The sequence below is a fragment of the Dioscorea cayenensis genome, chromosome 16, assembly GCF_009730915.1.
Source record: "Dioscorea cayenensis subsp. rotundata cultivar TDr96_F1 chromosome 16, TDr96_F1_v2_PseudoChromosome.rev07_lg8_w22 25.fasta, whole genome shotgun sequence".
In the NCBI taxonomy this organism is placed as follows: Eukaryota; Viridiplantae; Streptophyta; class Magnoliopsida; order Dioscoreales; family Dioscoreaceae; genus Dioscorea; species Dioscorea cayenensis.
In genome coordinates this window covers 4,071,765-4,143,531 of record NC_052486.1, presented here as the reverse complement: position 1 = coordinate 4,143,531, position 71,767 = coordinate 4,071,765, and the positions used below count along the sequence as shown (strand labels likewise).

Sequence of the window (71,767 nt, the reverse complement as noted above, 5' to 3'; positions counted from 1 at the left end):
GGCATGGATGCTCTACAAGTGCACGGGTTTGTCGAGTAATAATCCCGGGTGAGCGGGTAAATCTAATCCACAGTGGAGTAGGGAATAAAAATACTTAATTCGATTCTTAGCTATGTAAAAGATCAATGATAATGAGTGTGACAATGATTCAATTCTCAACAGTAAAAGCAACAAGTAAGAGAGCAAAAGTAAAGAAGGGGGTAAGACAATCGATAAAGATGGGGTACCCGGATAATGCTCCACCTAGGATAATTATTTCAAGTGCAAGAACCCTCTATTATGCTTCCTAATCAATTCAATGGTGAGTCATGGAAATCCTTAATTACATAGTCCCAAATCTAAGGTCAACTATGCCTAACTCTATACATGTCCCGGAGGAGAAATCGAACAATCTCAACACCTCGCACTTGCATAGAGTTGCAATGAGCTCTAGGGATTCCAAGTGATAAATCTCTTCCCTAATTATAGACCCTAACCCTTTGGTCCAGTGGAAGGTCCCTAACCACAATTGAGCCCCTAGATACTAAGATCACCCTCAACACTTCACTCCATCTGCACGCGAACTAAGCCCCCAGCTGAAGCTCATCCCTTAGACCATTCACTCTATTATGGCCGCGAAAGAACTCGAGGAACGGAGGTAGAATCTATCACCGGAGGGGAAAGGGGACGCCTCCTGCACCTCCCGACTCACCCCTCTCAACCCTCTCCAACCTAGTTTTGTCTAACGCTCGTGGTGGTCACTCACTCACAAGGTTACCAACAAGAACTCTCGACCCTAGTGTCACTCTAGGGGAAATGTTCATACAATCAAGCATTCAAGGTTGGAACTCACAATAACATTAATTTATTGAAAGCACAATAAAGAGGTTCAAAGAAACAAATACATCCTAGGGTTCACTAATACCCGAGTACTCCACTAGGGGTTTAGCTCTCCATGGAGCTAAGTACAATCAAAGAAATAGAATGTAAAAGCAATGAATCCATAAAGAAAACCCCCTCGATGTTCGTGTCGATGGTCTTGTGGAAAGTCCTCTACTGTCAGTCTCAAGGATTCCCTCGTCCCAGTATAGGATACACCTCGACTGAAGCTCCCCTACCAACCTTCTTCCTAAGGAATGACGATGCTCGGAGTCAGAGAACCTCTCCAAAACCTTGGCCAATACCCTCGAAACCCCAGCCAAGCCCTCTCCAAGTTGGGGAAAAAGATGGAGAAAAAGAATACCAAAAATCGGGGCTGAATCGGCTTTTAAATAGGGTCGAATCGAGCGACTACACGGGCGTGATGCTCCACGCACCGCGCGGAATTTCCACATGGGCATGGATAATTTCCATACGCTGTGGATAATTTCCCACACGCCTGCGTGGATTCTCTCGCTCTCTAGTTTCTGGCACGGTCGGAATAGCTCTGCTACAATATATGCTACAAGACTCGCTACAAAGATTCGACCGAATAGCTTCCCAATTCCATACTTTCATCGGGTAACGCAAACGGGCACACGTTCACGTCGTGGATCACTTGCTTCTTTAATGGTGTACACGCTGGTGGAGCTCTTGTTCTATGTGCATAAGTCGGAATGCTCAAGTGTGACCGCCTTTTGTGCCCCTCCAAATGGATGTGCCCACTGAACACGAGGAGGTTGGCACACACTCTAGCATCTCACACCGACCCTATGTCTTCGCTTGAACCTTAGCAAGATTTCCTCCAAAAATTGGTGCATTATAATCCACATTAGCATATTTCCTTCATACTCGGCCTCACAACCCTACCCGCATAAAAAGTAACATAAAAAAACACATATTAGTGTAAAAACCCGAGAAAAGTAATGCTCAACATAAGGAAAGAATGCTTCGCATTCATATCACACAAGCACTTATCAGATGCTAAGTTTAATGAGCAGCTAAAGCAGTTGAAAAGTCTTTTGAATGTATTAATATTTTAATACATAATCTCTAGGTTTCAGTGTTGGGTCAATGCTGAAGCAGGTCAAGATTGTTTTGTGACTAATGGGCAAGCTGCTGTAACTTCGCCCAATGGTTTTTATGTTATCTGTCTCCCTATCTGTAGTATTATATATATATATATATATATATCAATGCTAGTGGACGAGTGTGATTGGCTGACTACATTCTTTGTCTCCCCACTTCTCTTTTGACTTGTTGACTGTATGCTCTTGTAGAACGAACAGGATCCTCAGGCATTTCCTCAAATACCCTTGCTCCTCTCCCTCAATCAACATCCAAACCTCAACAAAGTGGTATCAGAGCCCCGGTGATGGAAACCAGCAGATCTTCGGCGTCGGCTAGGACTCCGGTATGTCTCTCTCAGCCATCAATCCCGGTGTTCACTGGCCAGGAGTATGGGCGGTGGAACTTGCAGATGAAGACCGTTTTCAGGTCCCAGGAGCTGTGAGACTTGGTGAAGAACGGCATGACGGAGTCGAAGGACGACGCAGTGGAGAGGGACAATCGGAAGCGAGATGCGAAGGCGTTATGCCTAATCCAGCAGGCTGTGGACTGGCCGAACCTCGACTGGATCGCTGAAGCCAAATCGGCGCACGAAGCTTAGGAGATACTGAGAAAGCATTGCCTGGGAACGTCCAAGGTGCTGTCCGTGAGGATCCAACCTCTCCGACAAGACTTTGAGACGCTCCAAATGGGTGACGACAAGGGAGTTCAGGCGTACATCTCAAGTGTTATCACAATCACCAACCAGATCAAGGCTCTTGGGCACAAACTCAAGGAACCTGAAGTCGTGTCCAAGGTGCTTCGGAGTCTAGTGCCGAAGTTCGACTGGGTTGCTGTCACAATTGAGGAGTTGAAGGAGATCGCAAAGCTCACGTTGGACGACCTTTATGGTACACTGCAAGCTCACTAGGTGAGAGTGTCGTGCGGTAGGGAAGGCAGTTGAGAAAGCTCTCCATGTCAAGAGTGAGCACCCTATCACAAACCACAGCAAAGGTGGAGCTGTTATGAGCTTGTGGGGAGATGGTAGAGGCCGTGGGAGGTCGTTTGCTCATGGGAGAAGTAGAGCTCGAGATGGTCGTGGAAGGGGCTTGGAAAACAAAAGCCACATTCAATGTTTTCACTGTAAGAGATTCGGCCACATGAAAGCTGAATGCAGAGCCCGTGAGAAGTAACCAGAGAAGGAAGCTGGTCTCGTTGCAGAAGAAGAAAACACTGAGAACCTCTTCATGGCTAGTTGCTCCACAGGTGATCAACCCAGCACAGTATGGTTGATAGACTCGGGGTGCTCCAATCACATGACGGGGGATAAATCATTGTTTAGTAGCCTCGATGAGTTAATGAACATCACTGTGAGACTGGGAAATGATAAGGAAATGAAGGTGTGCGGCGAGCGGACAGTCATTGTAAATACAAGCACGGAAACTCAGAAGAGACTTCAAGGAGTTTAGTAAGTACCGGGATTGGCACATAACCTCTTGAGTGTGGGACAATTACTCACCAAAGGGTATTCCATGGTGTTTGAGAAGAACCAGTGTATTATCTCTAATAATCAGGAGAAGAGTCAAGTGATATCTTTACGAGATCAAGTAAAAAATGTTCCCAGTGGATATTGCAAAGGTTGGAAGCTTAGTGATGAATGCAAGGAGTCAACACTAGAGGAATTGTGGCATCTAAGGCTCGAACATTTGAATTATAATAGTCTGAAGGCCATGGCTCGCAAGAAGCTGGTGACTGGGATGCCTGAACTAAAGCAAGGATCTCAGTGTGAGGGATGTGCATTAACGAAGCAATCAAGGAATTCTTTTCCCAGTGGAGTGGCACGAAGAGCTAGTACATGTCTTCAGTTGGTTCATATGGACCTCTATGGTCCTATGAGTGAAGATTCGCTGGGAGGAAACATGTATTTTTATCTGATTGTTGATGATTTTAGCAGGTGGTGTACGGTGTTCTTCATAAAGAACAAGTCCTAGGCTTTTACAAAATTTCAAATCTTTCATGCATCAGTGGAGAGGTAGACAGGCATGAAACCTAAGGGAGTAAGGAGTGATCGTGGGAGGGAGTTCTCATCTAAAGAATTCGAGGACTACTGCAACAAGTTTCGCATTCGAAGGGAGTTCACAGCCCCTACACACCCTAGCAAAACAGCATCGTTGAGCGCAAGAACTGGACTGTTGTTGAAATGGCTAGAGGCCTGCTCAAGAGTGGAGGTTTGCCCGTGAAATTCTGGGGAGAGGGAGTGTCCACTGCTGTGCATCTCATCAACCTATCACCGACCCAAGCATTGCACAATAAGACCCCCTATGAAGCTTGGCATGGAGACAAACCATCTGTAAGTTATCTACGAGTGTTTGGTTGTATTGCTTTTACCTTAATTCCATCTCAGAAGCTGTAGAAACTCAATGAAAAGTCTGAAAAATGTGTATTTGTTGGGTATTGCCTTGAATCTAAGGCATATAAATTGTTTAATCCCATTAATTGTAAAGTCATTGTAAGCAGGGATGTAGTGTTTCATGAGGAATCTCGGTGGAGTTGGGATGCTAGTGCTCATGAAGGACCTAAGATTGCAATTAAGGATGCAACTGGAATCACAGGCGATGCAGTAACTGAAACTTAAAAGGATGGAGACTTGCCTACTGGAAGACAAAGCAATCTAGGGGCACAAACTGAAGAAACACCGCCAAGAAAGACACGCTCACTGGAAGACATCTACAGCACGTGCACATTTGCTTTGTGTGCTGGTGCTGCAGCTAATTTTAAAGAAGCTGTAAAGTATAAGGGCTGGCAGGAGGCTATGGATGCTGAGATAGCATCAATTGAAAAGAATAGCACCTGGGAATTGTGTGAATTGCCTTCGGGCAAGCATGCAGTGGGTTTGAAGTGGATATGCAAGCCCAAAATGAATGCACAAGGAGAGGTTGTTAAGCTGAAGGCTAGATTGGTCGCCAAGGGGTATTCACAGCAGCATGGAGTGGATTATGAAGAGGTGTTCTCTCCTGTTGCCAGTTAGAGACAGTAAGACTCATGCTAGCATTGGCAGTTCATGCAGGTTGGCCTGTCTATCATTTCGATGTGAAATCAGCATTCTTGAATGGAGACATTCAAGAGGAGGTGTATGTGATGCAACCAGAGGGTTATGAAGTCAGGGGGAGTGAAAAACAAGTTTATAGATTGAAGAAAGCACTGTATGGCCTGAAACAAGCCCCCCGTGCATGGTATGGCAAAATTGATCAACATTTTTGTGATCATGGGTTCATATGAAGTGAGTTTGAGCATACATTGTATCGAAAGGTACTGGAGAATGGAGATAGTTTACTACTGAGTCTCTATGTGGATGATATCATCTATACAAGTTCGTCAAATGTTCTTGTGAAACAGTTCAAGACTGACATGATGAAGACCTTTGATATGTCTGATTTGGGTGAGTTAAGCTTCTTCCTCGGGCTTGAAATTAAACAAGAATCAAGTGGGATCTTTATTAGGCAAAAGAGTTACATTGAGGTGATTTTACAACAGCTTAATGTGGTAAATTGCAAACCAGTGATGACACCCATGGGAGTTAATGAGAAAACATTCAGAAGCACAGATGCTGAGCTCACTAATCCAATGATGTATAGAAGCCTCATTGGCAGGCTTCTGTATCTTACTCATTCACGGCCAGACATCTGCTTTGGTTCTCGCTGGTATCAAGGATTTCGGCCTATGGTTCTCTCCAGATTTATGAATTCTCCTTGCAATACTCATTTCACTGCAACAAAACGAGTGGTGAGGTATCTCGCTGGTATCAAGGATTTCGGCCTATGGTTCTCTCAGGATGATGGTGGTGTGCTTGAGGCCTTCTCAGATAGCGACTAGGGGGATCCTTGCCTGATCGGAAGAGCATAACTGGGATGCTTGTCCGACTGGGATTGAGTGCCATATCCTGGAGTTCAAGGAAGAAAGATGTTGTAGCACTGTCGACCACGGAGGCAGAGTATATCGCCACGACCACTGCTGCCTGTCAAATTGTTTGGTTCAGGAGGTTGCTGGAGGAACGCAGGAGTACTTTCAGTAGCTCAACGTGTCTCTGGTGTGACAACCAATCAACAATTGCTGTGGCCAAGAATCCTGCACACCATGGAAGGCCCAAGCACATCGACGTACGCTATCACTTACTTCATCAGGGGCTTGGTCAGTGGCGGGGTGATTTCCTCCAACATTGCTCAACTAATGATCAACTTGCGGATCTGTTCACTAAACCTCTTCCACCGGAAAAGCATACTATGATGAGAAGCTTGATTGGAGGGTGATTGAAGACAGTGTCCAGACTATTGGCATGGCGAGCAAGCATGAAGTATGGCAGTGAAAGGGATCGTGCGGTGGTGAAGTGAAGATGGGATCAAGTATGGCACTGTACCACTGGAGGATGGTGAACCATTTTGGTTGAAGAAGCAGGGCATGGATGCTAAGTTTAAGGAGTAGCTAAAGCAGTTGAAAAGTCTTTTGAATGTATTAATATTTAATACATAATCTCTGAGTTTCAGTGTTGGGCCAATGCTGAAGCAGGTCAAGATTGTTTTGTAACCAATGGGCAAGTTGCTGTAACTTTGCCCAATGGTTTTTATGTTATCTGTCTCCCTGTCTATAGTATTATATATATATATATATATATCAATGCTAGTGGACGAGTGTGATTGGCTGATTACACTCTTTGTCTCCCCACTTCTCTTTTGACTTATTGACTGTATGCTCTGGTAGAACAAACAGGATCCTCAGGCATTTCGTCAAACACCCTTGCTCCTCTTCCTCAATCGACATCCAAACCTCAACACTTCTAACTTTGACTCCTCCACATGTCCAATAGGTAGAGACTTTCCATGGATGTGAGCAATAACCACCATTGATACAAATACGTGGCTATCATCAGTTAATCACTCACCTTGCATGAGCTCTCAATATGAAGGAAAGTTTCCCACATGTTCCTCCATAATTAGTTTGTCCAAGCCTTCTGCTGTTTGGCTTTCTTTCCTTGCATACGTTGGTCCACTTGTCTCATAAATAGCACAACCTCCATGCCTTGTTTCATTCCTTTCTTTTTGCATGTATTTAGAGGCCTTTATATGGGGGACATTTTTCAAAGGTGTGTCTACAAATAATTGTGTTGTTTTATTGCAGTAAATTATTATAGAGTTGTACAAGGGCATTCAGGCAATTAAGTCATTTTTTAAAAAAAAAAAATTTTCAAGGTATTTCCTTCCTCAGTGTGTACTCTTTTTGAAGATTTCTTATGGACAAATACAAAGAATGGTCACATAAATAATAGATTTTTTTCTTAAAAAAAGAAACCATGTTGCACATAATTCATTAACGTTAATTTTTTAATAATTTGAAAATCTAAAGGAGAAAAAATATATATATAGTTAGGGGTGGAGCTTGAAATTGTAGGGTAGGGGGTGAAATGCATTAATTAATAAAATTTTTATAATTTTTTTAAAAAAATTTATATATATGTTAATTTATAGTTTAGTTTATAAAAAAATCAAGAGTTGAATAATGAAATTTAACAAAAACTTTGTTAAAAATATAATTTTATGTATTATATAAACTAATTTGTAAAAAAACTAAAAATTAAAGCATAAATGTTTGACAAAATATATATATATATATATATATACTACACAAAGTTTATAAAATATCAATAGATTAAATAATAAAATTTTTGAAATAATTTTTAAAAAATTATTATGGGTTAGTTTATAGGTATTAATTTGTAAAAAATTTGATATTTTTAAAAAAATAAAAATAAAAAACTCTAAAGAAAGAGAGAGATATTTTTAAACAAATAAAAACAAAACTCTAAAACAAGATAGAAGTAAAAGGGAGAGGAAGCCCACAAGTATAATATAAGAGTGTAAAAGGGGCAAGGGTTTGAATCTTTCCTTGATAATATTATTTATGCACTGTATATTTAGGTCCAATACTGTTCTTGTACTATTTACAGGCTTGGGATATGGATCTCTTGTGGGAAAAATAGTAGTTCACCCCTTTAGAGTTGCAGGACAGGCAACTGTAAGTCACTGTAATTGGTGCACCTCTATAACTGTCCTTTTGACAATCCCTTCAATGGGAGGGCTTGTCGCCTAGTAGTTAAAAAAAAAATAATTTTTTGCAAGAGATTAGTGTTTCAGGAAATTGATATTATATATTCAAGGGGGAATTATTTAAAATAAATTACAAACGTATTACATTTATATTGCTTGCATACGCCTAGAGTTTATGCATGAAATTAATTTATATCCTTTTTTTAATATTAAATCAAATTTAAAGAGCTAATTATTATACCCCATCTATCAATGTTTAAAAAAAAATCTAAAGGTTTTATTTGCTAATTGCCCCCACCTTGGAAAAAGCAAAATCAATGGTTAAAATAAATAAGCTTTAAAATAATAAATCGTGTCTTTTAATACAAATAAAATGATATATAATTAATTTTACTAGAAAAAGTTTTATTAAAAATAAAAAGAACTTATCATATTTTATATATAAGATCTAATAATAATATGAATTAAAAAAGTATTTTATGCCAACGGCCTTTGGGTCAATTGGCATCGGGTCCCTTGCGTAAGGTGTTCATTTTGTAGAGGACCTAGGATTGAACCTCATAGCCTACGCAAGGTGAGGACACGTGGGTCGGTGTTGAACTTTGCTCCCCACATATACATGTCACTAGGTTCTGGTGCTTGTCGTCTCTCTCAAAAAAAAAAAAAAAAAAAAAAAAAAAAATTTATATAAATGAAAGGCAAAAGAATGGTAATTTATATTATCAAAGATAGCGAAAAACATAAAACAATAATAATAAATAGTTTTCTATAAAATATAAAAAAAAATTCTAAAATTTTCTCTACCTCCTAATGCTTTATTTTTCATCAAAATTATTAGGTCATTTCACAGTTTTTTTTTTAATAAATTTTTATTATTTCTGATCATTGTGTGATTTGAATAGGGCTATGTATGCCAAAATAATAATAATAATAATAATAATAATAATAATAAAGGGTGTGAATGCAAATTCAATTTTACCAAGAACAGGTACGCCTTTGTAAATAAAGGGTTTTGAGGGGCCTTTATACAAAAAATGAGTATTCAAAACCCTAAAAGGTCATTCTTTGTCTCAAGACTCACAGAAGCCTCCGGCGAAGGGCGCAATTTCTTTCCGACCTCCGCCTCCGGCCTTGCCTTTTTCTGGTGATTCCTTGACCTCTTTCCCCTTTGTTTTGCTTTGTTTGAGTTCTCGTTTCAGTGCTTATCAAGGATTTTGTTTTATGTGTTCTTTGATTACCGATTCTTTTGATTTGTTTCGGTTTGGAATCTAAGATTTTTTATGTAAATAGTTGTTTTAAATTGTTAATTTTGATTGGATTTTGAATTATAGTGGGATGGTTCAATTTTTGATTGGATTGTATGAAATTTCTTGAATTGAAGTTTTGAACTTGTAATTGGGCGAAAGATTTGATAGCTTAATCCTTGATTAAATTTTTGGTCACTTTCATTGGGCCTGGGAGTTGCTTTGGTCCAAGATTTTGATGAGAGAATTAATTTGATTTAAATTGCAATGCATTCATAATAGATGGCCTTGGTGATGCTATATTCAGTTAAATTTTGATTGGATTGTATGAAATATCTTGATTTGAAGTTGCGCACTTGTAAGTGATCCAAATTTTGATCTTTTTCTTAGCTAAATTCTTGATTGAATTTTGGTCACCTTCAAAGTTAGTGGTCAGCTGCCTCATCCATGATTTTATGAGAGGCTGAGTTTGATTTATAGTGGGAAGTATTGGAATTAGTAGACTACAGTCGGTTCAATTTTGATTGGGTTGTATTAAAATTCGTGATTTGAAGTTTTGAACTTGTAAGCGCTCAAGGATTTGAATTTTTTCCCCCTAGCTGAATTCCTGATTAAATTTTGCCTGCCATCATTGTATCTGGAAATTGCATTGTTCCTTGTTGTTGATTGGTTCGACAGTTTAAACATGGATGCTGTTAGGGTTAATGTTGATGCAGAGCAATCCTATGTAATGATCTCTGAAATATGTCATTACTGGGAGAAAGTGAGTTTTTTCATTGTTATGACTTGGGCAGTGGGTTTGCAAGTTGGTTTACATTGCCAAACATGGTGCTGCTCCTGTTTGTGCTTCTAGAGAAAAAGGGATTACTGGACACCAATGGTAATTGAGGGTCGAAGTGAATATTTAGAATTACTTGTCGAATTGTGAATCTCTAGACTCTAGTATGTTGATTCTGTTGGTTCTGATTTTTTAAGTTTGATTCTACGCTGTTAAAGGGGAACATATGCTACGTTGGTAGCAAGCATTAGGTAACTAAGGTTCTGTCATCCTAGCATTTTTTGGAAATAGAATGCATTAAAAAATTGTTCTTCTTGTCATATGAAATCACATTTAATGTTAACACTTTTAATGTTTGTTTTGCACCAACTTAGGTCAGTTTTGATTTTTATTTTAAAAAAGGAAAGAAAGTAAGTCCGCTTTTGATAATTTATGAATTATCTACAAGACATGAGCATTGATGATGTAACCTTTTTAAAGAGCATCTAAATGGTCTTGGATAAAAACATATCACTCTTCTTACACTTTGACTTGACTGTGGAATTAGAAATTTTGTGTATTTAATAATTTACATAACAACTAAACCATGATGGATAGTCTGCCAATAAGAGTATACATGAGAAATGATTTGGTTGGGATGCTTACTGCATGCATGTTTTTTTTGGATCCATCTCTTATCAGATTTATAGCACAAAAAATGCGGTTACTTTAAGAATGAAGAAAATTGCAATCGGATGAAGAATTTTGTTGAGCAATTCAGATAATATTTATTTTTGTCAATGTTAGCACGTCCTTTGAAAATATCGATCATGAAGTTTCTTTGCTGTATAGTTTCTCTCATCTTCTGTTGAATTTATGGCACAATAAAGCTACTGCAGTGGAAAGGAAGGAAATTACATTAGATGAAAAATCTTGTTAAACAATTTAGTATCACATGTAATTTTTTTGTCAATGATTTCATGCCATTTAAAAATATGGATTATGGACTTCCCTTGATGCATATTTCTCTTTCATATTATTTGTGACATTGTCCCATTTTATCATTCTTGTGGTTTATACTAAACATTACTGTATTTATCTATTTCTACACAGCTTTTGATTCATGGACTTCCCTTTACAGCTTATTTTTCTTTTTCACATGATTTGTGACAATTGTCCTGTTTTATCATTATTGTAATTTGTACAGAATATTTCTGTATTTATCTCTACACAGCCTCTGCTCAAATGGAAATGAAGGGAATCGGGTTGGACGCAAACTCATGTTTGCATGCATCACTGGCGGTAAGACAAGACTCGGCCGCAACTGAGACAACCCAATCAAAGCCAAAAAAGAAAATCTGTTGTGCATGCCCTGATACCAAAAGACTGAGAGATGAATGTGTTGTGACACATGGTGAAGCTGCCTGTACGAAATGGATTGAAGCCCACAAGAGATGTCTTCGTGCCGAGGGCTTCAATGTCTGATTATTATTAGAAGAAATACAGCAATTAAGTTACTCTCAGCTGCTATGAGCCTACAAGACAAGATTTAGGTTCTGTTTATGAGAAGAAAAAAAAATTTGTGAATAAATACATCAAATTGACTCTCACTTGATGAATGTTCACAGGAGTTTTCTGTGATTTTGATAGACAATTTCTGTTAACATTACAGTGCTAAATAAATATTTAAAACTACACTGATTTTTCTTTTGAATGATGTTTTCATCCAGTAGTTGATGCTTTTGTGTTGATTGGAGGCTTTTCCTTGTACCATTGTTAGTCTGTCTGGGCATTTATTTATCTGCAGAAAACTTCTGGATTTATGGAAATATAAAGCTTGGGAAAACTATGATTGACATGATTGTGATGAAATATCTTCCTATAGTGGGTTTATTTGTAAGTATTAATTTAGGGCTATTTCTCTACTTCGACCCTTTTTTTTCTTTTTAATTGTCAAAATAGTTCTATGGTCATCATATCATTACTTAATCTGGGATTGATTAGGTTATTTGCTAGATAATTTAAAAAAATAACGTTTTGACCCTTCGTTTTTATAGTTAATAAAGTGGCATATTTTCTGGTTTTTTAAGCTATTTTTTTTAAATTGTTATTGGTTTTTAAAAATTTATTTAAATTTTCAAAACCGATTTATTTTTAAAAATATATTATTACTAAAAATAAAATAGCACGCATTATTGAAATTATTTTAAATTATTAAAGTGTGACTTATTGCAAATTATTATTATTGTTATTTTAGATTGGGAATTATGAAAGGGGGAATTATTTCAAATTATTATTATTATTATTATTAAAGTGGAATTATTAAAAAAAAAGAAAAAAGAAATGACACGAAAAAGAGATTACAGACTTTTGACTAAAAAAAATCTCTTCCCATCATTGTTCTTTATGGAGAATTTAAACTCAATGTTGTCACCGTTATTTTTAGGTATTATTGTGCCTTCGTTGTATCTTCACTGACTGCTGCAATCAATGAAGCTCCTGACTTCATTGTTACGGATGGAACACCTCTAAAGATTGTTGATGAAATTGTTAGAAGAAAGACTATATGATATAAATGTGGTCCGGCACACAAAAAAAGTCTCAAGACAAATGTTATGAATGAGGAATCATAAAATAAACGGGGAAGTACCAGAAAAACCCTCTAAACTTTCAATTTTTCCTTTTAATCCCCCTAACGTTTGTGTTTCCACAGGGGTCCCTCCTTTTTGTTTAAATTATTTTTCAGCCCAAAAGCAGATAACGGGCTTGACGGAGGCGTGAAGTGGGCTGTGAAAAGACGCTGCTGCCCCTGAGAGAGTTGAGTGCTGTGAAATTTATTGAACCGGTGTGAGAAGACGGTTTACCCCCGTTTTTTCGATGGGAACCGCTCGCGATGTTTGGTGATTGGACGACGAAACCTCGAGAGTCGGGAACGAAACCCTCCTTCAGCCAAAGGTCGCATCCTCTCGCTTTCTTCTTATATCGATGAACGCCGCCGAAGTCCTTTTTTCCGTTCATCTTCTTTCTTGCGAAACCTCATCTTTGAGATCTCCAGCGACTTTCATCCCCGGTTTCCACTTATTGACGAATTTCTTTGGCAAAGATCTTCAGCGAGTTTGTGTGAAAGATTGGCGAGTCACCTCCATGGAAAAAAGCAGCACGAAGGTGAGAAGACATATCTAATTGCCCTAGAAGGAGGGTTATCTGAGTGGGTTTCCCTATTTTCTAGTGTAATGTTGTGCGATTCATTTGATAATATCGACATTGTTGTGTAAAGTTTCTCGCTTTTCCTGTGTAAACTGTCTGGTTTGTTGTGTAAAAATGATACTTATCTGTTAGTGATTGAGTTTGTGTTTGTATTTTTTATATAGATCAGAAGATGGCAAAAATACTTGTTAATGCTTGGTGTTATCTGGGCCCAGTTGTTGAAACCATTGAAGAGTTGAAAAAACTAATAAACAGGCGTCATTGGGAGATACTCCATGATACGCCGTTTGCCCATTTTATGGGCATCGCTCCCGTGTTGCAAGAGAGAGGGGTTCTCGATGCGGTACTGCAGTTGTACAACGAGAACCGCCTAATGTTTAAGATAGGACAAAGCATGCTTCCGTTCAGATAAGAAGACGTCGCTCTCATCCTAGGCCTCAGTTGCCATGGAGATGCTATCTCTTTCAAGCACGTGAGAGTCCAGTCAGATTTTAAGAAGAACTTTCTTTATAAAATGCACAATCGTCACCGAGATGCAATCAAAAATAGTCTACTGAGAATTGTGCGCAGCAAACACGGCGATGAGGATGCCTTCGTGAAGCTACTTGTGGTGTACTTCATGACGACGATTCTGTTCGCCAACACTTGTCTAAACGCTCCACCATTCGTGGCAAGGTACGCCAACGATTTGGGGTCACTAGGCCGTTACGCATGGGCGCACGCTACTCACAAGTGGATGATGGAAGACATCCCTGCGACAGCCGCCCGTGTCAAACTTCGTTGTAAAGGAAACTGCCCTAGTGCAGGGTATTTGAGAGGTTGTTCCATTGTTCTCATTATTTGGTTTTATGAGGTGATGGGTAGTGTCAAGAAACAAAGAATAGGCAAGACACCCTGTATCATGTGCTATGGGGATTCCAGTTTCATCAAGTCGGCGTCTATCGAGCCACTACTGAACTCAATCAAAAGGAGAAAAGTAAGGAAATCCTATTATTGTCTAAAATTATTGGTGATTTTATGAATGTGTTATTTCTAGTGTTTGCAATGTTGTACATGTGTATAAAATTGTGTTCCTGTGTATAGTATCGTTTTCATGTGTATGATATACTTTTCCTGTGTATATTTTTTGTTTTCTGTGTATATTATATAATTATTGTGTATAACTTTTACCAATGTTCTAGCGTTACGATGCCTTGTATTTACTTGCCAGTTCTCCGAACTTCTGCCAGCTAACGACGAGGAGAATATGTTAGTTGGTATTGTTAAGCGTCATCAGGAGCAAACCCCTGTTAGAGCATTGGAATTGGGCTACGATACAAGGCAGTCCCGTCGACAAACAAGGCCCCCGGCCGCTGGGAAAAAGTCAAGCCCTGAGCCAACAAAGAAGTGACGCCGGAACCAATCCCCACTAACCACCCCTCAAGAAATTGGTCGTCGACAGTCACTGGCAGAAAGGCATGGGGAGGTTCCGCAAAGTGATGATAAAATGCGGCAATTATTAAATCAAGTCTTATCAGAGTTCCGTGACCTGCGAGCTCGTATAGACGAGCGTGAACGTGAAGATGCAAAGCGGAAAAGGTCTGACTCATCGTCAGTGCCTCAGGATTTAGTCCCCCCTATGAAGATAACAGAGATCAGGCGGCCCCCTTCGTCAAGACCGTCCCGTAGTCCTAGCGTTAGGTTCAAAAGGGTTGCATGGCTTCGAAAAAGCAATTCTACGCAATACAATATGAAGTATACGAGCAATGCGGACATCCCTGCACCGCATGATGGAGCCGATGCGGAGGATGTTCAAGTCCCACTAGTAACTACTCAGGAAGAAGAGCCACAAGCTACATCACAGGTCCCCGCTTCTGATCGCTCTGTCGGTAGTGACGAAATTCCCGTTCCTAAAGCCGGAATAGAAGAGGTAGAAGCTGCATCACAAGCCATAGATGAAACTCCGCAAGATGTCCCTCCTCCTGAAGCCGCAGCAGCCACCAAGATCACAGTCGAGGCCGAAGATGGTCCCCAAAAATGTGTTATACGACGCATGGTTGCGCAAGACAAACATCAAAGCAGTCCATCTCCGTAAAAAGTTCCACCAAAACGAGCCCCAGCGAAGAAGACACCGCCTAAACGGGTTCCACCAAAGAGACCCCCACCGAGAAAGGCTCAACCAAGGAGAGCTACAAGGAGTAAGGGCCCAGCACAGAAGAACAAACCTGCTGAAAAGGTTTCCATCTCGAGTAACTACTCCGGAAATGATGAGGCAGCATTACGCGCTGTAGACGCGCTGCTTCAATCCCTGAACTCTTTGAGAAAGGAAAAACCTACAGAAGCTCCGCTCGCGATGGTCACATAACAGCCTCAACAAGAAGGGCAGCCGTACTTCGAGGAGCAAAAGGCGGCTGACACTGTCTTCCTACCACAGAAGAAATCCTACCTGGGTTGGGGAAGGCTCAAACAATTTGAAAAGGAAGCACTCACCATCTTCCTCAACACACGTGTCGACATGTACTATTTCGTGTGTATATTATATTTTTAATTGTGTATATTTACAATTTAATGTGTATAAATTTTGTGTCATGTGTGTGTATTTAAGTTACTGTATATATATTTAGTTTACTGTGTTAATATTTACTTTTGTGTGTGTATATATTTGATTTCGTGTGTATAAATATTGCTACCTGTGCGTATGCGTATTTATGTTCGGTTGTGTGTTTCTTCTGTGCAGCTCTGTCATCTGGAGGGATGATACCGACCACGGGTATACCACCCGTGCCCATGTGTTCATCCTCCTTGATGGGAAGGAAAATGTCCACGATGATGTATTGGATGCCCTCGTACTCATGCTCCGTGCTGAATTGCTAACAAATCCTTTGGCATTCAAGAGACGTGGCGTTGTCACATGACCCTTGGCTCTTGCTATGCAGAAATTGTAATTCGCTGTGGAACAGGCATTGTACATGATGGAAGATGTCATATACGGGCACCAAACAGCTGACATTATACTTATGCCAATCCTACTTCATGGTCATTACCATCTGCTCATTTCGGACAATGAGAAGCAGAAGTACATGCACTACTCCTCGGTTATCTCCGACATTTATGATTCTGACGCCGTGGACATGGTCAGTGCCGACAATATCTTATAGGAATATGATATGCTTTCATATGGCTTCTATTTAGTGACTAGCAGGGTTTATTAAACTGTTCAGCGGGATCTTTTCGAACTATGCCTAAAGGTCAACACTAAAAGTAATCCATTTCGAGACCTCCCACTTAAGCATGTACGGGATTGCCCCCAACAGGCACCCGGCACCGTTGATTGCCCGGTCTATTGCATGCGGTACATGAAGTAGCTTCTTAATAGGGAAGAATTGTCCATATCCCAATCGGACGTCTAAATCCTTCGGCTCCGATATGTAGCCCGTAAACTTCTCGACGCGATGAAGAGGAAAATTATACCAAGCACTAGTGTGAAGAATGACACCACCGATGGTGAGAAGAATGCGGCCAGGGAGAAGGATAGCCAAGCTTCCCAGGAAATAGAAGGTGAGAAGCCCGCCGGAGAGAAGGACAAGGACAATAAGGGTATGGAGGCCGCCGGGGAGAAAAAGACCACCGGAGAGACGGGCAGCCAAGGTAACAAGGACATAGAAGGTGTGATGGACACCGCCACTGACAACAAAAGTGACGGTCAGAAGGATATAGAAGGTGGGAATGACGTTGCCAAGGACAAGAATGCCGAGGACGCTTCTGTCGGAGAGAAGAACAACAAAGGTGACAAAGACGCGCGACGACGTGAAGGACACCGAGATTGCGAAGAAGGTCGCCACGGAGGAGAACGTTGCAGGTTAGAAGGACACCGTCAATGACGCGGACGACGGCAATGAAGAGAAGAACACCGTTGCGTCCACTACTGAAGATGCTACCCTTGATGAAGTGAGGGACGACGAAAACGTGTAAAGTACTGGGAAAAAAACACATGAACAGTTACACAATTCCATATGAGATCCTGCATTTGTAATGTCTAACTTTGTTTGTATTTGAAAGTTAGTACATATACCACCTACAGGAAACCATAGATTACAGATTTAATACACAACAAATTATATAATATACACAGTAACGCACAAAATATACACATGAAATTGTATTCTACACACAACAAAAAGAACATATACATAGGAAATAAGGTTTTACACACACAAACTGGAGAATAACAAAGCTAAATAAAAATATCATAAAAGTCGTACTTCCGAACATGTGAAAGCAAAATCAAACTTCATACGCTAGCGTGAGGTTTACAATGGTCAGTCCGCTATAACTGCATTGCATGATTGCCGGTTATGGCCAGCCTCGTGGCACCGGCTACAATGTAATTCATAGACATCAAAGGCTTGTGACTCGATCAGCTTCCTTCTAGGATGTCCTGGCCATTTCTTTGATATTGGTGGCCGAAGTCGTAGTGGACGGTTGTCATCAGATGGCTTGTCACTGCCGGGAACAGGGGATATTGGATTTACATACGTCCGACGATACCATTCCATTGTGAAGTAATCAGCAACATAAAAATGGATATTCGTGTCTGTTTGCATAATCGCTACACATGCATGCTTACACGGTAGGCCATGTACTTCCCACCTTCTACATGAACAGCTACGAGACTGGAGGCTGACCGCGTTGTTGTTATTGTCAATGACTTCGTATGTTTCATCAGTAGAAAGACCAACTCTAAGGAAACGACTTTCATCAACGATTTGCTCAACCTTTTTTCGTATTTCGGGACAAAGGTGTGTACCCCAGTTGTTGCATTGTTCACGTCTTTCGGCTAACATATTCATAAGTTTAAACCTATAAAATGATAGTTGCAGAGGAAATTTATTATATACACAGAAATATTTATTAGATACACATAAATAATAATTATATACACACGAAACATAATATATACACATGAATTATGGATTTATACACATTAATAATAATAGTTTACACACGAAACAAAATATGTACACATGATACCTGTATAATACACATAAATGCTAATATAGTTCACAGAAACACATGACAATATCCGGTAGGTGACTGGTGACTAACCTGATAGAGTCAACCATGATTTTTACTGGTAGATGTTGTGCCTCTTTAATCCAGGCGTTGAAGGACTCTACCACGTTCGAATATATCTCGCACCATCGCATTCCTTTAAATAAATAGTTTGACCAATGATCAACGTCGGACTTATTCATCAACCAACCGTGTACATCGGCTGATAGACATACAAGTTCATGAACTGCATCATCAAACTCTTTGGAAGTGTATGCGTACGCAATTTTGACAATTACTACCTAGCATTGCATTCTCAAAGCTTTACTGAGGCTAGAGTTGGTCTTCATGAAGTTTGCCTCCAAATGTCGTAGGCAATAACCATGTGGTGATGAGGGGAAGACTCACGCAACGGTATTGACCAAGCCCTTAGATCGATCTGATATGAATGTTATAATTTTATCATAGGTATCTTTACCATATAAGGCGTCCCCAAGAGTAGCAAGAAACCAAGTGCAGTTCTCATCAGTTTCATTGTCGATGATAGCAAATGCTACATGAAATAAGCCTTCATTGCCATCTTTAGCTGTAGCCCCTAGCAGAATCCCGCCATACTTGGCTAGCAAAAGGGTTCCATCAATAAAAAGTAATGGCCTGCACCGTGCTTGAACCCTAATAAACAAGGCCCGATTGAAAAAGCACGCTTAAATCGCTCGCCGTCATTTTCAATGGTTACAACGCTACCGGGATTTGTCGTGGATACTTTATCTACGTACCATAGAAACAAATCATAGCTACTAACCTAGCTACCGTAGATCGCTGACCTCGCAACCTCCTTCCCCATCCAAGCGCGCTTGTATGGAAGACAAACACCGTGGTCACGTAATATGTCTTTCTGTATGTCAACAACTTTGTATAATGGTATTTCTTTTAATTTTTGCATGACACGTTCGGAAACCCACTTTTTACTTGCTTTTGGATGGGCTGTCACACCAATTCCTCCACCACAAATGTGAGTTGCTTGCATTGTCTTCAGACGAAACGCGCCATGAATTCCCTCTTTAGAAGCATGCACTCGCCATTGGCATTCCTGAGTAGCGCACCTTACAGTCACCCGAAGTTTGTCATTTTTTATAAATGTAAAGTCAAAATTTTTCCTTATAGCTATGCTTCACAGGCAATCTTTAAAGTGATCTGCATTCTGAAACCATTGGCCTACTTGTATAGTGAAACCATCATGGGAATCGGTAGATCCGGCAATACTGCACGCCCCAGAAGAATTATGTTGGGAGAGAAAACTATCGCCATTGGGTTGACGTTGTCTGACAATGACTCTCTGCGGTAAAAAAATACACACAATCAAAAGTATACATAGTAAACATATAGTATACACAGGAAACAAAAAGTATACATAGGAATATATATTATACACGGGAAATTAAAATAAGATACAGGAATCTTGTATTATACACAGAAAACATTTTTAATACAGTAAAATATACTAATACACATGATATATTAACAAAGGAACACATAAATGATAAGTAACCAACAAAATCAGTGATTGTAGTATTACAATGGGATCAAAGAGGCCGAGTTTCCATCTACAGAGACACTGACATCCTAGATGATGATGTCCCACGACAAATTTATTGAAACTATGGTATATATGACACATATGTTGAAAATCACCGTCAGACTCAATTGGACAAAGCGTTTTGTATGCGTCAGGCGTTACGAACTTCACTTTCACTTCAGAAACATCTACAGTCTAGCGAGCACATATCTCACCCATAACTGACTCCCACGAACTTAAAACGGTGAATTGAAGCACACGTCCTTCACCATTGTATCGCACCACCGCGAAAAATGTTTCCATTATTACTGACGCCTGCATGGAATTCCAAAAATGACAAAAATGATCAAGCTTCGTATATTACAGATGTAAAAGCGTGCTTAATTGGACTTAACAATAAGAAGAAGAAGAAGAAGAAGAAGAAGAAGATGAAGATGACGAGAAGATGACGAAGACGAAGGTTAACAAGATGAAGTTGATGAAGAGTAGATGAAGAAAATGATGTAAAAGAATGAGAACAACATGAACAAGACGAAGAAGAAGAACAACAAGAAGAGGAAGAAGAAGATGCCGAAGATGAAGAAGAAGAAGAAGAAGAAGAAGAAGAAGAAGAAGAAGAAGAAAAAAACAACAACAAAAGCAACAACATCTTACGTATAAATATCTTCACTCCAGCCGGCTAACTAAACAAGGTGAGAGACGAAGTTGAAGCTTTGACAACCATACCAAGATGAAGAAGCACAACTTCAAGAACAATGGCAACGTTGAGAAGAAGGAGTGAAGTATCACCTTTTCTCTGACAAGGAAGCTACATTATATTGCTTGGCCACACTTTGCATTAAATCTGATGTGACTTGGAGGGAAATTTTTTGTTTTTTTTCATCTAACATGGTTACATGGGCATTTGAGTCATTTTACCTCCACTTAACTGACGGAACTAACAGCAAGGGCTAAAACGAACATGTCTTAAAAAAGGAAGGATCTAATGGGAAACGAAATTGTCAGAGGGACTGCAGTGGAAGTTTCAAATAGTACAGAGACTTTTAGGTAATTTCCCCTAAAATAAAACACATAAACTTTTTATTAAATAACAATTTCAGGAGTTTATGAATTATGCACAATTTATGTAGTGGTTTGGACTATGGGTAATCCTCTTTCCTCAAGTATAATATTGAGGTATGCAACTTCAATATTAATGATGTTTTTCTATTGCTATCAATCTTTGTTATGATACTTGTATGACTATTTACGGGCTATCTGCATTTGATGTTTATGTAGTCATCACCTAAGTTGAAATTAATATTAGGCTCAGTCATTTTTTACAACTTATTCAATGTGTTGTTGGTGTAAACCTCAATTACTATTTTTATGGCCCTTGAATATATATATATATATATGGAGGTCTTCATTGGTTTTTTTTTAATTATAAATTTCCACCCCAAGAAACAATCAACACTACCTCATCTCACCGGGGGGGAAGACCGTTGGGGATGCCTTTCAACTTACTTGGGGTTCATCCGAAGCTCTAAGGCGCTAAGTGAAGTACAGGTTATGAGGTCGGAAGCTTTGCAGAGTAGAGAGAGAGAGAGAGAGAGAGAGAGAGATGTTGGAGAGAACAAGGGAAAGAGTTATTCACAAAGAAAGGGACTTCTTTATTTCATATGCTTGGGGGAGATAGGGATGCCCTCTCCTTACAAGCTAAGGGGCCTTATATAGGCTCCAAAGACTTAACCTGTAAGTAACTTAACCCATGGTTAGTTAACTTAACCATGGTTAGACATTATTTACAACAGTGACTGACACTTTACAAAACCACTCACAAAACCATGGGCAAGCCCAAGGTTTTACAATAGTAAAAGTACTATCTACAGTATTACTACAGTCACAAACCTATTTTACACACTAAAAAAAACAAACTTCGACTCCTTTACATACTAAAAAAAACAAATACTGCTTCAGTCCACGAAGAGTAAATGTTGAAATTTGGAAATGTTAGGATCTTCTTAGCCTTCCATCATATTGGCTAGATTCTATTCAAAAATGTCATCTTAGCCTTCTAAAGATCCTTGTGGACTTGGTAGCATTAAGATAACACCGGGTATGCTTAATCTGGAATAATCACATGCATAGATCTTCTTCATGTAGAGTTCGATAGCTGACATTTGTGAAATAAGATTTGGGAATGGGCAGTACATGGGGAACATGTACTGGTCAACATATACCTTTAGGACTTTTGTTTCCAACACCATTTGGCATCTCTGGTTATCAACAATAGTGGGGCAAGTTTTTTTCTAGTCAGTGGAGATTGCACATGCTCACCATAACTTCATTTGTTTCTTGATATCTCCTGGAATGATCATATCTTCTAGTCGATATGAGTTATCCTGATATGAGTTATCCTCTCTTGTTCAGGCTTATGATAGCCGAGAAGAGTTATCTTGATATGATGCCTTGCTTCATTGGGATAGCCTTCACCATAAGAAGGAGGGATAGAATTTAATTCTAAATTTATGTACTAATCTATATGTGGTCCAAGAGCTTTGAAGAACTTGTGTAGTAGATGAATCAGTTGTCAGTAATCGTTCAAGAAATTTGTCTGCTCCGAACTTGTCAGCATAATTCGGGATAGGTATCCATGTTTGAAAAGATTGATGGTTTTTATCTGGACGCCGTTGATTTCTTGATCTATCCATTGGGACATGTCTAAAGAACATTTTACTGCAGTGAATCCTTCTTCACACTGGCATCCTGCATCTTTGTGTGCTAATTCTCTGAACACATTTTCCATTATTGCAAATCATACAACAAAGATTTCTTCATTTGCTAATTGTCTTAACACTTCTTGTTCAGAGATGAACTAATCATATTGAGTTGCCATCACTTTCTTGAAGATAATCTGTTTTACTTCTTCAATTGGTTTAGAAAATAATTCAAATTTCTCCATTCTTTGCTTTCTTTCTTGTATCATGATTTTCTTCATGTCATATGATTATCTTGTGATTTCTTGGAGTTGGATTTGAATCTTCATTATTTCTTCATTCTTTTGGACTAGTTCTGTTTCTAATGTCTTGATTTTCGTTTTTTGCTCAACCATGTAATCTAGTGTCTGGGGTTTCAAAGAATTTGACACTGGGTTTTTCTAGTAATGGTAGATGTGGCGGATTTTGGGTCTTTTCATTTGTTTGGTGGAAGAATTTTGCAAGGGAGTGAAATAGCGAGATGAGATTTTTTGGGTCAATTCTGTTAGCCCAAAGATTATCAAGAATGACATGTTGTGACAGGTTTTAAATTTGCTTGTGTTTTGAATCTTATAGTTGAGGTTGAAGGAAATATTAGAAGGTTTAGTTGGGGTTCATGAGAAGATTGTTGGTTATAAAAGCTTTTACCTGCCATTTCTGCAAAAATAAACTTGTTAGTTTTTAATAAATATACTTGCATATATTGGAATTTTTTGAAGATAGTCAGGTTTTCACCATAACAAGAGACGCATATATACCTACTGATTTTGTAGCCATAGTTCTTATTATTCAAATGAACAAACTTTTGTATGCTATTTTTCTACAAGGGACTTGGTTATATATATAGTTCCCACAATTAAAGAAAACACAAATGAACCTACTGGCTTTTGCAGTCACAATTTTCTCTAATGCGAATGGACGAAACTATGGGGTAAGGCTCAAATTACATGTTTCCCAAAGAGATAAGAATACTGTGGATTTTGTTGGTTGTGAAGTTTCAATTTCTAAATTTAAAGAGGGAGATGAACAAAAATTGAGCTCTTGTTATAGGGATGGGTTGGTTATTGATTCTTATTGCCTTAAATAGTTGTGGATTTCTAATTGGTTTAAGATATCTTGAATTCTTTTTATTTCTTTTTCCATTTTTGTAATTTTTTGTAACATTGTTAATTTTTTCTCTTTAATTTCATTAATCTCTCCATTAAGTCTTATTTTTCTTTTTGTAATGAGATCTATGGTGTTTTGTAAAGAATTTACGATTTTGCTTCTAGAATGAGTTATTGGATACTTTAGTATTATTTTGTCTTTAAACTCTTTTAATTGCTTTAATTATAGTTTCTAATTCAATAGGATTTTCTTTATTTGGTTTTCTAATTATTTTTTTAGCCATTAATTTTTAGTCTTCTTGGAATGATGATTTAGAGAAATTTTCTTCTTCTTGTATTATTACATTTTTTGTTTATCTTTTTGATAGGTAGTTATTATTAAGTTGATTTAGAGAAATTTTCTTCTTCTTGTATTATTACATTTTTTTTGTTTATCTTTTTGATAGGTAGTTATTATTAAGTTAATATTATCATTTTGTTCTTGAATTATTAGGCTTCTTCTTTTATCTTTTGTTTCTTTTTCATTTTTTTAATTCTTCGTGTAAATTATTAACTTCTTCTTCTAGGGTTTTTATCCTTTTTAATAATTGTTCTATTATTTCTTTATCTTGATTTAATTTATTGTTTGATTTTTCTATTTTTTGTTCTTCAAAAGTAAAATTATAAAGATCTAATACACATTTTCTACATAAGGATAATTCACATTTTTGACAAGTTACCCTATGTTTTGTCATATGGAATTTATAACATTTATCACATTTTGATTTAAAATTTATTTTATATGGTTCAAATTTATGTGTGCATTTTTCAAAATTTTCTATTTGATTATATTGTTCTAATAAATATTTTGGATTTATATCTAGATTGTATGTTTGTTTATTCAATATGTTAAAGTTTTATTAAGTCTTTTCTTTTAATCATAACAAATTTCTATTGAATCATATTTATTTCTTAGTCTTGACCTATAATTCCATAGTCTATTTTGATCTCTAAGATACTCATCTTGATGAAAGGCTTTATATTTTATCTGTGTTGATTTCCAAATAGATTTACCATGTTCACCTTTTTCTTTTGATTTAGTTCTTATTTCTATTAATGATTCTGCTTGATGATAAATTTGATCTCTTAAAGTTATATACCTTTTAACTCCTCTTAACTAAAGACATTGTCTAGCTTTTATTTTTCTTTTAAATTTTTATTTTTTCTTAATGTATATTTTATTAAGTAATTTATTAAATCGTCTATTAAGGTTATGTCTGTTGAGTCTATAAAGTTTTACATGTATAACAAATTTCAATAGATTTATATTGTTCTTCTAATGATTGTTTCCATTTATTTAATCTAATCATTCTTTGTTGATGTTCTAATAGATGTAATTCTTTTCTTGGTATAAATTTTGATATCCATATCCAATTTTCTTGATTATCATATTTTATTGTTTTAACCTCTATTAATGTTTTTGAACTTTGCTAATAAGTTTTTTTTTATTACTACATAATCTCTAACACATATTTACCAAATTGCTCTTCTATGTTTTACTTGATCTGTTATATTTGTATTTATGTTGCTTAAATATTTTCTTAATGGTTTTAGTTGTATTCCAATTAATTATGGATTTGTTGTGTTTATTAAGTCCATTTATTCTTGAAGTTCTTCTATCATTATTCCTTTGTTTTTGTAGTCTATCATTCTTACACTAGTAGTTCCATCAGTGTTTTCATAAAATTCTGTATTGTTGGGTCTACTTCTTGTTGGAATTCTATAGGTTAGATGTTCCATTCACTTTCTTCTAATACTTCTGATGAATAATATTTTCCATCTATTCCTTTTAATCCTTGATTTTCTAAAAATGATTTTATCTTCTTGGGTGTTAAGATGTATTTAATTCTACTATTGTTTGTTAATTGTCCTGTAAATGTTTTTGTTATTAAAAGGTTTGATGCATTTGGGATCATGCTGTATCCTTTGAAATTTACTACCAGATTTATGTATTTATAGAATGTTTCTAATGGGATTAAGAAGTTTGGGGTCATGTAGATTATTTTTGGATGGTTCCAATTCATATCTACTTCGATGGATTTTATTGTTGTTTTAGTCATGTTTTTGATTTGTCTTATATCTACTAAACTTACTAAAACTTTTGTTCCTAGTCCTCTTTTATGTAAACCTATTACTCCTAGCATTATTAAGCCTAAATGGATTAATGTATACCCTGATGATATTATTTTATTATATAATTCTTCTGTTATTAAGTCTAATATGATTTGTTTGTCATCACTTGTGCAACATATTTCTATTTCATTATAATGTTCATATATTTTTGTTTTTAATTCAGATATTCCAAATTTATGTAATTCTTCTCCAGGGATTAATTCAATATTCATATTTCTTGTTTTATCTTATTGTTCTTCAATTATATGAGTTACTTCCTTTCTTTTATGATGTTTATTGATTTGATTAATATATCTTAGATGATTTATATTTTTTACTATAGTTTTATGTTCTGAATTTTCTTTAGACGTAATTTGTTTCTTATTTATCAAATTTTTGTGATAATTTTAGTTTCCAATTTTCTAATATTTTTTTCTTCTTCTAATCCATTTTTTCTGATTCTTAATTTTTTTGTTAAATATTCTTCTACTTCATTAAGCCATTGATATTTTTGATATGTTATTTTATTTTCAAGTCATATTTATTTGATTTTTCTTCTAGAGGGTAATATCTTATTCTTATTAATTCAATTTTATAATATTCTGTTGTCTCAAATAAGTGTTTCATTTTTTGGAAATTTTAATCTATATTCTAGTGGTTTTAATAATTCTTCTTTACTCCAAATTTTAAAAGGTGTTATTGGTTTTCTAATTTTTTGATTTGTTCTTAGTTGGATATTTTGTATTTAATTGCATAATTTATCTATTTCATTTTTATGATTTTCTTTTTCTTTTATACTGTTTTTTACATAGTCTAGGTTGGATAAGATAGTTTCTAATTTTAATAATTGTGTTTCTAAATTATTTATTTTCTTAATTATTAATTTCATTTTTGCATCCATAATTGTTTCTTACTTTAGTATTATTTTTAGAATTATTGATTTTAGTAAGATTATTCTCTTTTTTTTTGTTTCTTAATGTTCATTTTAAAATTATACTAATATTTCCTAAGATTATTAGATTGTTTATCAGGATAGCTATAATTATTATGATGATTATTATTTGTAATACGATTATTATTTCTATTATTTTATTAATAATTGGATACATTAATTGGTTTGTTTGATTGATTGGTTTGAATATTTTTATTTATTAATTATTGCTTGTTTGTTTAAATTGATTATATACTTTTTGATTGCTTATTACTTGATTATTAATTATTGCTCTTTTGTTTTTATTTCTTTAATTATTACTTGTTAATGATTGATTTTTACTATTTGTTTTAATTATTTTGCTTACTTTATAATATTTAATTATTATTTTCTTGATTTTGTTGATTTAATATTGTAATTCTTTTGTTTTCTTTGTTTTTTATATTTTTTGCAGTTGAAATAAAATTTACTGAAATAAAATTTGCAGAATTAAAATTTGTAGAAAATAAAATTTAGTTGCTACTTCTATTTTACAAAATTAAATTTAATTATTACTTTTGCAAGAAATAAAATTTCAACAAATAAAAGTAAGAAAAAGTTCTTATGATCAAACAAGATCCACAACATGTAATATGATAGAAGTTTAACTCAGTTAAATAACTTTAATTGATCCATGTTGATTGAAAGTAAAATTGTTTGATTTTTTTTTTTAATTCTTAGGTTTCACTTATCTTGATATAGGAACAGTCAAGTTGTCTTAGTAACCAAGCATCATGAGTATCTCTTAATATGTTTTAGAGTAAATCATTCCAACTTTCAGAGTTAAGACTTATCTCCACACTCTTTTTCCCCTTAATGGACCTACTGTCCTTTGGCGGGTACTGTTTGGTGCTCTCTAGTTCATCTTAACCTCCTTATACTAGTTAGATTCACTCTTATACATATTTTAAGATCATGTTTAAGCTCCAATTTTTCAAATTTTTTCTTTGCTTTTAGTTTTAAGGTTTATGGATCAATTAAGTCATAAAACCAAGATAAAACTTACTATCTACATGTTAGGGACCTTGTTTAAAACAAAGGAATAATGATAGAAGAACTTCAAGAATAAATGGACTTAATAAACACAACAAATACAAAATTAATTGAAATACAACTAAAACCATTAAGAAAATATTTAAGCAACATAAATACAAATATAACAGATCAAATTAAACATAGAAGAGCAATTTGGTTAATATGTGTTAGAGATTATGTAGTAATGAAAAAAGCTTATCAACAAAGTTCAAAAACATTAATAGAGGTTAAAACAATAAAATATGATAATCAAAAAAATTGGATATGGATATCAAAATTTATACCAAGAAAAGATAGGGATGGCCTCTCCTTACAAACTAAGGGGCTTTATATAGGCTCCAAAGACTTAACCTCTAAGTAACTTAACTCATGGTTAGCTAACTTAACCACAGTTAGACACTATTTACAACAGTGATTGACACTTTACAAAACCACTCATAAAACCATTGGCAAACCCAAGGTTTTACAATAGTAAAAGTACTATCGATAGTACTGCTACAGCCACAAACCTATAAAATAAAAGGTTATGAGGTTGGAAGCTTTGCAGAGTAGAGAGAGAGATGTATGAGAGAACAAGGGGAGAGTTATTCACAAAGAAAGGGACCTATTTTACACACTAAAAAACAAACTTTGACTCCTAACTTATACCTTCTTGTTGTTGAGGAAAGAAACTGTGGCTCTGATTTCATAATTGTAGCATTACTGTAGATAATAATTTTACTGTTGTAAAACCTTGGGCTTGCCCATGGTACTAAAGTATCCAATAACTCATTCTAGAAGCAAAATTGTACATTCTTTACAAAACACCATAGATCTCATTACAAAAAGAAAAATAAGACTTAATGGAGAGATTAATGAAATTAAAGAGAATAAATTAACAATGTTACAAAAAATTACAAAAATGGAAAAAGAAATAAAAGGAATTCAAGATATCTTAAACCAATTAGGGATCAACAACTATTTAAGGAAACAAGAATCAATAACCTTCCCATCCCTATAACAAGAGCTCAATTTTTGTTCATCTCCCTCTTCAAATTTAGGAATTGAAACTTCACAACCAACAGAATCCCCAGTGTTCTTATCTCTTTGGGAAACATGTAATTTGAGCCTTACCCTATAGTTCCTTAAAACAAAAATGATATGGATTGGCGAAAAACTAAATTAAAAGATAATAAGATAATTATTTGAAATTATGTATGATATGTATCTCTACCAAATATTTATTAAATTTTTTGAATACCAAGTTTACCTTAAACTTGTGGAGAATTGGAATATTGATGGTCGTTAAAAGAGAGTATAAATCTGATGACTAATGGAAGATATTTATAGCTAGGTAGTCAAAACTAGGTTGAACCGAACCCGGGAACTAGACCAGTCAGGTTCAGTATACAAAACCGGTTGAACAAGAAAACCGGCCGAATGATCCTGGCTAGTTCACACGGTTCAACAATTCAACAATCGGTAAAAAAAAAAACCTAATCAATTATCAAAGCTCAAAGCCAAGGGCTTCTTCTCCACCCTTGACCCAACACCGTGCATCACCGCCGATCATCTCTCTCCTGTCAAATGCCAGTACCGGCGCAATGCCCATCCCTCAAAGTAAGGGCTTCTTCTTCGCCACTTCCTTTTGCGGCACCGGCACACCGCCCATCCTCTCCCTCCTGTCAAGCATCTCTCCGACCCTTCCCATCAAACCCTAACCCTTCCAGATCCCTTCTTTACTTCTCTCTCGTTCTGAATCCCTGATCTCTTCTCCATTTTGCTAGTTATTGACACGTATCCTTCTATTTTTAGGGTTTCTTGATTGGATTTCATCACTTTTTGCATTGTGCTTGAGACACAAACAAGATAGAAAATTACTAGGCTATGCTTGATTTTTCATCAAGATTGAATTAAGATTTGTTTTGTTTGATAAATTGTGTATTTGATTTAAAAATTAATATAATATTTAATATATTTTATTTTATATTTTTATTTTAAATTTGGTTGGATCACGTTTTGACCTTTGAACCTTGGCCTTCTTGGTTCAAAGATCTGGTTTGATTAACAAGATTTATAGTTGGAGTTTTACTTTCTTTCCATACATGTCATTTTAATTTTTGAAATAATTTCTTAGCAATAATAATTCTAACCTTAATAATTTATAATTCGCAATTCAATAATACTTTCAAATAATTAAAAATTTAATAATTTAAAATAATTTTAGATAATACATGCTATTTTAATAATAATATATTCTTTAGAAATTAAACGAATTTTTAGGGAAAAATTATATTTAAGTCCCTGGAATTTTTTAAACTTCCTGCTAGGTCTTTTTGACAAAATAATAACCTGTTCAATCCTTCCTTTATATTTTTAGTACCAGGTAATCCCTTCTGTCACCCCAAGCCATGATTATCTTGTTTAATCCCGAAACTACCCTTGAACAAGTTTGGAGGGAATAATGGCGCCAAGTCACATCATGGTATGGGCATTGTACTACAAACTTGCTTTGGAAGTTTCATTCTTCTTCTACTTGTGTCTTGGTGGAGAAGCTAGTGTTTTTTTCATATTGTTTCAATTCTTGATCCTCTTTGCCATAGTATGTGAAGAACCATTTCTCTCTTCGTTCCTCATCTCCGTATCCCCCGTCCAGAAAAGCTCTCTAGTGCAACTTTACACCAGCTGCAAGGATCTCATCTTGAGCAAACCGTACCTCAACGATATTGTCTAGAGATTTTGTTCATATTATCTTATTTTTATCAATCACTATGTTCACAAGCTGTCCATTTATGGCTGAAGAATTTTTTTGTTGTTGTAGGGCCCCAATGAACATGTTTTACACTATTGTGAAATATAAGGGAGAGGGTTGTGTGTTAGATTTAACTACCTTGACTGGCTAGGAATCATTATTGGAAGAAATATGTACGTATTAGCACCTTGAAGCTTCTTCGGTCAGAGTTAAGTATACAATTCCAGATGAGCAGAAGACAATGGCTTCCATTAGTTCCGAAGATGACTTCCAAATAATGTGCAACATTCACCGCTTGTTCAAAATAAACGTGGTTGATATGTTGTTAGAGATTGTGAATAGTAACATAGAAGACAACTCTGGGTCATCAAGACCATCGTAAATATCATATATCTTTTATTCTTTAATAATTTTTTTTATATCTTTGCTTACGCAATAGCTGTTGTCCTTCTATTCGATGTTAATGGTGTACACATGTGATACGGTGATTGTTATGCTGGTTTTTTGCTCATTAAAACGTTTTCGTATTTATTCACGTTAGATTGTAGTTAGTTTTCAGTTTTGCAAATTAGATTTCTGCTTTTTGTTAAGATTTTGGTAGAAAGTATTCAATTTTAAGGCATTTTTGTTTATTTTTTGAACTAACAGTTTACTTTTTTCATCATACCAGGGAAACATTGTCAATGCTACCACCATTGTTACATGGAGGGCCTTTAACAATACTAATCCATCAAGAGATTTAGAAACTGAGTTTACTGTGATTAGTCATCGTTTTGAAAATGTGAAAGACTTTAAGGATGCATTGTGTGACTTAGTCGTCAAACGCAATTTCAATTTTCAATTTATAAAAAAGGATAAAGATAGAGCGACTGTGACATGTGCTGCTGAAGATTGTCAATGGCATGTTCATGCCTCAAGAGACGGAAACCTTCCTACATTTAGAATCAAAATAGCACAATATGAACACACATGAGGTGGGGGCATCAACACACCATTTTACCCAAGAGCATCAAAGAAATGGGTCAGTAGGAAGGTAATAATGAAATTACGGGATCGGCCTCTATACCGAGTAATGGATATACAACGAGATATATTACGTGACCACGTTGTTCATCTGCCATACAAACAAGCCTAGATGGGTAAAGAGTTGGCAAGGGGAATTCTTCATGGCAGTGATATAGCAAGCTATGATATGTTGATATGGTATGCAACCAAAGTTTTTGAAACTAACCCAGGTAGCATCATTATTATCGACACTGATGATCTGCTGATCTGTTGGAGAATGATTTAAGTGTGATTTTTTTTTTTTTCTGTTTTCGTGCTTCTCTTGATGGTTTCAAGTAGGGTTGTAGGCCTATGCTTTTTTCTAGATGGAACTCACTTGTTGGGCAAATATGGCGGTATCCTTTTGGGTGCAACAGCCAAAGATGACAATGAAGGATTTTTTTCATTTAGCATTTGCTATCGTCGATAATGAAACCGACGACAATTGGACTTGGTTTACATCAACTTGGGGTGATGCAATATATGGTGATGACGACTACACCAACATCATCACATTCATCTCCGATCGGTTGAAAGGACTTGAGAATATACTATTGCGAAGGTTTTTCCTTCCGCCCCTCGTGCTTATTGCTTGCAACATCTACATACAAATTTTCTTAAATCAAATAGCCAGATAGGAAAGTCATTAAAGGATGAGTGTTGAAGTTTGATTATGAAGATAGTATATGCCTGTACGTCTTTCGAATATAATGAAGTTGTATGCTCCCTATTGGCCACACCAGGACAAGCATACCATTAGATGTTCCAGAAATCAGACATGTCACATTGGTACAATTACTTGTTTAGAGGCCAGCGGTGGGGTGAAATGTACTCCAACATCGCAAAATTTTTAATTCATGGATAAGAGAAACACGACACCTTCTTGTGTGTAAGATGGTAGATGCAATAAGGTGGTACCCATATTCAACCTCTTAATTTATTTCAGACGTCTTCAAAGAGAATGCAAACTTGTTACATGCTTTCTCGTATTCATATTTCTTTTCAACCATTTGTATTTAATATTGTTCTTTCCTGTTCTGATATCGCTTAATCTATTTAGTATTATATGTTTGTGATTTGTATTTTATATTTCCCTTTCGTTTATCATGTTCCTATTTAGTATTGGTACTTGGTGTTTAGAAATTAGGTAATATGTTCTACAGTTTGCACTTGCACTATTACCTCTAAATCATGTTATATTTTATATTTTACCAACGTAATGCTATGCTCCACGTGCAATTGAGACAACCTCACTTCAGGATTGTAGGTTCAAGATGATAAACATGATGAACAACAGAAGTAAGTATTGCTTGAAATGAGAATCTCATCTTTGCCCTGTTATACTGACAAATGCCCTATTGTGTATGTACCGCAAGTGCACGAGTTTGTCGAAGTAATAATACCCCAGTGAGTAAGTAGTCAAATCCATAGGGAATAGTGATTAGAAACACAAAGATTGCTATTTAACTAGAATGAAGATGAATCAATAATGATGTGAATAAGAATCAATGCAAATAGAAATAAGAAAAGAAGAATGAGGCGAAAATAAAAGATAGGAGAGGCAATCGACGATAAATGGGGCACCCGGACATTGTTCACCCTAGAACTATTATTCCAAGTGTAAGACCAATCATTATGTTCCCTAACTAATGCTTAATGAGTCGTGGAGATCCTTAAACACACAGTCCCAAAACTTAAGGTCAACCGTGACTAACCCTACACTATGCCCTGGTAAAGAAATCTCTCAATCTCGACACCTCACACTGTGCTAGGTTGCTTTAGGCTCTAGGGATTCCAAGTGATAAACCCTATTCCGTAAAATAGATCTAACCCTTTGGTCCAGGCGAAAGACCTATAGTCATAACTAAGCCCCAAATACTAAGGATTACTTCAACGCTTCAGTCTGTTGCTTGCGCAACTAAGCCCCAACGGAATTCGTCTCTTAGCACTTCACTCTATTGTAACTGCAAAGAACTCTTGGAACGTGGAGGTAGGATAAATCACGCGGGAGGGGAAAGAGGATGCTGCGCTACCTCTCGACTCACCCTCTCAACTCTCTCCAATCTAGTATTGTCTAACCCTTATGGTGTGTCACTCATCCACAAGGATTACCAAAATGGATTCTCAACCCTAGTGTCATTCTAAGGGAAAATCAACTAAACAAACATTCAAAATTGGAACTCAATTAAAACATTAATTAAAAGAAGTATAATAAAAGGTCAAAGAAACAATATCATCCTAGGGTTTACAAGTCCAAGTACCCACTAGGGGTTTAGCTCTCCATGGAGCAAAATACAATCAATAATGAAATCGAAAGTAAAAATATGCAATCCATGAATAAAACCCCTTGGTGTTCGTGTCGATGGTCTTATGAAGTAGACGTGTCTTCTCCAAAGGTCCCCTCGTCAAGCCTAGGGCACACCTCGCCGGATCGGTGCCAACGAAAGCTCCCCCAATAACTCTCTTCCAAAGGAAACACGATGTCGAAGGCCGTAAGCCCTTCCAAAACCTAACCAAAGCCTCTCCAAAACCCTAGTCGCGGGCGCCTCCAAAGGTGGAGAAAAGATAGCCAAAAGATGGAAAAGAGGATTCTAAAATCGGGCTGAAATCGTGACTAAAATAGGGCTGGAATCGGGTATCCACATGGGCGTGTGGAATTTCCACACGCCCGTGTGAATCTCCAGGAAATCGATTTTCTGCGGCCTGTGAACAGTAACTGCTACAATAAATTGTTATAGTGATTTGCTACAGTACTTTACTACAATGCTCTGCCAAAATACTCCCGAATCCACACTCTTCATCGAGGCAACATAACGGGCACACGTCTACGCTGTGAATTGCATTGCATCTTCAAATACAAGCACATTTGACGATAATCTTGCTAGCTTTGCACAAGTCGAAACACATGAGTGTGACTGTCTTTGTGCCCCACCAATTTGCACATTTCCTTGAACACCACTGAGGTTGGCACACACTCACATATCTTTTAGCACAACTTGTGTCTTCACATTTGTTCACTCCAAGATTTCATCAATTAGGTGCACTCGCAATCTACTTTGGCTTCTTTCTTCTATATTTGTTTTTACAACCCTACATGCACAAAAGAACACAAATACACATGCATTAGCGATAAAATCTGAGAAAAGTAATGCTCATCGTAAGAAAACAATACTTCGTATTACTAATACACAAGCACTTATCATATATACAAGAAGATTGAAGTGATAGTCGAAGAAAGTAGGTGCTTAATGATAAGTTATTCAAATGGAAAACAATTAGAGGTTGTTGATCACCAGAGTAATTCTATTAATTTGCATGATCGAACATGCTCTTGTTGCCATTGGCAGGTGTACGGAATACCATGTAAGCATGCTTGTACGATGATTCTGCAAACTAATACAAATGTCCATCGCTTCATTGAGCCATACTACACTATCGAATCCTACAAGTTGACATATAAAGAATCAATATTCCTTGTACCAGATCATGACAAACCGTTGGATGACTCTCACCAGCTCCGTATTCAACCGCCTATCTCAAAGAAAAGACCTGGTTGTCCGAGGCGCAAGCGGATTGAGTCACAAGCATGGTATGTGCGTGAAATACATTATAGTCATTGCCACTTAATCGGACATAACAGGGCAACATGTAGTGAAATAATCGCAGACTGAGCACTTGGTGGAGTTCATGTTTTTGTTGTACAATGAACTAGGATAACATGTTTTGAAAATTGCGCATGATTGTGTAATCATAAACAACAAACCATATATGTAAATAGTAATACTGGCTATGAATGGCGAATCTTGAAGTGTAAATAGCTTTATTGGTCAGCAGATAATAAAAATGAACTTATATGTGTGGAAGTAAACAACAAACCACACATGAAAATAGAACCATACAATAACGGGCGGCATATTCAATTTATACACAATAAACACAGTAACTGGATAGGAATAAGCTTTATTGGTCATCAAGAAATGAAAGTGAGGATGAGGCGATTAAGTAGAGATAATATGGTATATATGAATAGTACTAGACAATAACGACTATTACCATTAAGTTGTAAAGCATAAGTAAGTAAGACAGTACAGTAATGATCATTCTTAGTGAAGTTAATATTCAAATTGAGGGCATTCAGTTCATGTTAGTAATTTGACGATTTGGTAGAGTCACCGTTCGGCTGTGCCTCCTCATTACTTTCTGGGATGGGTGGCGCGGTCTTTGGTTGATAATCAGTTTCTGGGTGGCTTTGTAGTGGTTCATCATCTATTTTTTCCCAGCGTCTATAGTTGCCTCTGACGCTTTTGTAGGCAATGCTAACTAGGGTGTGTTTTGTGTGATGCCATCTAACAAGATGCGTACAGCGTACTCCAATCGTAGATGGGAAACATCTGAGTTCCTCGCCATGCAGAAGCTGTTCCATGAAGCGCATTAGGTATACTAGACAATCGACATTGTCCTCCCTCTGTTGTAGACATTCACGAACATGACTAAGTGTATATGATGCCGTCTCGCTGATATTGAATTTTTTTCATAAACGATCTTCAAACAAGGAACGCTATAAAACATGAAAACAAAGTTACAAAAAATTAGCACAAACTCGAAATGGGAATCATTATATGCATCAATGTTACCATAGCATTTGTTGCTTGATCATAAACTAGACTACGGACATATGAATAATGAAAATATTCCTTCTTGTCTTTATCGAGGATAATAAGATGGTAATGTTTGTTCAAAGCAATCGGCATGAGAACAAGTTTCACTCTCACATAATCTTCTAAAGCTGGGGGGCATCATTTTATCAAATCCGTCAATTGAATGCTCCTATTGTGACAAAGCAAGCGCCATAGGTCTGCAAATTGTGGTAGGTCTATTGAACTCGTGGGGGAATTTCTTCAAAGAATTAAGTAACATGAGGACTAACACATTGATGACAGAATCCGGCACCATAAATTTGCCATCGATTAAAGCACGCAGATGAGATCGGGTTATGTGACCCCATCCACTACTCCATACAACAGTCTTGGTATGATATCAAGGAAACATATTAACATCATATAATAAATATAAAAACTTAACAATAAAAATAAACAATTACGACGATATCTAAATTGTTAGTTGTAATACTAACATGCACAAATTGAAACTCGCACATAAACCTTAAAAATTTATTAATACACCATGATAGTGAAGATTTAACCTAAAATTCAACCAACATAGTGTGAAATTCAACCAACACAGCGTGAAATATTTGTTGAGGTACTGCTTATCTATTATGGTGATGAGAAACACACTCAACGCCATTTGCTGTAACTTTTTCAGGCGACCAAAACCCACGGGTTGGTTTTTTTTTAGGATAAAATCTTTTGGAGGTTTGTTTACCTTTTCATGGCATATATGTAACCCTGTGTCTTCTAAACTGGTGGGGATGTCTTGTATTTCCTCTGCAAGGCATGCTTCCTTCTCCCCCTCCTTTGCAGACAATTTTTCCTCATTTTTCAACTGGGTTAAGGACTCTATTGCATTGTCAATGTCATCAATGGTTTGCTTATCGACCACACTCATTTGTGATGGAGTTGGCGTAGCCCTTTTCTTTCCTTTTCGAGTGCTAACATTTTTTGTTGAGGGAGAAAGTACCGGGCAAGAGGATTTCACTGCCCTTGTAACGCGCGTAATTGGCTTAACGTACTAAGACCCTTTAGATATGTCCGCCAATGGGGGTTTTTGTACTCTGGCTTGGATGCCACTTTCTTTAACTATTTTGCTGGGGGTGCAGAGAGATCATCATGGGGCGGATCAATTGAATGACCAATATTATCCATACATTCTAGGGTGGGTTACTCCTCAATCCTCTTAACGACATCTTCCTTTCCTTCAAGAACACTTACCTTTGCACGAAGTGCTATCAACTCTTCCATCAAAGTTTCATAGTTTTCATCTTTCATGGCATTCCTCACTGGACTTGAGGATAGTGATTGATGGCCAGACTCCCACTATATGCTATCTCACTGCCTAATATGCTGACCTTTCATCTGGGAGGGCTTCCCCTTCAGTTTCTCATCTAATTTCCTTCGCCTTGTTCTCACATACTTAGGTGCTTTGATAGCATCGGATGTCTCTAAAACCATCAATGTGTTATTTTGGTAAACCTTTCCATATCTGAGCAGTTCAACTTCAGATTGTCTGTCACCACGAGTGGAACAAACTAGCAGAAGACAACAAACATCAACAAAAACATGTACAATGGAAATTTATACATAAAAATCTTTACATAAAATGAAAGACTTATATAACATACTGAACATTTACATAGATAAGTAAACAAGTTTGCCAAATTGTGAATAGATATGTGTGATACAACACGACAATTATAAATATTAATTTCATACCACATACTTATGAGTATTATATTGTAATATTAAAACCGAAATTAGAATATTAGCGACTACATGCTAAACTATGCATACCTTCTTTCCCTCTAGTGATTCAATCAAGGCACTAATAGCAGCTTGTTTCTTATAACTACCAACACCATAACAGAGGATGCATTGTGTTTTTCCAAAGTGAATCTTCTTCCCATTACCTGTGACTTCATAAAACCAAATGATTAATGCAATAGTACAACCCCTTAGATATCCTATCCTTGATTGCTTCTCGGTGCATATCTCTTTCACACGAGTGGCTATGATAGGTACATCATCCATCATCCACTTATGTGTAGCATGTGCCCATGCGTACTGCCCTCTTGTTGATAGATTGTCCAAATAGTAGGGTAACCATGCCGGTGACAAACACGAAGTTGTGGGGAAAAGTAGAAATCCCAAAATGTACACTAATAAAAGCTTCACAAACTTTTCTTCTTTCTTGTTTTCTTTTTTTAGTACCATATTCATTAACGATCTCACTAGGAAGTCCCTGTTTCAGTCTACTCCTTTGCTGAAGTACTACTCTCAATGTTCCTTTTTACTTTTGAAGTCAATGGTGGTGCCATCACATTGTAATCCTAATATTAACGAAACATCTTCGACCTTGAATTGCATAAAACTATCCCCCAAATGGAATGTGTTGCTCCTTTCATCAAACATATGCAATTACGCATCCAAAATACTGCGCTCTTGGACTATGGGCTCAATGTCCATAAGGTGGCTGAATAGTGTCCGTCGAAGTATCTCCCAGTTCCTTCGTATCATCATCTTCTTTAATTGGTTGATAGTATCAACAACTGGTGCTAAATAACAACGTCCATTCACAAGATTCCTTGAATTATCGGTCATAATCCTCCTAATTACACAAACAAAACAAATTAGTTATGCGACATATATTTTTTGAACAACAAAGTCATAAACCACTATATCTTTGCCAAACAATATAATTTGCACATAATATCAAAAAGAACTCACAGTGCAAGCAATTGTCTTCTGTAAATCAACAGAACAACAGAGATGTCCACAATAAAAACTAATAGAAATCCCATTTATAATAAAAACGCATGAATCCTAAATGTTAATGATCCATTCACATCTTCTTTGGTTCTAAATGTTAATCATCCATTCATAATACAACTAAAAAGATACAATCTCATCTGTAAGAGGACTATTAGCAAAAAAAAATTGAACATCAAATATATTTGTAAATACTAACCCTAAAATAAATTCCACGTTATGATAACAATGTTATTAGAGAGATTTTGCGCACAAAAGACACTTGCTTTTCATACATCCGTGCAGATTTTTTCATTACAACTAAAATTAGGGCACAAACCTATTGTACAAACTAACTACACACTCAAAATTCAGGTCTTCATCAAGGAATTACAGGGCTTATGCACAATGATAATCCAATTTAACAAACAATAAACAATAAATGCAAGATAAGATAACATTAACCAAAGATTTAAAGGGTCTTAGCCTCCAATGCCGTTAGCCTTCACACCTTTTTTTAGTGTGCACACAGAGGGCAAGGATGCTCTCAAGTTTTCTCCTTCTCTCCTGTAGCAACGAGAAGAACGCGGGGCGGCTGTGATGTGTCCATCCAACGGAGGAAGATGAAAGGTTTTGATTTCTCAAGAGAAGATGAGTATGGGAATGTGATGGTTACTTAATAACTGTTCAATTTTCAAACTTTTTTCAAAATCTTATAACCAATTGAGGGCAACATAGTCATTTTATCCCTGTTTTCAACACCGTTAGTCAACTATTGGACTTGAAAGTATTTATATAGAAAAGGAAGGACTTATAGGGGATATAGAAAACTCAAAGGATTTTTTACTCCATTGACAAAATGGGAGGGATGCTCCATGCAATTCCTCAATTTTTAAAAATAATAATTTTTTAAAAACTCTAATAATTTTTTAAAAAATTGGTTAAAAAAAGTCTAAAATAAGTCACATTGGCAATTACAAAATAAAGAATGTGTCAAACTGTGGTTTTTCATTTTTTTAAAATTTTCTAATCAGCAACAGTCAGCATTTAAGTGCAAACTATTTAATAACTTAATTGTGTTAGAGTAATTTTCACAAATAAAATAACTTTAAAATAATTTAAATAATTAAAAAGGTTTAATTGATGTGCAGATCCCTATAATTATGTACTTTTTGCCACTTTAGTCTATGCAATAATTTTAGGTACAATTAAATCTTTATATTTAGTCGAGTTGGGTTATTTTAGTCCACAAAGTAGATGGGCAAGTGTAAAATATAAGAATTTAATTGTACCTATAAATATTGCACTGGACTAGAACGATCTAACTCGATCAAATATGAGAACTTAATTGTATTAAAAAAATATTAGAATGACTAAAAAGGTAGAATATACACAATTATAGAGACCGTATGACAATTAAACCAATTAAAAAGTAAAGTAGGGAAATAGCCCAAAGTGAAGGGAGTTAGGCGAGTAATTCTGCTTTTTCGTAGGGTCTAAAAAATAAAAAGCCTTAGTTTTCTTTGTTTTTGTAAATTTAGGTCTTGTAAGGGCTTTTCCACAAAAAGGTGTTTTTGTAAATTTAGGTCTTGTAAGGGCTTTTCCACAAAAAGGTGTTTTGCATTGCATGCCCTAGACAACCTCCATTCTTTTCTTGTCACACGGTCCAAAACCCTGCGATTGAATCCTCTCCAACCTCGTCGCCTTCTCTTCCTCCGTCTCCGACTTCGCCGGCGTCTCTCATTCTACGCTCTTTTCCCGGTGATTCTCCAATATTTTGCTCCCTTTGTTCACTTGTTTGAGTTCTTTTGAAGCGTTGTTGTATGGTGCTCTTTGATTGTTGATTCTGTTGATTTATTTCGGTCTCGATTCCAAAAGTTTTGTTTGAATAATCGATCGAAATGAAATCTCTAGTTTCCATGAGTTGATGGGTTGGCGTTTTTACAGTGTGATGCATTTGCTGCACAATTTGGTTGGATTGTGTGAGACTTCTTGTTTTAAAGTTTTGAACTTGTAATTGGTCCATGATTTGATTTTTTGGATAAACTTTGCTCTTTCTTTTTATGTGGAAGTTGCATTGGTCATTGTTCTTCATTGGTTTAGCAATGTTAAACACTGATGGATTGAGAATTATTGGTGATGAAGATTGATAGTAGGTTGTAATGTCTGATATGTTTCAGTTGGGAAAGAAAATCACGCTTTTGTCATGATTCTGGCATGGTTCACACACAGGCAAACATGGTGCAGGTTCTGTTTGTGTTTTTAGAGGAAAAGGTGATTGTTTGATAAGTTTGGTGATTTAAGAGTGTGTGACAATGTTAAGGTTATAGTATTTATGAAATCTAGCATATCAAATTTGATTGTTTTGGTTATTAAGTTTGATTCCAGGCATTTGAAGGAGGGATCACATTTTTCTAGTGGGAAATATTTGGTAATTTAGATTCTGTTTAACTAGACTTTTTGGTGCAAAATGTGTTGTGTAAATTGTTCTTGCCATCATATGAAATCTCACTTATTGTTTATATTTAAATGTTTCTTTTGCACAAATTTAGTTTAGTTTTGTCACTTATTTAAGAAAGAATCTACCTTATTGCCTTTTTTATGCTTTAAAAATCATTGAGTAGACATGAGAATTTGATGATATAAATTTCTTTGAAAAGTATCAAGTACCAAGGCCAATTAGCTTTTAACTTCTTCGTTTCTTAAGCCCTTGGGCATAATTAAATTCTTAAGAAGAAGCTTAGGAATTAGGATCAATAAACTAAAGAAAAGTACCAAGGCATATTGGGTGTCTAAGATTTTAGGTGGAAAGGTAGAATAAATGGTTGGATATTTATTTGCCCATGTCTAGGATTATAATCAATATGGTTCTTCTTTCTTTTTCTACAATTGGTATTCTTTAAAATATTAAATGGATGTTAAATTTGTGTTTCTAATGGTGAAAATTGATGGATTTATATGGAATTGATAGAAGTTTCCAAATTTTATGGCAACAAAATATGGTCTGCAAAATTTTGAATACTTTGATATCTTAACTAGTTCCAATGCAATGACTTGGAAATTTTGATTAAGCAATATTGTTAATAGTTTTGAGATCACGAATCCATTGAATGCCTTTGTAGTTAGAAATTGCAGTTAAATACGTTTGCTTTGCCTTCATGCGGATATTTTATTTTTGCTCCTACTGGAATTTATTGATGAAATCAACACTTTCTTCTGGAAATTTTGATAGGGAAGACCTTGGTGTAAAGATGTCATTAGTGAATTTTTAAGTCTTTTTGATAACACCAATTCCATGTTATATCAGCCACATATTACTCGGGGAATTTTGATATTTATATTTGTACAGCAGGTGTATGTCTTTTGAACCATAACCATAAGATATGCTTTGAAATGGACACAGAAGAATATGCTTCAAGATTACGATGTGACCAAGTCATAGGATCTTTGATGATTTTCTTCTTTAATGTATACTACTTTTTTCTCTACACCAAATATATGTTCATGTACATTGATGGTTGTCTACCTCAAATATATTTTCCCAACTCTCACCCAGCTTTCTTGCTAACTTATGTTATTTTCTATTTACTCATGCACCCTTTTTCTTTATATAACTTGCATGGTAACCACTTTCTCTCCCTATCTTAAGGTTTGCATAAAATTTTTTCCTAATCCTCATCTTACTTTTCCCCCATCTTCTTTCACTTATCCCTTATATCCTATGACTATTTTTTCCCTGCACTCATGGCATAACAGTTATGCCATGCTCAATTTGTTTCTATGTTGTACCACTCTCTCAGCATTTATGTGATGTTCAATGTAGAATATATTTACTTTCGTATTCTGAACTTTATCTTGTACATTGTAGTGAAAGATTCTTCTAAATGGCCAGTGGAAGAGGCATTTTTCAACTTCTTAGTAGGAGGTCCTTATGCCAATCATCAGTAAGTGTGCATGCTTCTTATTTGTGTATGCTTTTGTTTGGAGTCTTTTGGCATGTTTTGCATACTTTTTTTTTCTTCAATTGTATATTTCTCTTCACCATGTGTTACCTTTTCCATTATGCTCTCTTAGATATCAGGCATATGTACATTATTCTTTTATTGATCTTAAATAATGTTCTATTTGGTGTATAGGGATATGTATTGGCTGTTTGCCTTCTTAACATGAAAAGTCCTCATCGGTATGGATTTTAATAGAAATAAGGAGCCATTTGTTGGCTGGTTGTTAGCAATAAGGCTGTATGTTTGGGATATTTAAAAGGTGGTATGCTACTAATTAGATCACCTTTCTCGGCATTGGTTAGTCTTCCTAATGTTTAGGCTTGCTCAATGTACCTATAACTTGAATGTTTATTTTGAGTTTATGTTAAAAGATGCAAGTCTCGTTAACACCATCCAATTAGTGGTATCTTTATGGATAACATTGAGAAGTGGCTTATGCAAATCTTTTTTGTCAATAGGCTTGGAGTGATCAATCTTTGGATTAATCATCCTAATTGCTTAAGCACTACTTGGGAGCAGTTCCTCTATTCAAAAAGGAATTGTTTCAAATGTCTTATGATATCTTTCTTCTTCTGTATTATTTGATTTTTATGTTTCAACATCCTAATTCATTATTCACTTATCTATTGGTTCAAGATATATAGATTGAACCATTTACTTTTCTTAGATTTGGTGAATCTAGTTACTGTATTATTGTTTTTTGATTCAGACTATCATCTCCTATGTGATCCCTTTGAATTTCATTTTCAAAGTTATGATCTACATATCCAACTGGAAAAAATCAATTTTACAATTTGGTCCTTTACCGTTGAAATTTTATTTCTTCTTTCCTTTTTCTAGTTATTTGACAAAATCATTATGCTACTTTGCATCCCTACAAAATAACAAATGTTGCTCAACATAGTCATGCCACTATTTGGATATGCTGAACACTAGCTAAGAATGTTAAGTTTAAGCTCCATTCAAAATTTGATTTAGTCCAACTTCTGATTTATTTTCTGCTAGAAAAAAAATGTTATGGAGAAACTTCAAAGTTAGCTCAAATTAGACTTAGATTGAGTTAAATTTCGACCATATCCATCTTGATAGTGTTCTTACTATGATGCACTAATCTGCAACTTTAAAAACCCTTTTTGATGAGTATAATTTTCTCTTTGGCTCTATTTGCACCAAGCATAAGTTTTTTTCTTGTTTATTGCTTTTAAAATATTTTTCAGATTAATGTAATTGAATAGTTATGTCATTGCGTAACTTAGAATTTAAAGTTACCCAAATATTCTTCTCTTAATCTACTCTTTATATGGGGCTTTTAATTATTTGTCCTTTCATATTGAAATGTTTTTATCATGTTTCCATTGTATTGAATTCTAAATATTCATGTTATGTTCTATTGTGGGTCTAAACTTATCTTGCTTATGGAGTGTGCCTCCAGATTTGTACAAGACAGGTGTGGTTGTGTTCAGTGATTATCATTTTCTGATCACGCTTGTTCATTTGCACAAATTTCTGTCTGATTAATGGATAGAAATTTCTCAAGTGTTTCTTTAAAATATTTAATGATTAATGTAATAACAACCATATGTATTATTTTAAAAGTAATCTGAAACACCTTTTGCAGGTTTCGTCTAATTTGAGAGAGAAGTTCTCTGCTGCCCAAGAAGAGGTAAAGTGCAGTTGTTGAATATTAAGTCCAGATGAGATGTTATAAGTTTAGCCACCCTGAGAAAAATAAAAGTGGGGCCTTTTTAATTCTGGCAAAATCCTTGAGTAGATGTCTGCATTTCTCTCTCCATGATAAGTCTTTTCTAGTAATCTCGTTTTATATGTTGAAATTAAATTATTGATATCAAGTGCCTTGAGTTCTGCACACTTCGTTAATTCAAATTTGTTTCTTTAAAGGATTTATTTGCAATTCTTCTGTTCAGGTTTCTGCACATTTCAAAGGAAGGTTCTCAGCTGCGAAAGGAGTGGTATAGAAGAAAGCATATTTTTGTTAAGGCTTTCAAACTACTTGTTTTCTGTTGCAATAACTTATGCTTATATTGTTTATATTTTTTACTTAGAATGAAGAGACTTTTGGACCCAGAAAAGCTGAATTTTCAAGGTCTTCCACAACTAAAACAGATGCCAAAGATGGAAGTAATGCTACGCCTGGCGCCGAGAGTTCACAAAGTTACCAATCTAATGATTCTAAGGAATCATCTGCAGAAGTGGAGTCATTCTTTGACAGAATTAAGTCAACTCTTTCTTCTACTCCTAAGGTTTCTGTTACATTGCGGAAACTAGAGGAAAGAGTATCTGGATTGGCCACAAAAGGCTATGATATATTAAAAGATGAACTAAGCTCAAGCTCATCCAAACAAAGACGAATGCAGAATAATGTCCATTCTACTTCTGAACCTCGAAGTACAAGAACAGATATTGTTGTTTTGCCGTCTAAAAAGTCACGGTTGGGGGAGAAGTGGGAAGCATTCAAGAATAAGGTAGTCCTTGAATTCCAGTGAGATTTAGCTTCTGCCTTAATTTGATGATAATTTTAGAACGTTTTATTTCCAGATGCATGGACATCCTCTATATAAGCGTGTGTCTGGATACAGCAAACCTGTTGTAACAATGAGTCAGGAGGTGGGCTTTTTATTTTTTATTTTTCTTGTGTTTGTGTGTGTGTGATGGCAGAATTTCATTGGTCAAAGAAATTCTATTAACTTTATTAAAAAATGTATCTTCTTATGATTGCAGATAGCGGAGGACGTGAGAGAAAGGTGGGAGACTAGTGATCATCCTGTTGTTCACAAGATTCAAGAGTAACTTTCTATCTCATTCTCTATGGTTTAGTCATTTTATCTTCTTTTGAATATCTTCAGTGGAGACCTCTAGATTTTGAGATACAAAACCAAGAAGTTTTTTTACTTCTTAATCATACATTGGCTTTATAAGTTACAGATTCACCATTGTTATGCACTTTATTTGGTTATCTTGACTCCAAATTATCATATGAAGACCATTGGCTCAATTTATGTTCTATTTTCTTCCATAAATTTTAGACATTATATAATTAAGCCTCTTTATGAATTTGTTATCAGAGTTCACCCTAATATAACTTGTGAATTTATTCATAGTCTATTTTTGTACAGAAGGAAATATATTAGCAAATTATGACTTCTTTCCTTTCATTTTCATTAAAGATTTAGATCATTTGGATGACAATTTTTACTTGGTTGGAGAGGAGAAAAGAACTGAAAATTAAATGAGAATGACATGAACAATTTTTATCCTTGCAGAAAGTAATTTTGTAGGGAACAGCAGGAGTGGCCATGGAAGGAGAAATTCTTGTTGGTTTACCCTGTTTCTGTGTTTTCATTTTCTTGGAGAATCAAAATGAGGAAGTAAACCTGTGTGCATATGATTTTTGCTTCTTTATCCATAAAGAGAACTCGGTTCTCTAAAAATCAGAAGACATGTTTTTTAGTGCTCTTGAAATTCTTTATAAGTGGAAAAGAAATGTATTCTCTTGGAGTTCTTATTTTCTAAATAAAAATTTGTTTCAATTTTCTGAGTTAAATTCATTTTCATAAAATCGAAATAGAAAATAATTCTCAGAAAAACCAAATTATAAACTTTTTGAAAACCAGATAAAAGCTTGTTCTCTCAACAATTTAGTAGCCAGGGATGGGATTATGCTGTTGTCTCAGGAAATTTGTGACTATAGTAGCAATGGTGGAACTCTTTGCTAGGAACCATAATATTTGCGTACAACATGGTAAAAAATGTTGTATAAGATGTAGAACCTTAGAAGGCATAACATGTGAAAACTATGATATCTAGCAACAGTTCAAGATTCAGATTTAGTTTTTATATGTATACGCATCATTAGTTTGTTTCTTTTTTGACTTTTAAGGCGCAAGCAAGAATCTTTTCAAAATAAAACTAAACATAACTACTCTGATATAGCTTGTACATATTAAAAATTAGTGTGTTGTGTGCACCATATGAAACGCATATAAACTTTGTTAGCACCTAATATTAGCTGAGGATTGGGGGCAGAATATATCTAATCAATGCTCGTAGTTAACGCTGCTGAACTCCTGGATTTCTTCATGTTTTGCTCAGAACTTTGTATAAACTAGTATTGAAAAGTAGGAATTTAACCTTGTTGAGACTAGCACACACCTACTTCATGAGCATTCAACTATTGAAAATATGCTCTGTATGTCTTAACAATTTTCATTGTTTATGGTTTACTGTCTCATTTCTTCATGCATTAAATTTTCATAGTATTTGCATAGAAAGTATTTTTGAAATGCTTTCTTCTCTTAAACAGAGTGGCAAGCTAAACCATTTCTGTTCTATTGATTGCAAGTCTCTATATTTTAGTATAGCATGAGTCTCACTGGCCCCTTTTCCCAGATTAATTGGTGTTATATAAAGTTCTCATGTGTGATATGTTGTTCTTGTGTGATTTCACTCTTATTCCAATTCTTAAGGATGATTTGAAGTCTTCGTTTTTGCAGTTTGAATGAATCTGTTTTTGGAGAAACTGCAACTGCTCAATCATTTAAGGAAATCAGACGTCGGGACCCGTAAGACACTTGGCATTTGTGTAATTGGCATGAGTTATGGTTAAGCTTGTGACTAATATGTGAATTTGCATGTGCAAGATCTTTTTCGCTTCCAGAATTTGTGGCTGAAGTTCAGGAAATGATCAGGCCTGTTCTTACTGCATACCTGAAGGTGGCTGTTAACATTTTACTGACAATTTGCATTCTATTTCGTCACTGGTTCAAATAGATTTTTCTATTTTCTTGTTTTCAATTGTGTAAACTTTCCAAGTCAATAACCTTGCATTACATGGCTTTTCTTTCACTCAACTAAGCACCAGCTGTTTTAATGTTTAGGGTGATGAGGAGGTGTTGAAAAAATACTGTAGCAATGAAGTGATAGAAAGATGCAAAGCAGAGCGTACTGCCTATCAAACTCAGGGCATGTTTTTTGAAAATAAGGTACAAATTATTGCTTTGGTAATTGATAACTTATTATGTTAATGATCATATGTCAAACATTCAATCTTTTGAATGTCACCCAAACTTACGTTTTCTGTTTCTATTGTTTGCCGTTGTTGTTGTTACGATAGTATTTGGATAGAGAATAAGAGAGGAATAACGTCTCTTAAGCTGAAGTAAAATTAGCATATTCCAGATTGTGGCTCTTACTCTGGAATAAGCTAATACCACCTTCACCGGTGTTAGCTTATTTCATAAGTCAAGCCAAACTCAATAGAAAAAGGCATCTTTCTTTGTTAAGTTACTAGTAAGCGAATGCTTTTGTTTTTTTAAAAAAAAAAAATCAGAATTTAATGCAGGCGCCTGATTTTCAGTGTTCTTTGTGCTAAAATTGGTTACTGTGTGATATTGTTGGTCTTCTTTAAAACACTTGAGGTTTTTCCAATTATTTTTGTTCTTTTTGGTCATCATTGAGTTCAGTTGCTGCGGTTGATAGGATATTGCAGGATTAGCATTTAGATTTCCACATTATATCAATCTGTTATGCATTTCAGTTTGTTGCTTAATTGTATTACGTTTTCTGTCTCTGTTGATGTTATTTCTTGTTCACTCTGCAGATTCTTCATATTTCTGAGGCTGATGTTAGAGAAACGAAATTGATGGGATCTACCCCAGTTATTATTGTTGCTGTAAGAAATACTTTTTGGTTTAAATAACATTATGTGCTCCACATGATTTTTGTTCTCATAGTCCGTGAACATTGGATCGTCTCATGGTAGCTATACAAGCTACTAAATTGGATTACTGAACAATTTGATTTGATTTTTGCAGTTTCAAACACAGCAGATCTATTGTGTACGTGATAGAGAAGGTGCGATAACAGCTGGAGGAAAGGTGAACAACTAAGGAATCTATTTATGAATAAATTTTCTGAATCATCCTTACTGTTGTTTGAAGATATGATACTCACAGAAAGGCTTTTGACCATTTCACGCAGTGGCCTTTTGCCTTTATTATGAACCGTTTTGCTTAAGTTGGATGTAGGAGTACACACTATTCTTAGTTTTCAGTGTGCATCCTAGCAGGCTTTGATGATGTCTACTGCTTTGCATCAGCATACTTCATTGGTTCCCTTGAAAAGCATGCTGTTACTCTCCATCCATATCTGTGTTGTGTTCCTTTATCATTTGTTTTACTGTAAATATTAAATCTTTTTGGAAGTATATGAAATGTGATCTCAAGTCATTAATCTCCATGATCATTAGATTTGTCATTCTCTACTATTCACCAGTCAACTGAACTTGGATCGAAAGTGTAATCCAAAATTTTGAAACATCTTATTTTGCTTGTCCAGAGTGATGTCAGCTTTTTATCCTTGCAACCAAAAGTTTGAGTTGTTACTTAAGAGTGCAAACCTAATCACCATTTTTTTATGAAACAGTTGCATACATCTTTTGTCAGACTAAAATGATTGTTTTTTTTTCCTTCATCAAGGACACCATACACACAATATACTATGCATGGGCTATGCAACAAATGGACTCTGAAGAACTCGGGGAAGGAGATTTCTACCCAGGATGGAGACTTCGAGAAATGCAACAACTTGGTTTCCAAGCCCTCATTTAAACATGATTGCATCGGCAGACACAAAACTAACCGTCAGCAAATCTTAAGAAAATGTATCAGTTAGTGTTCCTTATTTGTTTTACTATTGATTTGTTTTCCAAACCATCATTGAACCAGCCTACCCACAATCAAAATTTTGTCAAAGCTGGCTGCTTCATTTAGTAGGGGCCGAACCATTTTTATCTTTGATCTCTTTAAATCTTATTTTCAGTGTACATGTATAAGTCTCAAATTACCGATGAAATCTTGAGAGTTATATCGGTGATTTATACAAAGATCGGCTACACGATATTATAAATATTTTTACAGCTTTATATAACAATTACTATCTTTGTGAATTAGTACTGAGACTGGCAGGTGGGCCAAGGACAACTCTTTATTGAAATCAAGCCACATAGTGAGTAGATGCCATGGATCTTTATAAATGAAGCCAGACAAACCTCAGAAAGGGCAGATGAAATGAACTCTCACATCAGGCCAGGTTTGTGACCCATGTATCTAATTTACAGTCTTACAAATCTTCTCATTGATCTTGACCATTCAATGCTATGTTAATTTTTTTGCCTACTCAATGTTGCATTGTACTGAATAAGAAAACATGGAACTTGATTTGTAGAGTTGCGTAGCGGGGTCCTAGGGATCCCCTCGGTCGGCAATACTAGGGTTTGGCATGGCTTTGGTGTGAATGTTTATGGAATTAAGTGAATTCCTCTTCTCAATAATTGATCATAGTTCTGTGGAGTAGGCAAAATTGCAGAATCATGTAAATTCTTTTTTATCTTATGATGAGTGAAAGTATGATTATTATATTTTTTTTTTTATTTCTTTTGATTTCATAAATATTGCATGACATTGAAACTCTAGGGTTAGGTGTTATATTTTAAAGTGTGTTACTGATAATGAATGAAATCTATGTTGCATATTTAATATCTTGGTGTAAATATAAATATGCAGAGACTTTCTTGTCTTTGTTTCTCAATCAGGTGGTTGAATTTTGACCAGAAATGGGATGTAACTGGAGCATAAATTAATGGAGTTGAAGGTGAGCATTATTATTTGGTGTCATTTATATATCATTGAATGCTGTCTCACTCTGGTTGCAAAGACTTTTTGTCTGAATTTGGAGATGAACTGTTGCAGATGTGGGTCTTTTGCAAATTAAAATCTCTCTGTTCAACTTAGATTTTATTGGATGGGTAGTTATTTAATTGTTCTACTGGCGTGCACATTGATTAAGGCAGAATTTAATGAGAATTCATTACAAATAGTACACCAGTGTTTTTGAAAAAAACACACACACACACACACACATACAACAAAGAAAGAAAAAAAAAATTAATCCTACTAGCGTTTGGACAATCATTTGTTCTTGATCTTTAAAATAATTAAAAAATTAATATTATTGTTTAGGTATTTAAATTATACTGGTTTTTCTGTCGAAATTCAAATTTATAAAAATGTGTCACATGTTTGATTGTCTTAGTTGCCATGTTGAATGAAGATTTTAAAATTTTTGGTTTATTGTCATTAATACTGTAGAGGGTTAATCTCCAAAATTATATTAAATGATAATTTAAAATCATATTAAAATAAAAATCCTGAAAAACAACGATGTTTTACAAAGCCAAATAACAATAATAATAAATAAATAAATAAATATGTAGATGCAATCATATTCATATACATAAACTAGTACTTTGCAAAAGCATTCTTTTAATATTCAGATAGTTTAATTAAACAAAAAAAAAAAATCAAAACAATAGTTAACATGCTTAAACATGAAAACGTTGAAGATAAATGTAAAGTTTGAAATATATAACCTCTGTAACTTGTGACTGACGATGATTTACTAATAACAAATTGGATCCAAACAATTTGATAAGTTGGTGATGTTAATAACTTGATGCCAATGTAAGAAATGACAGATGCAGAATTTTTTTTTCTCCAATTTATTATTTGAAAAAAAAAATTATCTTAAATGTTTTTCTTTACTCCAGAACAATAGTTCAATAAATACACTTTCATAAAAAAAGATGTGTGAAAAAAATGAAAATGATTTTTACTGATGCCCATATCCATCTCAAAATATTCCATTACCACTTATTAAATTAGTAATCACATTATCTATAATGTTACCTAATCACATTACGGGACCATTTAGTTCACAATTAGTCATATTAATACTTGGATTAGTTACGAAAAAATTGTGCATTTGGATTGATTGAAGGATATATATCCATGATTACTAATCTTAGAATATTACCAAAGAATATCACCAAAATAAATGACTATGATGAATTATCAAATGGGTGATAATATAAAATAATTTTTGAACAAATATATATTTTATTTAAAAATAATAATTTTCATACTTACCCCGTTATATGACAAAATGAATTTGAATAACTAATTTGTTATTTGAAGAATATTTTCAATTCAAAATTTTAATTTTTTTTATTATAATTAATTTTTTCATGTAAAAATATTATTTTATCCTAACTATCCATTTGCTCAAAATTTTAAATATAAAAAATATTTTGGGAAAAATGTGCAAAACTTAACTTTTGATGTTATAATTTAATTATATTTATCCCAAATTTTATTTTATTTTAAATGTAAGCTTGTATAAATAGTAGATACAACGATATTATCGGAAATATAAAACTTTACCAAGTTGATTACTATGTAATATTAGTTCCCAACCAAATATGGTTATTATAAATTATCACAATATTCCTGGGCATATAGCATTCCCAATCATATTACCACATTAATCTTATTACAAACGGCCCATCAATATTTCCTAAGTTACCAAATTCTAAAAATGTAGTAATCTTACCCTAAGTAACAAAATTAGATAACCTTACATTACCTTATATGAATCTTGATAATAATAATAATAATAATAATAACAAAGAACAAGATACTAAATTGGCATAAATTAAACCTCAAAAAGATCCGGAAATCACATTTTACATTGCCTTTTTTCAATAATAATAATAACAACAATAACAACAAAGAACAAGATCCTCACTAAATCTATATTCCAAATTCAAATCATTTCACTGGTTCAAACATAATGTGCATGTCATGAATTAAACCTCAAAAAGATCGGAAAATCACACTTTACATTTCCTTTTTCCCCCTCCTGTTTTCAATGTGCATCATCAGACATTCAATCATAACATAAATTGGACAATAAACAAGTTGATCCAAAAGAAAAAAAAAACCATGCAGCAAGGAAGAAGTAAATTGTCTAGGAAATTTAGGCACAAGGTAGAATTCAATTTGTTGGAAAACATATAATTTACTCAATTATTTCTAATAACATTGTAATCCAAATAAGTGCCACAAATTCAAATTTCGGGTGTGATTGTATTGTACTAAAAGCTGCTTAATGAATAATCACCAATTCTTGAAAGGAAAAGTTTGGCAGCTAAAGTGGCCATTTTAGAATAAGAATGAATCAGCTATAGCTTGTGGTTTGCAATGAGGCATAGCAATGGCATCAACTTATGAAGGTATAATACCTGAATTGGTCCCTCTACTTTTCTCTCTCTTCCCTTTTGGTCCCTCTACTAAAAAATGCGCCTCATTAATCCCTATACTCTTGAAAATGATCCAATTTAGTCCCTTATCATGTCTCTTCGAGTCTGAGTCCCCTCTACTCTTGAAAATACAATCAAATAATTAATCTATTTTTAGAGTAGAGGGACTAAATGAAAGCATTTTCAAAAGTAGAGGCACTACTTGGGAGCATTTCTGAGTAGAGGGACCAATTTGGGTATTATACCACTTATGAATGGCAGTACAAGTCTGTCCCTCTATAAAGAAAAGGAATGGGTACATTTGGATTCATTCATGACAATAACTGCTTTCTGTTTTTCAAAGTGGCAAAATCAAAAAGAAAAAGAAAATATATATATATATATATATATAGAGCACCTGACTATCAACTCTTAGGTTAAAGATGCACTTTCAACATCATCTTGATTCAAGTGAAGGTAATAGAATGGCAAGAATAGAATCAAGTTGTATGAATGTAAAATAAAGCATATATTCTTTCAAAACATTGTTCAAAAATAAATAGAGTGTGTTCATTTTCACTTGTTTTATATCTTCCCACCTAAAACAACATATACTCTGTTATCTAACTTAATTTGTATGAAATAACAAAACTTTAGCAGGACACACTGCAGCAACTTTACATTTACATCACATTAAGGTTTGGTGATCAATTGGACAATTTGACATATCAAAATCACGTGAAAGTGTGAAATCAAAATTGCAAAGTAGTCGCCGAAAGTGAAATTAATTATCTCAATTGGCCCTTAAGACTCTTTCTCAAAGTTGCAAAGACTGAAAAAAAAAACCCAACACCAGAAATTTCCATTGCTTTCCCTCCCAAACATGCATTCTTATGACAAAGTTGACTCAAAAAATTCCAACTACGCAAGTCAATAATGGATATTAGTTCATTCTGAGAGTCTTTACCTTTGCCCTAACCAAAGATTCAAAAAAGAGTCATACTGTCCTAATGCTCCAACTAATGCTTACAAAGGATGAATGAATGTCTAATAAGCAAACTAACAGCATGAACTCCACTTAGAAACAGATACAAACATGCCTCCTCACTTTCTACCAATTCACACTCAGGATTTGCCTCATACTTGTTTCTTGCACAAACTTGCATTGACCAGAAGTCAACTAATTTATGGCCACACAAGATGTAGATTTTAAGTTATGATTTGTATCTGTCTAATACTTACAACCTTTCCAAGTCAAATAAACACTTTACAGACCAACAAGAACCACTTGGTAGCAGGTAGGAATCTGATGTTGAAAATGACAGCAACAGCATATTAATGTTCCCACTTTAACTAAACATGTTGACCGATAAATATTTCTTTCTTTCTAATGGTAAATTGTTTTTTGCCACCCCACCCCACACACACACACACACACACACAACAAAAGCAAGCAAATAGCCTTTTTAACTATTCTGTAGAACATTACCAATCAAGGTAATATGCTCATTAGACAAAGATTGCATACCAAAGTTCAACATCTTTTGGACGTTGATTACCAACCAAAATAAACAAAATCATTGTCTTCCTTCAGATTGAAATTTCCAAATGAATGAACTATTACAGGAAAATATAAAATAGCATTCCCTTTCACCAACTGGTCTACAGAAACCAAACCAAAGACTATCATCATCTAAATTCCCAGTTGCATGAAACACTTTAATAACCTTTTCTGCCACTTGGCCTTTTGCATTTTGAACAAGGAACACGTTGTTAACCTAACTTCCACTGACCAAAACCCAGCACCAATTTTAGATTGTTTGCATAAATTGTGCTCATCTAATTTTGCAGACTTCTGAATCAAACGAAATTTTTTTTTTTTTTAATTGATAATCTAAATCAAGAAAACACTTGAAAAGCAGAGAAATTAAAATTTTCATGAATAATGCACCAAAGACAAATGAGGTTAATAGTAACTGCCCAGAGATAAACAACAATCGTGACAAAATTAAAAAATTTAGTTATAAAGCATTAGCAAAACCAAATATTTTGGCAGGATATAATCAAGCCAAGTGAATCTTTTAACATCAAGAGAACAAATTTCTAGGGTTTCCAAAATTTCCACATCAATGCAAACCCTAAAATTACTCAATCGAATGAATATTACATATATATATATATAAGATTTTCCATCTCTAAATCATTTCAGTTTGATCATACGAATGCAAATCGGAATTATACCTTGATTACATTTTCTAGATTTGAGAATTTCCTTATTTCCACGAATTGGATTCCGATTGATCCGACCAAGAGTTTGATTTAGGCGTTGAGGGAATTGGCTGGGAGGGATTCGGAGCTCACCCGTGAAGATATCGCCGGCGACGGAGAGGAATCCAAAGCGGCGAACTTCATGGGCGGCGGCATCGAGTAATGGAAGGGAGCGCCTCCGAAGAGAAGTAGAAGCAATGATCGGGATTTTTGCAAATGTACCCTTGAAAAATCTCAATATTGTATGGGGGAAAATTTGCATATATAACTCGTAGAATTTGTTTTTTGGTAAAGTGAAAACATGCATTTCTGTATTTCATACTTTACTTTATTTGTTGGATAAAAAAAATTAAATTTAAATAACATTATTTTAAGAATATGTTCAAATTTAAAAATTTATTTATTTTTTAATTCAAAATTTTATTTTATTTTAAATTTAAATTATCACAAAATGGTAGATTCAAAGGTATTTTGGAAAATTTAGAACATTATCAATTTGATTAGTATATAATATGAGTTTTCAACCAAACATGGTTATCATAAATTATCATAACATTTCTGCACATATAACATTCCCGATATCATTACCACGGTAATATCATTCACTACGAACCAAACGACCCCATATAGTTCTTTAAAATTATCAAGGACTAGAGCATCGCAGACGACATTATTGTGGCTGAGGAGTTGATTTTCAATCTTTAAAGAAGAAGCTACCTAGATACATCTTGAAGATAAACTTTGGAAAAATATTTGACATACTCAATTGGAATTTCTTGATAATTGTTTTAATAGCGAGGGGATTTAGATCTTGTTGACTTAACTGAATTAAGTAAATTCTCACATCCTCTAAAGTTTGGGTGATGTTTTTGGCCAAAGTGAGCGGTTAGGCCGCTAAGAAAAGCAAGGGCGTGCATAAGCCTTGGTGGAGCAAGTGGGGGTGGGGTCTGTGCATACATGGTCGCTGGGAGCACCCACACACAACCACTACTCACACTCCCAGAAATATGGTTTTACCCATGATTTGAATTAGGTATAATACCCTAGTTGGTCCCTCTACTTTTCTCTCTCTTCCCTTTTGGTCCCTATACTCAGAAATGCTCCCGACTAGTCCTTCTACTTTTGAAAATGTGCCCTTAGTTAAAAATGCTCCCGACCGGGTCCCTCTGCTTTTGAGAAATATGCCCACTTAGGGTCCTCTGGGGTGGGCGCATTTCTAAAAGTGAGAGGAGCTGACTGGGAGCACTAACGAAAGTGAGCATGTTCAAAAATGAAGGACTAGTCGGGAAGCATTTCCCACAGTGAGGGACCCGAAAGGAAAGAGAAAAAGATGAGACTATTTTGGTGATTATACCTTTGAATTGTCACTTGTGAAGAGGTTCTAATGGGAACTCGGCTACCAATAGACCACTTGGTCGTTAGTAGCTTGGGTGATAATTAATGGTGCCCTTATGGCTATATCCACTATCAGAGAGGACTAAGGTAGGAAGACCTCCCCCACGCACCCCACCTTCCTTTGTTTTTCACTATCACTACTGATTTTCTTAGTGTCATGTTCACTAGTGCACTTAATTATGATGTTCCATAAGGGGTTCCCCTTGGTTCATTAGGTAAAATACTAAAATGTGCCATCTCCAAGATTTATCGAAGAGGATGATCTCATCATTCTCATAACTCAAGTTATCAAAGACCTCAAAGTTATTAAACTCATCATCTATCTCTTTAAAGGACTTTCTAGGGGGTAGCTATCAACTTAAGGAAAAGTTGTCTCTTTTCTTCAAAGTTTGGCCATATTCCAAGTATTAGTCCAGTATCCACTCCCAACTGCTCTAAAGATCAGCTTCCCATCATTTATCTTGTTATAATCTTGAGAAAAACCCTAGATGATAAGATTGCATGAAGCTAATCCTATTTATCCAAGCTAAGCTCTCGTCTTGGAATACTAATTATCTGTTGCTTAGTAGTCAAATCACCATCTTCAACTCGGTGTTCATTATCACAGCTTACGAGATGTCTATCTTCAAACTGCCCAGTTGGATTGTAAGTGAATGGATAAAATTTACAATGACTTCTTATGGAGAGAACCATATCATAGTTTGAAAGGTTACGAATTGTTGCTTAGAAACGCATCTACAAGTTCCACATACAAGGGGGTTGGGGCATCCTCAATCTCTAAGATTTCAATCTTACTCTTATGAGAAAATGGTATAGAAGATCTATTCTAGTCAAATATGATGTTGGTTTAGAGTGATGCAATTCAATTACCTTTAACAATCACCCTCGATGGTACCTTTAACATGATTCACCCAAGAAATTTCTTTCATTGGCCCTACATCATTCCTAGTCTACCTCATCTTTCATATGTGCCTATTGTCGATCATAAGGGATGGAGTGTCCATATCCTTTTGGTTTGATAGATGGCTGGAAGGTAGGCCCCCAAGGATGAATGGCTCACCCAGATGGCCATCTTATTTCAAGACACTCTGGATCCATGTATCTCAATGTAAAACTTCTATCTTAAATCCTCTCTATTTTATCAAGCCATCCTACCAAGATACATAATTTGGAAGCATTTATCCCTCCCCTCTTAAGTAAAACTAGGGATTCGAGGATTCGTTTTAAAAAGTAACAAAATTTTCTTAGTCAAATCCTTCTTCAGGTTCCTTAATAAAGGGGGACTTAGCGTTTTTTTCCAAAATTACTTCAAAAAAGAAATCAATCTTAGGAAAATCAATCTCTTTCAACTGGGTAGAATGGGATAATAAAATTCTTTCTCGCCAGGTAAAGAAGGGTTGTAATAGGTCTGTTAACGGCCATATACATATTTTGTAAAGGGGTTGTGGAAACCATTGACCACCTATTCTTGCAATTTACATTCACGCAACACATTTGGAATTATTTTGTCCACATTCTTGGGTTTATCACAAGTCCCAACTTCCATTTCAAAGGTTTTGCCTTTTTTTGGGTTCCCAATCTGGAGTCCCAGTATCATGAAACATAGAAGTTTCTTATATGGGTCATTCAGTGGAACATTTGAGTTGGAAAGGAACAATCGCATTTTCAATCAATACTTCCTTCTACCAATCTCGATTATTATCAAAATTGATCATGTGTTTATTATTTTTTTTTAGCTATCAGCAACCCAGGAATTGAAGGGAACCAAGCTAGGAGAAGCGATTTCCATCATTAAATGGAACCTCGACTCTCTAAGCATATCTTCAAACATTGAGGAGAATTCTCACTATCTTGTTATGTAGCTAAGCTTTGATAGTGGCCATGGATTCCTCATGGATGTTCTTGTCTAAAAACTTTGTCTTTCCTACTTGTGATTCTACTTCTTCCTTTGGCCCTTGTAGAGATATCTAATCATTACTTGAGGTTACTCCCCTCTTCTATTAGGTACTTTATTATCATTTTTCTCTAATGTCTTTGTACTCATCTTCTCTTTTTCGATAAAGTTGTGGTTTATCCATTTTTATCAAAATAATGATAATAATAATAATTAATTGATATTTACTTATATACCTTTTGTTGTCTGTTGAATATATATATATTTTTTTTAAAATTTTGTCGTTTATCCTTAGAAAATATTTATCTCTTATATACTTTTGAAAAAAGTATTCCTTTCATTATCACACACACATATATATATATAAAGAATTATTTTTTTTTATTATATTATATGAAATTTCTTAAAAAGAAACACTTAAATTAAATATATGAGCATGAGTATTGTTAGTATTGGTGTTATTGCAATAGTATGTTAGCATTATTTTGTCACATGATATATAAACAGTTGTAGTGAGTTAGCCTCGATAAGATGCATAATTTCCAATATTGAGGTCTCTTATGAAGTGGAAAAATTTGAAGACCATTTATGGCGGTTTAACTAATTTCAAATCAAAAATATTCGAGGCAAAGGAGGCATTATGCAGTTGTAAATCAAGCTGGATGCTTTCTTTGGAACGTGATGAGCCCATTTAAAAGCAATGAAGATTTGATTGAATCTATTATTGGTTAGCACTTAATTGAATATTAGGAAATGGAGCTAAATTAGCCAAGTAATAATTAAGGTGGATATTTTAAGGACAATGTTTAGCACAATTGAAGATTTGTTAAAAATTCCTTAAAGACAAAAATTCACATGATTGAATATAGGTTGAGGTTACAAATTTCTTAAAGATCAAATTTAGAGCATTGATGGAGATTATAGGAGATTGTATGAGACCTACTATGGTATTATTGGGAGTACTAAGTCTGCGCGTGTGAGTGAAGACCCTTGAGGGATTCCCACTAATTTGTCGTCGGAGTTCAATTGGTTGCTAGTTTGTCTTAGATCAAAGGATTAAGTCGTGTTCAACCCGGACTCACTCGAGAGGGTTAGAAATGTCCTAAGGTTATGTTGAAACTTAGAGTTGTAACTCAATCAGTGTTTGTAGGTAGACCAAGTTGCAACATGAGTTACAAAGCTAGATTTGGAATGTGTCATATTTTGATGATGACAAAAGAGTAAGATTTCAAGATATAGTGCATGTGAAGGACTATATAAGTCCTAACTCAAGGATTGATGATGTAAAAGAGAAGCTTAAAAAGTAGGCGTGGAAGTATCAGTCAATTTTCTGAGGGAGAGCTTATCGTCTCGAGGGATCATGGAAGGATTTTGGTGGAGTGTCATAGCTTATGTCAATGGGAGGTCGAGATCGACTGGAGGTTGGTCAAGACAAGACTTCAGGAATAAGATCTTCGATCATAGTTTATCCAGTGGTGAAGGTGTTTTATGAAATTGTTTATACTTGTGTTTTTGTAGCATCCCCTTCTTTTGTAGTTAGCTAAAAGAAACCTCAATTGTCTACTCCTAAAAAATGGTTGGTAAGGGGTGAGTTGATAGCTTAATAAGTACTATACCTATACTATCATGTAGATAGTCATACAGTGAAATACAATTAATAACATACAAATGATCAAATCAATTTAATTCTCACAATATGAAAAATATGAATAATCAAATAATATGAACAGTAAAATAATATGCATAATAAATCATGCCAATCCAAAAATCTCAAATTATTTTCCTTATTGTCTATTGTCATCTCTTATTTCGTTTTATTTATTTGGGTCCTATGTGACCTAGTTAAGTATGTCCAATGGTCTAATTGTCATATCTCTATCCCTGGGCATGCGCTATCATCACCTGTAGGTACTATTATCATCTCTTATATGGATATCGTACCTTAACACTCTATCATCGCCTATATAGACAAGTGTCAACACCTTATCGTCACCTATATAGACAAGTGCAAGCAAAGCTCATAATACACAGCATCAATCTCTATGCTAAAAGGCATACCCAAACAAGGCAAGTGATGAGTGTACAATATTTCTACTATTTTATATCATTTTGTGCACTCATTTGGTTTGTATTAGGATCATATTGTAGAATTCGGTGTTAAACTTAGTGTGTCTTGTATTCTCAAGCTTCAAGCAGCACTTAAAGACAAGAGAGAACCAAAAGAAGCATTCCTTACCCTAAACGAAGAATTTGAAGCTATCTCGGCATCAATTAATCAAGGACAAGGCAAATAGAATGGCTTACGAGCAACTTACGGGCTGACCTATACCACCATAAACATATTCCAGAGGACCTTGCGGGTATGCTTATATCTGTAAGGGGGAGTTCAGAGCCAAACCAGAGGACCTCGGAGGTTACAACCAAAGCTTACTCCTGTAAGGACGGTCGTAAGGGCGGCACAGTGAATCTTACAGTCCAGCACTTATTGCTGTAATGTAGACTGTAACACAAACAAAAAACCTTACGGACTGGCACTTACGATCGTAAGTGTTCCCGTAAAGCTCATGACTCATCTTCTCCAGCTCCTTACGGCCGCGTCCTTAAGCTAGTAAGCAGGCCGTAAGTAGCTGAGTATAAATAAACCTAATGAGGATTTTTAAGGCATCTTTATCTTTTCTTCAATGCTCTTTTAGATGTAAGGTTAGGGGAGAAAGGAGGCGGATCTCCATCGCATCATTGGTGATACTAGGAGGAGATTTGGATCCACATTCAAGGGAAAAGTAGATAGTAGCTGTCAAGCTTACCTTGGTGGTGCTCGTGGGATGATTCCTTAGAGTTAATTTCCGATGATCTATCTCCGGCGAGATTGAGAAGGAGATTTCCATGCTTTCATTAATTCTCATTGTGTCTTGTATCTCGAATGATTGCCCTCCATTAATGGAGGCTAATTTGTTAGATATTTGGGCATAGTTAAACTCTGGGTTTATACTTTGATATTGGTTGTTGGATTTATGTGATTTAATTGTTTTCCTTATTGCAATCTATTCTATTTGAATTGAATTGTGTGTTTGAATACTTGATTGCTATTGTGGCGAAAGCCCTAGTTATCATATTTTGATGTGCTTTGTGACGAGAAAAAAATTCCCACCTAGCATAAACATACCACAATTAGAGGGAATTGTAGGTAAGCCTAGAAATATGGTACTTTGGAGACTTTGTCTTCCTCAATTATCCCAAGTAGGTTAATGAGTATCTCCGTACTCTTTGCAATCATGTGGAATATATTTTAAGAGAAATCGCATTTCTATTCTAGTATTCAAATTAGGGGTAATCTCTCTTCCCAAGGGAGATTATCTACTTAAGAAATTCTTATTAACTCACGTTGAGGTTTCATAGAGTGTTAATGCGATTATGTGGATGACTATATCAGCTCTGTACCGATTTAGTTACTCTTCACCCTTGAAAGAGGGGTTTAGTATATTTTAGAAAACCTCTCGGTTCAAAAAGGATTGCATACCTAGATAACCTTTGTCCTTCACTTTATCAAACCTAGAGGGATGCTATGCCCAGACATCTTTTCTCCCCCTGATTTCTATTCTCCTTTATTCTATTCATTTTGTTCACACACATCATTATCTGGTTTAGGCTTATTTTTGGATCTAAGGTTAGTACTAGTAATCTTATTCTTCCATGTGGACCGACATCCCGCATTTTAGCACTTTATTACACGATCGACACGTACACTTGAGTCCTTATTAGCAAGTACTAGTCATCTACTACTTTCCAATTATTGCATATCTCACATCATAGCATCAAACCAATCTCACTCTACAATATATTTTTATCATTTCCTTTCAACACATCTATATCTCAAAGAGAATAATTTATTCTTATCTCATAACAACATAAATTCCAATATGCCATCAATTTGAAACAATACTTAATACACACACACACACACAGAGGGCATCGATCCTCTGTGAACGTCCATAGATTATTAATCTATGGACATTGATTTAGACCGTTGGATTGAGATCCAACGGTTTGTTATTTTTCAGTTAACAATAATACTGTATTGCATAGTTGCAAGTGGAATGAACAGTGTTCGGATTACTGTGCTTATGAATAATGTATAGTAAAAAGTGGGATGCACAATATTTGAATCTTAACCGTTCAATCAATTATTTACACAGTAACCATACAAATCATAACCATTAAACCCTATTCCTACTAACACCTACAGTTATAAAAACTAAAAACCAAACCAGCCCTGTTCTTATCTGTGGATCTCTACGGACATCGGCAGAAACACTTTTCTCAAACACTAAATAAAATATATATAAATTAACATAATCAAATATACAATCCTATATAAACATAAATGAAATACTTACAAAGCAATCATTCAAACCATCAAGCATACAATTACATTCAAATATAAGTACTTACCTCTTACTCAACGGTAAACATAAGTATGCTCACCCTTCCCTTTACCACTATCTTACTCACTTATTAATGGGTATTGATCGCCACTAGCCCTTTAGAATCTGATCTAACCCTTTTAGATTAAAAAGAATTTGGGAATCTCAAAGGATCAAGGCAAGGGAAAAGAAAGTTTAGAAGATCTAACAGAGAAAAATTTGGTTGTCTTGTGAGGAAAATAAGAGATTCAATTTAGGGGCCGTTTGGTTCACAGTAATGTAAAAAGATTACCACGTGTTACATGGTAATCTGAAAATATTACCACGTTTGGTATTACACCGATGGTAATCTGGATGATAATATCATATTACCAACTTATAAATATTACTATGAAAATTGGTAATCCTATTACCACTAAATTTGGTGTCTATCTTGGATTACCGTGATAATTTTACAACTTTTTATATTTTAGCAAATTGATTACCATAACAACCAAATACGGCAATGAACTATTCCCGGTAATAAGAGTTCCCAACCAAACATGGTTATATCAAATTACCGCAATATTCCCAACCATATAACATTCTCACTCATATTACCATTGTAATCTTGTGATGTGGTAATATGTCATTACCTTAGGGTTAATTAACATATCTATATATATATAGATATTTGTTTATTTACATTGATCCTTAGGATTTACTTTAACTCTATATTACCCCCATTTTTATATTGATCCCTAACATTTACTATATTTATGTTTCAACCCCCGTAACTAATTAATAACTATTTAAAATTTTCTTACCTAATAATTATATTATTTTAGTATAAATACGGACAATAGCAAAATTTGTAATTGTAAATTTAGTTGGGTTTTATTTTTAATTTAAGGGTTACAATTTTTATTTCTTCTAGTAAATTTAATTCTCCCCGCTTGGTCTTGCCAATGTAGCCATGTTGCATTAAATTGCGTTACCAAACTCTTGTATCCCCTTTTTTTGAATGTTGTGGTATATATGTGTCCTCAATTATCCAAAAACTACTATCCCACAACCTTTTTTGAATGTTGTGGTATATGTGTCCTCGATTATCCAAAAACTACTATCCCACAACCTTTAGCAGAACTAACAAGCATGTTTGAATATATATATTGTAATTAAGAATCCAAAAAATTTTATTATGTTTTTAAAAAAATTTGAGAAGTTATATTTAAACTTTCTTCTTAAATGAAATTAGGTCTTTTGTAATTTTTTTAATATTTATAATTTACAGACAAAAAAATATACAACTTTTAAATGCACTGATTGATTAATAAATAGCTTAAATATTTTATAGAACATGTACTTTTTAAAGGGGAGGAGATATATTAAAGTGGAGGAGAAAAAGACTGTTGAGTCGCTAAAAAATTTATACTCCCTCCATTCCTATTTATCTGTTATAAATCCATGTTATTTTTTATCTATCATTTTCTAGTATCAACAAGTATTTATTATTTTTATCCTAAAATTACCCTTAACACTCTATTCAATTCTCTTCTTGTAATTAAATATGAAATAAAAATGTCAAGATATAAATTATGGGTAATTTTGAAAGATAACTAATTTTTTATAAAAATTTATGAAATACTAAATTTCTTGGTATGTGAGACTCGATTAATTATAACAGATAAAAAGAACGGAGGGAGTATATGACTTACTAATGCTATTAAAAAATAAAATAGTTTATACATCCTGGAGAATTAAATTCTTTTAAAATATTAAATTATTTTTATAAAATTACATTTTTTTACTTTTTTTCTCTCTCTCGTCATTCTTTAACAAGTAACCTACCACATGGCTCCACACATAGGTGGAGCCAGAAATTAGAGGGCAAGGGGGTGAATTGCAAAAACATTCAACTAATAAAATTTTTACTTTTTTTTAATTTTGTTCATATGTTAATTTATAGTTTAGTTTACAAAAACCAGATGTCAAATAATAAATTTTAACAAAAATTCTACTAAAAATATAATTTTATATGTTACATAACTTAATTTGTAAAAATCAAAAACTAAAACATAGCTTTTTTTTTTTAAATATACTCAAATATCAATAGATCAAATAATAATTTTTATTAATATTTTAAAAAATATTATGATTTAGATTATCAGTATTAATTTGTTAAAAAAACGAATTTTTAAAATAAAAATAAAAAATCCTAAAGAGAAATAGAGATATTTTAAAAATTAACAATAAAACCAAAAGAGAGAAGAAAAAAATAAAAACCAAGAGAGATAAAAATATAAAAAGAGAGATACCTAATTTATAAAAAAATTGATTTTTTTTAAATAAAAATAAAAATCCCTAAAAAAGATAAAGATATGTTTAAAAATTTAAAATACAAAACCAAAAGAGGGGAGAAAAAAAAACCTATATGTATATATATATATATACCTCTCCCTCCACCCCTGGCTCTTGCAAGGGCTAGCCTCGTGGTAGTTCACCAAGGCCGGGCAAGCTAGTCTCAACCCCATGCAAGCCCTATTGGCTAGTCGTGCTCATTAACACATAGGAATTTAACAAATAAATAAATAATATGGTTAAAATAATAATTTTAAAAAATGGGGGAGTGACATTGCATTTATATTAAAACTTAATGATATATTAGGTATTTAGAAAGTAATTAGGGCCTAGATATATGATATTTGTGACTTTGATTTTGTGGTACTTTTACTTATATTTGGAATTGTGATATTTCAAAAAGGTCAAATTAATACCGGGCCAAATGACTCCTTTTTTATATTTATTTCATTTAGTAATGTTTTAATTTAAGTTAATATAATTGTAAAAATTAAAATTAAAATTTTTGTGTAAAAAAAACTTTTTTACAATGCATATTAATTTTCAATTAAAATACTCATGATTTTATCATTAAATCAAGGGAAATTACTGTTCACCCCTCGTAATTTTCAAAACTTCCCAAAAACCCCCTCCTACTTTTACACACCCTGGACGACTCTTCCATTAGTGTTTAACTTCCCTTTACCCCTCACCGCTCACTTGAATGGGTCCCATGTTGTGAAATCCCATTTTTTGGCCTTGAAAATGGTGGGAAAGAAAAGCGCCAAATCACATCATGTTCAACCTCGAAGGGTTTTTCCGCTTGGTTTCGATAGACAATGCCTAGGGAGTTGCATTACATCTTGTTGTTCTCCTCATTATCATACCCGAAATATATAAATCGGTTTCTCAAACAAAAAATGAAATTGATTTCCATCGGATTGGTCAAGTTCACTTCATCTTCAAAACGAGTCGTAGTCGATTTTTATCTGTCGAGGCGAGCATGTGTCATTGTCGTCTTCTCGCTTTATGGTTGTAAAGTTAGATTACTACGAAGAACAAATGAATTACGACTTTGAGTTCATTTCGTCTGTAAAGTTCTTCTCGCTTATGGTTATCTATTTGTATATTTTTAAATAATGTTTAACTATTTGCTATTATCCGCTTTAAATAAATTTACTAATATGTTTAATAATTGTCATATCCGCTTAATACTTGCCATCTCCGCTTAACATTATCTTTACATGTATAACTCGTTCATATTAACGCTAAAATTCTCAAAGTCTCGCGTAAAACGGAGATCTTTTTTCGCTTGATCCGAATTGTCTGGCGGTGGCACGGCGGTGGCAGGTATGAGTATCCGCGATAAGAATTAATGACGGCATTAATTCTTATGCATCAGTAACATAAATATCCGAACACCCGCTCGTTGTCATCGACCAATGTCGCCATCGTCGCGCTTTAACTTTTTCCTGATATGAAGAGTCACCGCTTGTGAACTTCACACCATAAATAACGGTGAAGAACCCTCCCCACGGACAACCACTCCTCGTCGTCCCTCATCCTCCTCTTCCCATGGACAACCACTCTATCTCGAAAAGGATGTTTCGTGAACCTTCTTCCTTATCTTGAGAATTGTTAGCCGCAATCACGCAACAAGTTAAACTATCTTTTTTCGCCATGTCGAAATGCTCTCATAATCGCCTCGAATACAAAGGATTCTTCGACGTGGACGACGGCAAGCAATTAAGCGAGCATTTCGACTTTGGGTAAGAAAAAGAAAGTTTTTCTACGTATTTCGTGATTGCGGAGGATTTCTAGAGGAGGGAGATCGGAAACATCCTTTAAGACGGGTCTGATATTTATCACTCGAGACTTTCTGCTACCGCTTAAGAAAAATTACGCCGCTGTATAACTATTACGCTCGTGTTTAACTATCGGGATCTTCGCTTAAGTCCCGATTACGACACATTGATTAATAGTCGCTTTTCATGAATGTGTTTGTTTAACCTTTTTTTAATGTTGTACGTTGTGCAGGTTCAAGTTGATGCGCATGTTATGCAACCACTGTGAGCATTCGAATGTACATACACTTGTTTCGTTATACGAGGGTCGAGTCGTGAGTGATCAAAGTCCGAGAGGACGTTGTAAATGTTGTATATGTTGTAAATCTTTTATAAATAAAACGAAACAAGCTTATTTGAATGTGAACTTCTGAAATTTAAACAAAGACCTAGTAAAAACAATGTGGGAAACAAAAGAACATCATTGTAAACAATAGAAAAAGTTAAACAATGACAACGGTGTTTAAGAAAATACGTAAAGATGTTTAAACGAATGACTCAGAGGTACCCATCTTCAACGCGATGTCGGTGAAAAGCATTCAATTTAAACAATAACATATATTTTTAAAAGCAGTTAAATAACTTTATTTAAAGGGTTTTACGTATTATTTACATGATATAGACTTTATTTAAACCGGTAATCGTTATGTTAAACACTATATGTATCCATTTAAACATAAAAAGCTTGACGTTCAATGCTTGGATCAAGGAAGCTCGTCATTTACCGGTGACCAAAATGGTCGACTCCATAAGGTCTGTGAATGTTGGTTTACACTTAACATTTAGTGTTACCCTTTAAACATTCTCAATCTTTGTTTAATTACACTTATCCGACTTTTAAATATTAATCCTTTCGCTTTCAATATTTACAATAATGTTCAAACATGTTTACGAATTATTTAACCATCACTGCCTTTTGTTTAACCTTATTTGCCGTGTTCAAGTTGATCGCGATGTTATGTAACCGGGCGTGAGCAAGCGTAACAAATCGAGACCCTACTTACGCCCGGACATACATTCCAAGGTCGAGATCATTGTTGAGGATAGCCGAAATCTTCGTGTTGGTCATCGTGTCGATGATCGTTACTGAGTGATCAACCAACAGCAAAGAATCTGAGATCTCGCCATCGTAACTTGTTCATGTCGAAGGTGGCAAGTTTATGGTATCCCTTGCAAAACACGCTATGCGCAGCAATAATGCAGCATGACACCAACGACATCGATTTATTAGCGGGTACATCACCGTCGACAATTACAAATCGGCGTACAGGAAGCTATATTCCCATACCCGACGATGACGAGGCCTTTTAGACGAAATCGTGAGCTTTCGCTTTCATCGACCGCTGATGGAGAAGGTAGCCTGGGCGGCCTAGACGAAAGAGGATCGAGTCGCAAGCTTGCGCAGTCCGTAAATAAGCCGACGATGACAGGGAAACATGGTGTATTGATGGGCAACTTTCCATAATTAAAATCTTACTCTTTACAACGAATTGAATGTATTTAAACAGAGACATTGTTATTTTAAACGGATACACTGTAATTTGAAATATTTCAACTGATGTTTAAACGATATATGGTATATTTAAACAATGAAAGTGAAATGTACACAATTAGAACGTAAATTAAACAATGAAATGAAACTGAATGGAATTTAACCTGCTTTACAATTCGAAACAAACAAAAATTACATTTAGATATACAAGTCATGTTCTTCGAAAACAAAAACAATGAATTGAATTTGTCCAGGTTTACATTCGAAAACAAAATTGACATTGAGATATACAGGACACGTTCTTCAAAAACAAAATTTAACCCGCTTGTGACGACACCCCTTTGTCATAGACACCAGCTGCCCTCCCCTCCTTAAGTATGCGGGTAACATACCTTAACTCGAGGTAAGGAACGTCTGCTCACGATAGTCGTAACTTCTCACCCCAAAGTAATTGCTCGATAAACCGCATGACGAGACGCGCAATCGACGCTTCCTTATTTTTTGGCGTGGGGGTTTCCTTATCGCGGACGAGCTGGGTACTTTCGTCGTCACCGACTCGGGAACTCCATATCGACATAAGTGTCGAATAGATTCCACTGTCGAGATATGCAAGTCGAGATTAGAATACCGATTAAATACCAAACAGATATTAATCAGACATAATTAAAGAACTTAACATATCCAACGCGTCCTTATCATACCCCGGACATGAAGAATAATGCCTGTATTCTTGTTTATCATTGTCAAGGACGACGACATGGAAGTGGCCATTCATGATTATCGGGAGGATGACAATTTGAACTTCATGCAGCTTATGCGACAAAGATCCCCGACCATAGCCATAATTGTTTCATGTGCGTCATCCCCGCTTTGACATAAACAACAGAAGAGGTCTCGGTGATGGAGACGCTTCTGTAGGATATGGCTCTTTTGCTCGCCGACTTTTGTATTATGCATACTGAAAGCGTCCCATCACATCATCAGCTGACCATCTCCTTCCCCTCAAGCAGCTGTATAATTTGTCGCGTGAGGTCGACAATCATTCTTCCACACGACAGATACTAAGGTTAAATGATAACAAATATAATAAGACCATATCAGAAATATTTAAATGATATTATCAATTGTTACATGATATTATATATAATTAAACGTTAAGTAGACAAATTAAATGATAACATAAAAGGCATTAAACACTATTAGAAAATCGTTAAACACTATAACAAAACCTTTAAATAATATCATAAAAACTTTTAAACTTACTCCGTCCATAGAGCAGTTGAGGAAGATCCTCATCAACTCCCTCGCTCATATCTCGTTAAGACGCAACAGTGCCAACCCATTTCTTCTTCTTCGAACAAAAAGCTTTTCCGAGCCGCTCGGGTCCCATTGTTGATTGGCCTTGATCATCTCTCTCGTTGCTTTCGGTCGGGGTCTTCGACGATCATCTTCCTTCGACGCGGGACGATGGCGACAGAGATCAACCGCAGACACATCCTTACATGGTTGTTCTTGTCGTGGGATTGTGTCTGCGCTTCGACGCGGGGACGACGGCGACAAACGATCAACCGCATATACATCCTTACATGGTTTTTTGTCGTGGTGGGATTGTGTCTCGCTGGATGCGGTCATCGCTCGGCCACCGCCACGGCCACGACGACAACGATTCAACGCATCTTCTCAACCGTGGTCACGACGACAAGATCATCCGGGAGACACACCCTTAGCTTGTTCTTGATCTGCAAGGATTGTGTCCATCTTTGATGCCGCAATCTCGGCAACCGGTTCGACCGGGTCCATCGATTCATTAAGAAAAGAATTGACGACCTTCTCAACCACGGCAACGGCCACATCATCGACGATGTCCTCCACCGTCATGGCCATGTCATCAACGGGCGATAGTCTCGATAGAATGAGATCGACCGATGGTGTTGCTATTGTTTCATCGTCAGCCGGCGGTGGAGATAGAGGCAGTATTGTTCTCCTCTTTTTCGCAAGTCTCTTCGAATGTGTCCGCCTTGGAATGACCTTCCCGATGATGTCATCGTCGTCAAATTCCGACGCCTCGTTCGTCCCGGGTGCTTTAGTTCTTTGGAGGGATGGGCGCATGGCGATTTGTGAACATCCTTCCAGTGCCTCAACACGAGCGACAAGCCGAGGAAACTCGGTCATCAATATCTGGCATGCCTGCATAAGAGTTGCGGTGACATCTTCGCCTAATGTCGCCGGTGGGCTGCACTGGTCGGAGGGGCTGCCATGGTCGGGAGTCGCCACAATCGGGGACCGTCGTTGTCGTGGTAGGGGGGGTTGTTGCAATCTGCCGGGGTAGGGGAGGGCTTCTCCGGCGTCGAGGAATGCGTGCGCGTGGTGGGCTGGAAGTAGGAGAACAGGCGTCCGGCAGCGCACGATAGAGGGCCGCCTCTCATCCCGCCTTCGAGCAAGTGGTTCGTGAGTAATAGCATCCGTCCAGCTCGGTTGGCCCCCAACAAATATTTCTTCTTCAAAGCATTCGCCGAACCATCTCGAGAAACTAACATATGTAAAACCAAACAATTTCGTGAAATCATTCATTTTTAAACTATAAAAACTATATTTAAACAGAGTGTTTATATATTAAAACGTTATAGAATATAATTAAACGGAGAACAAAATATTTAAACCAGTATGAATAACAGCTTAAACGGTAAATACTAAAGTTAAAGCGAAATAAAATGTTTAAACATTAAAGACTTATGTTAAACATTGTCCATGATTTATTACCTCTTTTCCATCGAGCAATGACAAGCTGGTTTCTACCGTCGCTTGCTTTCGGTAAGTACTTTCACCGTAGCACAGCATCCTTGGGATCTTCGCTGAACGGACTTTCTTCCCTGTCCGGTCAGCTCAGTAAAACCGAGACGTTAAGCGCGATCGAGCAACCC

The 71,767-nt window shown here is 35.4% G+C and overlaps 2 protein-coding genes and 1 long non-coding RNA gene across 3 annotated transcripts; 1 reads left to right on the top strand and 2 right to left on the bottom strand.

Annotated features, from left to right (window-relative positions):
* Positions 1-17,548: 17,548 nt before the first annotated feature.
* LOC120278445 lies at positions 17,549-19,308 on the bottom strand. Its single transcript, XM_039285239.1, has 4 exons — positions 19,106-19,308; positions 18,760-18,953; positions 18,336-18,504; positions 17,549-18,089 (listed from the first exon to the last, which is right to left on the bottom strand). The coding sequence occupies exons 1-4, from the start codon at positions 19,306-19,308 to the stop codon at positions 17,549-17,551; spliced, it is 1,107 nt and encodes a 368-aa protein (XP_039141173.1).
* A 21,383-nt stretch (positions 19,309-40,691) lies between these two features.
* Positions 40,692-50,993, top strand: LOC120278713 (mitochondrial import inner membrane translocase subunit TIM44-2-like). Its single transcript, XM_039285440.1, has 14 exons — positions 40,692-40,817; positions 42,925-43,000; positions 44,679-44,723; positions 44,986-45,030; positions 45,124-45,543; positions 45,617-45,685; positions 45,800-45,864; positions 47,572-47,640; positions 47,719-47,791; positions 47,956-48,060; positions 48,678-48,749; positions 48,892-48,954; positions 49,555-50,167; positions 50,670-50,993. Exons 2-13 carry the CDS (start codon positions 42,941-42,943, stop codon positions 49,684-49,686), a joined length of 1,218 nt encoding a protein of 405 aa, XP_039141374.1. The 5' UTR covers positions 40,692-40,817; positions 42,925-42,940; the 3' UTR covers positions 49,687-50,167; positions 50,670-50,993.
* Positions 50,994-52,641: 1,648 nt separating this feature from the next.
* LOC120278828 lies at positions 52,642-55,687 on the bottom strand. Its single transcript, XR_005541779.1, has 2 exons — positions 55,455-55,687; positions 52,642-52,834 (listed from the first exon to the last, which is right to left on the bottom strand). It is a non-coding gene; the product is annotated as an uncharacterized LOC120278828 (long non-coding RNA).
* Between the last annotated feature and the right edge of the window lie 16,080 nt (positions 55,688-71,767).

Coding starts and splice junctions, on each gene's coding strand:
- LOC120278445 (XM_039285239.1), bottom strand. CDS start 19,308: ATGCAAGCAACTCACATTTGTGGTGGAGGAATTGGTGTGACAGCCCAT. Junction 18,954..19,105: donor ATGGGGAAGGAGGTTGCGAG/GTCAGCGATCTA, acceptor CTTGTTTATTAG/GGTTCAAGCACGGTGCAGGC. Junction 18,505..18,759: donor TCTTGGGGACGCCTTATATG/GTAAAGATACCT, acceptor TATGTCTATCAG/CCGATGTACACGGTTGGTTG.
- LOC120278713 (XM_039285440.1), top strand. CDS start 42,941: ATGGCCAGTGGAAGAGGCATTTTTCAACTTCTTAGTAGGAGGTCCTTA. Junction 47,792..47,955: donor TTCTTACTGCATACCTGAAG/GTGGCTGTTAAC, acceptor TTTAATGTTTAG/GGTGATGAGGAGGTGTTGAA. Junction 48,955..49,554: donor CGATAACAGCTGGAGGAAAG/GTGAACAACTAA, acceptor TCCTTCATCAAG/GACACCATACACACAATATA.